The sequence below is a fragment of the Vanellus vanellus genome, assembly GCF_965231255.1.
Source record: "Vanellus vanellus genome assembly, chromosome: 22".
NCBI classification, from domain to species: Eukaryota; Metazoa; Chordata; class Aves; order Charadriiformes; family Charadriidae; genus Vanellus; species Vanellus vanellus.
In genome coordinates, this window is record NC_138927.1 from 4,969,425 (window position 1) to 5,031,783 (window position 62,359).

A 62,359-nucleotide genomic window follows, 5' to 3' on the forward strand; every position below is an offset into this window, starting at 1 on the left:
CTACCAAAATTTATGTTAAGAGTTTCCACTTAAAATCTGAAAGAAGAAAAAAAAAAAAAAAAAAACAAAAAACAAAACCAACAACCCACTTTTTATAATTTCTGTAGAAGTCATTATTTCTCAACTTGCTCTTAAAATTAAGAAAGTTCTTAACTTTGTTAAGGGGCACAACAGCTAGTTACAATGTTAGAAACAACAGGCATTCTGCCTTAAATCACATCACCACTGAAAACAAACAGAAGGCCAAAAACTGAGAAAACAATTACTACAAAGTTCTGTAGCTTAGCACACCACATTCAAGTCATAGCTTACACATGCGAGAACTGTACTCTTCAAAAATAAGAGAAAGATCTGCTTGGTAGTGAAAATATAATTTTATTTTTAACAATAGCTGCCAGCAGTATACTGGTATATCTGTAAAAGATGTTCCAGAGAGTGAAAGACATAAGCAAACTACAATAAATTGTATCAACTCTTCAAGTATTTCTGCAAACAATGCTCCAATTCTTGATGTCCTGTCTTGGGAGTCTCGATATCCTATTCTGCTCCTCTATTCTCCCATCCCCCCCCATCCCCTCCAGAAACAAAATGTAATAGTTGGTGGCACAGGTTCTGAGGCAGATTAAATATTTTTCACTCGGGATAAAGCCTTCTTCTGAACATATTAATTGGATGTGTGCAGATAGTACTCTGAGTGGCAAAGACTAAAAAAAAGTTGACTGTACTTAGCCACTTTTTGTTCTACATCAAGATAGGCATCAGTGGGTTTGGCTCAAGCATCTTCAATTTATTCATGTCTGTGTTCCTTTGATACGAAATGCTAATTTGCTACTTTAGCATAAGAACTTGATTACATCTCTCTTCTTATCATGGAACTGCACGCAACTCTCAATCAGTTTAGACATGCCCATTGCGGAAAAAACACCAATTTTATGGGAAAATGCAAACGTAGAAGCTACATGGCTGTGACTGTCCGTGTGGGACATTTACACAGACCAGCAGTCAACAGTTGATGTACAGGAAAGCTTTGGAGTGCATGAAATTGTTTCAGAATTCACATGCCTCTTGTTCAACAGGCAGCTCTCACACATAAGGAATCTCTTCAAGAAGGAAAGCTTTGTTAAGAAAAAAAAAAAATAATCATGCATATAGTATAATCTGTTCTCCCACACAAAACCAGGGTGAAGATGATGGATTTTCCCTTTATATTCAGGAAATACACAAGTCACCTGTTATAATGGGAATTTAAGCATATTTCAGCTTGAGAATAAAGTAAGTTATTCAACATGCTAATACATGCAACCGACTTGCAAACTGGAATACCTACTTGAAAGGGTAACTGCTGTTTTTAAATTGTAGAAGGGGCTAGAAGCATCATTTTAAATTTAAACAGGGGGTAGATTAATTGCTGTTTGATGAAATTAAAAATGCATTTAAAGATCAGATTGTAAACAAGTTGACAGAAGTCAAGAATTTACATAGTTATGAAAGGGTTTTTTTAATTAATGTAGCACTGGTGATTGGGGCCAGATGAAAGTGCTCTACCCACACCAGACGCTAAGCCTTTTACACACCACCCTGGCTGTATGCTGCTGTTCCGAAGGGATCACCTACAGAGGTGAAAGCTGCTCGCTCTCCATTAGATTCCTGGCCCCTGCTGAAGCCAGCAAGAGGCTGGCCAGCTTCTCCCACAACACAACAAAACTGTGCAACAAGAAGCCTAAAAGATATCAGCTCCTTTCACACAGGACAGTTAACAGCTATCATACGGTAACCGCCTTAGAAATTGCTAACCTGGTCCTCATTTGAATTATACCCACGAGGGAAAGGCTCTGACGCTCAATACTTCATTGTACTGAGATAAGAAATACATTAGTTAGAGCAAAAGCTTTAACTTTGTTTACAAGCTTTCAGACACAATCATTATAATACTTAATGCTGAATATAACATATTACAATTTTTGAAGATTGCCTAAAAAGTAGAGAGAATATATTATCTATAAAAGACAACAAGCCTGGTATTTTAACAAGTTAAGCATTTGTGTGCATTGATATGCAGGCAGCGTGCACATTAGAAGACGGCATGAAAGTGTTTTCATGCTCATATGCGCATAATTGCCTGGTGTACTGAAGTGTGCACGCAAAGGCTAATTTGCTTTTAAAAGGAGTGAGGCCCGATTACTACAACCTCAGACAACTTCCAAGGGCCATCCTGATCTAGGTTTTAAAGTAGAGTTAAAAACTTAACAAAGCTATGCCACAATCACATTGCTTCCTGTATTTGTGATTTTAAAGGTTAACTAACTATACAATGGCAAAGAGCACCAAACCAATGAGTGTTGGGGTGTTTTTTTTTTTACCCTATGTGTCATTAAAAATGTTGTTATCTGACAAAAAAGGACGTCATCCCTTTTTCTAGATGTCACGTTGTAGCAAAGACTGAACCCCTACAGAGGATTATTATGGCCGAGAAACTTTATTCAGGATGAGAACGTGACACGAGAATACAGTAATTATTAAAAGGCTACAGTTGTTTTTCCTAACCAGGTCACTCTGCAGAATTTTCTTTCTGTGCCCAAACATCCCTTTAAAAAAATCACAATAAGGTCTAAGTGTATCTATGGTTGTCTTCGAAAGACGTGTAACAGGATTGCTAACTGCCTTTATATTGGAATTCTAGCTCTAGGAAGGCAGGACAAGGCACCACAATCCATGTATACAAATATGGATCTTGTAGTCTACCTCTTCTATGTCAAACTAACTTCATGGGTATATAAAGTAGCAAAAGCAGGATGCTTAGAAAAGTCAGGCTGGTTTTCATAAAGCCAGTGCTTACCAAAAAAATTAGTGTATAAAAGTGTTTATGTGAGTATTTCCATGTTATTACAGAACGTTAAATATTCCAAGAACAACCTACCAGGAATAGCACTTTCCAGCTTCTAAAATCAGTTAAATATAAAAGTATTTTTACAAAAAAATAGGCATATAAGTCTAGCATTCTTTGGAGTTGTTTATGATGGTCTTTTAAAAATAACCTATCAGTTTATTTCATGCATCAAAATAATTAATTTTAAACAAGAAAACTATTCCCTGGTTTAGAAATATTTGAAAATTGCTTTTAAAAAAATTGTAGTGCTATTCCTCAGTGTTGCTGTAAAAAGATTATGTGTAGTAGTGCAATGATTATGATTATGCAAAATTGCAGTCCAGGTGCACAGACAAGCAATTAGGATAAATTCAATGTAAAGGACTGGATTTCATGCACCATTTCTTTACAAGAGCAATTAATAGATTTCCTTTCAGGAAAAAATGCATACTATAATTTAAGGCAAATGTTATCGTTAAAGGTCACTTTAGCTTTCTTCAGGAAAGAAACAGCTTTAAAATTTCCCAGAAAGACTCCCACTTAAACAGCTATCAGCTTCAGTCTTGCATCACTAATCATTGCACTGCTATTCACCATGTACAGTAGCTATTTATCAACTAGGACACTAATGTTTACATGTACTTTGTTTATGACAGCACAGATTTTGTAAGTAAATATCACCAGAAAGACCTATACAAAATAAAGGCTCTTAACTACCAAAAAGAAAGCCACTTGCAATTTTTAAGGTGAACAGATGGCAAGCATCCAATTCTTCTGGTTTCACGATGTTAAAGAGCATCCTGACAATTATTTGTTTGCTGCAACTCAGAATTCGGGACAAACGTAGGTTGCCAATTTAAAAAAAAAAAAAAAAGTGTGTGTGTTTTTATTTTAAATCTCATCAAGCTCTTGAAGACACAACTACATACTAACTCTGAACTGTGAGCTTCCTGCTATAGTGCTCAAGCCTAGATTCAAACTTCCCTGATGTCATTCAAATCCATGTTTCACATTTGAGTCCATTCTCAACCATTACTGTGATTTCAAATCCAAGAGAAATTATTTTTAAAAACATTGCCAAATATTCTGCAAATGGCTCTTTTGGATAATAAGTTCCCTTCTATATGTAAATAGGATAGACGAGCAGGTACAGTTCAACGTGTCACAGATAGGACAATTGTGTATAGATCTTCTGGAAAAGCAATAAATTCCAAAATACATAAATATTCCTTGTACCATATAGCAAGACAGTATCCTAAACCAATTCGTAGACAGGGACCAAACGTTTGCAAAGAAAAGTAGTAGGGGCAAGACAACCCTTCATACTGAAGAATCCAGAGTTACCCCAGTGCAATATTAACATAACTGCATTAATGATATTCAAACTTGCTGTGAAAGGAGGTAAGGAAAAACAGGCCTATAATTAAGTCTCAAAACTTTAGGTAATTACTGTACCTGGTCTATCCACCATAACTTTGAATAACTGCAAGTTCATGCAAAAAAAATTGCTATCTTATATGAAAAGAGCAGTCTGTTAGAAGCATTGTTATGGAATATGCAAGAAGTCATCTCTTTTGCAAGTGCTGTTTACTTAGTGAGTCTCTTGGCTACATCACTGTAAGCTATTTCAATTTCTTTGTCTCCAGGACAGGTATTGGTGAATTCATCCCTGCTATAAGCATTCGTCAGGTATCTCCAAATCCCTGTCATTTCCTTGGGAATCTCAAAGTTGCGGTATTTTTTGGCCACCACCTAGAACAAAAGAATTAAATTATGAATTTATATCCTTCAACTTAAACCACTTTTCCAACTGTTGTCACTCCCTCGTTAAGCTATCCTTCCAACACGCACACCCAGAGTCGCTTCCAAAGTCAGCAGAACCTGCCCCTCTAGCATACGGCAGGACCTGGCAGCATACTGCCTCGCTTCGTCTGCGTTACTGCTCTCACCAAAGGCAATGCTTCTGCACCCAGGCAGAAACTTAATCTGTGGCTCCATCTGCAGTACAAAACTGACAAAAATCATAGGACACAGTGAAACAAATCAACCCACGACTATATAGGCCCATCTTCACTCCTGTAGTCATCCTAGGCTACCTCTTTCTAGACTTCCGAGTTGTTTGGTTTTTTTTTAATACAATCCTTGTATTTCACATTGTGCCATTTTCTTTTTTGCTAATACAGCAGTTTTCTCTACAGATGTGAGAAGACATCCACTTCAAACACTAACTGGTCACAGGATGTTCACCTTCCACCTTCTACCTCATTCTTTTAAGCGCTGCACCTTCCTCCAGTGACCACATTGGTCAGTGCAGTAAAACGGGGTTTGGCTTGAGCAATTTCATCATCTGCTGCCCAACTTGTCTAATGGTTCATACCTTCACTGAATTCAACTGCTCCGTCCCTAAAGCCCTTGTGAATTGTCCAAATCTTACGCAATTTCATGCACTGTTAATACTCTAGTTAAACTTACATGGGAGCTTACAAATGGTTGAAATTAGTTGGGCTCCAGAATGTCTTAAACCATAAACATTTTGCCCTTCATTATCATATAACATACAAGACATTTACCTTGACAATGTGTAGTTTGGGTAGCAGGTTGCAGTCTGCTAATGTCATCTCATTGCCATCCAAAAACTTGCGGGTAGAAACTGTAATATCCTCCATGCTATTTTCATCTATTTCATCAGGAAGAGGAGAGTTCAGATACTCATCCAGTTTCTGCAGGGTTTTCAAGAGGCCACGTTCTAAGGCTACGGAGGAAGGAAGAGTTTCAAGAACAAAAAAGAAAGCCAAACCACACCACGCAAATTTCAAAGCACATTATTGTCTAGAATATTGATATTAGTAGCAGACCTGAAAGCAAAACCCACATTGCTGTACTACCCAAAACAGACTGTATTTTTAGGATTAAGGATTTTTAACCCTTGGACAATTTTTGTGGCAACACTACCGCTGGAGCTGCTCTCGTGGTCACTAGTAACACTGAAACTGAACTAGAGTCCCTTTAAATATCACACAGATGCAGGTTAAAGGCTGGTTTATACACAAGTTTGCACTTATTTAAAATACTCCTAAGATTGTCCACAAGTGTTTATTTTTGGTTTAAAAAGTGGCTTATGTCAGTTTCTTAAGACTATTCCTAACTGGCTTAAACTAATTAGAATTAAGCTATGCTAGCATTTATATTCATTTAAACCTAATCTGTTTAACGTCACATGCTCAGCTAACTGCCACGACGAAACCCACAGACTACCGAGGAGCTTTATGGAACTCAGCAGCAGAGGGCAGCACACCCCACAAAATCGAAAAGTATTTCTCGCTGTTTACAAATATTTTGCATATCTCTCTCTGAAATACAACAGAAAGGCATTCCGATTCCCTGACTTATGTCTTCCCTCCAAGTACACCGAGGACAAAAGATATGTACTAAACTGTTTAATGGCCTAATTGTACATTCTTTATCTCTTACTGATCTCTCTCTTTCCATCTACTATGTTTGCTCCACATAGAATGGTCTTAATACTCTAGAGAAAGTGACACAGACTAAGCTTAACTCAGAACTCCAAATGCGAGCCCTCAATCCTAGAAAGATCAAATCATCAATCGCGCAGAAAGACCTCACAGCAAACTCATGGAAACTCAACCACTGGGGCATGACACAATCTCTGCATGGAATTTGGTTTTGAGTGGCTGTTGCATAGAGAAGTTTCAACGCCAGGGATATTTACAAACCATGCATACCCAACCAAAATTCTGATTGAGCATTGTCTAATTGAAGTTCTCTTTGCAAGTGTCAAAATCTTTGTCTCAGATCATTAACTTTAAACCACAGGTTTAATTCATGAGAATCCCTCAAGCGTCCATCAACACACAGCAAAATCTGTCAGAGAGACACTTCACAGTCAAGCTGCTCTGAAAAACACATGACAATAAACCAATGTGTGCGCAGCTATCAGCCCCCGAGTGACCCACCTTCATTAGCTTCTGGTCTAGAATTTTTGATAAATGCAGAAAATTTGGCAAATATATCCATTCCAGCAGTGTTTGATTCTGGATGCTTTGGTGAAAGTTTTAGGTACCTAAAAAGCAGAAAGGAGTAGAGCTACAGCACACTTAGAAAAATGATGCTCAGCATATATTAACTAGCACAAAATGGCCCTTTAAAAAAAAAAAAAAATTCTAGATCATGTACATTTACCAACTTATCCATTTTCAGATTAACGTGGAGGATTTGGTTGTTACATGTAATATCACACACTTCCATTTATGTTAAGATTTTTAAATCCAACACTTTTTAATCACTTTTCAGCGGAAAAGCATATTTCTGCTTTCTGAATCAGGCATTTGTTCCAAGCACAGAGTGTCTGAAACAGGCCAGGGTCACAAGAGCAAGCTCCCTTACTCTAGCACAGCAGCGCTGCCAAGGTGGCAGATCACAGTTACACACACAAGAATATAGTTAGGGATCAAACAGGTAACACATTAAATACTCTTGTCCATTCTCTGTTCCCTGGAGATCCTTTCTTTCATTTAAATTAATATTAACTTTCCCAGAATATCATGGACTCCAAATCTTTTAAACAAAGAAATAAAGTCTTGCCACACTAACAAAAAAAAAAGTTCAGTCTGCTAAAGGCAGTGTGTGCATTTTGCCAGCGCCTGCCAGCTGAGGGAGAAGAAAGGCAACAGTTTAGAGAAAGCTTGAACACATTTCTCACACTTGTGCTGTGCAATTTAATTATTTTTTTAAAGCATTCAGTATTTTCCACCATAATTTCTGAATACTAAATAACCCATCTCCAGGACTCATCACTACGCCTAGTATGAAAGAATTAATTTTTAAAAAATTATTTCCAAGTTGCATTTAGTAATCACTGGTTCTGTTCAATTATCAACTGTCCATCTGCTTATAGGAAGCTGAAAGGAATAAAAGAAAATAATTTAACATTAAATACAAATTTCACTGATATTCCTGGTGAGAACAAGAAAACAACACACTCTTGAAGACTTATAAATAACACCTTCCTTCTAGAAGAATGACTGCAAATACAAGTCTCAAAAAGGACACTGCACATCCCCTTAAAACAGATTCCCAGTTTATTACGGAGTCAGGACTAAGCTTTGTATAACAGACTCATCTTCATTTACATTATTTGGACACACCATCAGAATGGCCTGCCCCAGTCAGCAAAAGGAAAAGTCATTTAGTTTGAAAACGGTAGGAAGGATGACAGGACTCTACAAAGGACAATTCTGAAGTAATCTTTAAAATAATATAGTTTTTAATACACAGATGAGGGAGCTCGAGGGAGGAAAGGTATGACAAGCAAGAACTCCAAGCTCTTTTCAATGTCTAATCTTTAGTTTACTGATGCTGAAGAACATCTTAATTGGTGCAGAAAACCCCTTTGAGAACACTTCATCTAACCTCAGGTGAGAAATTATCGTTTTAATGCTTACTTGGGTGGAGCCAAAACATCTTCCAGGAACTCTTCGATCTTATTCACATCTGTTCTCACTTCACCATTGTAAGTTATGAAGGGCGGATGAGTGCCTGGAGCCAAATTTTGAAGGTCTGCTGGTTTTCTAGGGTGAAATACAAACCAATACAAAAGTAAGCACAGGACATCCATGACTCTAGCTTTCATTTCTACAATCACAAAAGCACTGCCTGAGGTTTTCACGTCCTTGCAGTTTTAAAAAGATATCACTAGTTTTCTTTTTAAAAAGTGAGTTTACAGCTTGATTAGCATTTCAAATATATACTTGATAACAGTTAATTTCAAATACTTAAAAACAACTGCTTCCTACTACCTCTGGCTATGTTTTTTCTCAAGTCAATATAATGTTGACTAGTGGGGGGGGAAAGATATACCACACACACAAACACACTCTATCTCGCTTTCCCAAGATCTGCAGTACAGGGTTTATATATAGCGTAATCTGCGATCAGTGATAATCCTCCCCTTTTACACAGAGCTTCTCTGGAAATAAGCAAGTCTGAGGTAGAGCAGTATGTATAAACCATTTATTATGTGCACACAGAATCTGGTTCTAGACAAGCTAACATGCTTAAACATCACATTTTTAAATGACGCTTAAAGCCTTCTCCAGTGAAAAAACTATTTACAAATAAGAGCAGCACACTTGGGCAACGGGAGGAGATTCCCCACATTAGTACAACCAGACACAAGAGAAACAGAATCAAGCTAAAGTACTCAGACATTTCTAAATCTTAAAGTCAGTTTTGGCAATACCCCTCACTGTTCACTCCAGCTTCTTTCACACTAATCCTTACCAAGTTAAGCCAGTCTATTTTATAAGCAATTGGCTTCTCTTTCCTCCGGTTGTGCCTTGATGCTGTAGCGACAAGGAATAGCACTGCAGGCATTTATTTAGAAGCCTATATATCAGCTGCGCATATACTTTCACCCCAAAATGCCAAACTTGCTCTTTAATGTAAAGCTCTCACATTTGCCTCATCAGCAGATTCAGATGCAAAGTTGAAGTCAATAATGAGATGTGGATTCATTACAAACTATAAATTCCAAAGCATCATCTAAAAAGCTGCAGCCAATTTCCCCCTGTAAATCATCGTGGTATTAGTCCCACGCTAGTGCAACCGCCTCAGTGCAAGCAGAAACAAAATTACAGCACTGCTCAGCACTTCTTCAGTAGCAGCACTTAAAACTTCCCTCTGATGAAACTGTCGACGACAGTCCAGGATGACTGCTCAGAGGGACGCAGTCTAACTTCTCTAAGAATCTCTCCACGTTTTAGAGGACAGTCTGCAATTCCTAGTTCCTCAGGCCGTCCCCGTGTCCTAACCTCCAACAGTACACACCACCCGCACGAGGCACGACTGCACAATTCCGTTTTCGGCAAGTTGACCTGAGCACGCGCTACAGGATGACCACCACCTTCTGCTAGCACTACGCTGGGTGAGGAACAACAAACAACACCCGATCCAACAGAAAGTTAGCTAAGATAAAGTTGCCCCTTTGTTACTGTTTGAACAAATCCAAAAGGGACCGTAACCCTTGGACTGGGCTTGTACTTTGGCCGATGCGGCCACCTTTTTGAGCCAGCACCAGGCATCCAGCAACTGCATTTACTGGATACTGGAATTACAGTTCAAGAAAACCTCCTGACTGGACTGGAGAGGGCAACTAGGTTAGTAATATAAACAAACATGGTCATTCAGGGTAGCATGAGAAACCAGTGTTTTCAGGAATAGTACTCTGATTCTGTGAATTAAATGCAGTTTACAAGTTTATCCTCTAGAAATGTTGCTTTTCAAATTAAGAACCCCTGCCAGAATTTCACGTCCTGCCCACTGCTAAGCCTTTTAAGCAAGGCAAACAGCAACAGCATATCGTGCCAAAGCATACTTACAACAGATACAAGCACTTGGCAGTATATGCAAAACTGAACGAGAAAACTGATTTTCATACTTAATAACATTAAACACCCTGCTTTTAGCCAGGAGACAGAACTGTTATTAATAGAAGACTTAAACAATTTTCAATTTTTAAGCTTCCAAGAAGTTATTTCTCAGTAATAGTTGCCATTGTCCTCTTACTCTCAAGATTTAAAGTCTGCCACCGGTTAATGCTTTAAGTAGCTTAACACTTCATTTAAATACAGCTTTGTAACCCACAACAATTACAGGAAGTCATTGTGGCTCAATTCCAATTTCACATGTTGGCTAGATAAAATTCCTCAAAAGGAATGTTATTTTAAAAACAAACACAGGCAAGACCACCGGATTTGCAGTAATACTATCAAAGGAAAGATTTTATTTCAGAAACAGACCAGTCTAATGAACTAACCAAAAAAGTTTTCCAAAGAATCAGTGTGCATCTCAAGGATCCCAGAGCATTTTATTAACCCCTCTTGCCACTCCAGTCAGACCACCTGTATCTTTTGAGAAAAAGAAAGCAGAGATTAACATCCCACAGCCAAAGCCCAAACATAATACAGGGTTTGACTTCCAGTTTGCTACTCTTGCCAGCAGATCATAAACAAACCCTGGTTTACCACATACAAGCCACAGCCTTCAGAGCACCACAAGTGCATAGGAATATCCTTAAAAGGCTACGAGTACTAGGCGGCAATTAAAATATTATAGTAAAGTTTACTTCAGAGATAAAACTGGACAGCTTTTTAAAACAAAACAAAACACTTCTATAACCACTCAAAACAATTCCATGATAGCTAGTACCTGCCCCAAAGTTTACCAGGGTATTTGGAGGTAGGGCCAGATACTTTAATATCTGGCTATCACTAGCTAATTAAGTGGGCAGGCTCTTTAACGTCAGAGTTCAGGTATAAACATTTCATGGCTTTGCCACAAACCAGAATAGCAATTACCATTCAAATAATTTCTTGAAGATCAGACAAAAGCCATCCCCCAAGTGTAATATGCTCGACAGTGATTTATAAATTACACAAGCACTGCAATGAGTGTCTGAAGAGTAATGTGGAAAAAAAAAAAAAGTGCCAGCAATAAAAAAAAACCTGTCTCCAGTTCCTAAGCAATATTTTATACTGCTAAAGTTGCATTCACCTCTGGGCAGTCTTTAATATTTACTAATCTCTTTATTTAATCTTTGTCTGTCAACATAATTGTAAAACCACACAATCAAGATGTTCAAAATAGGATTTCAAAACTTAACTGAATGCAAGCTGGCCTTGAATGTTGTGACAAGCCCAACAAATGGTTTATGTACTGCAACTCTGCTCTAGTCACCAGAACAAGTCAAATATCTGAGCACTGAAACGCTGCTTCTCAAAAGGGAAAGAATAAAGCCTCTGTCTGACTAAACAGAAGCAAGAAATGCCCGATTTCTTTGAAGGGCAGGACGTCCCACTTTGTTTGCCTATGTGCATATTTTTCCGTCTTAAGAACAGAACTGAGAACTGCAAAATGTTCTTTTGTTCACACAGTATGATGTCCAATGCAACTATGGAAAGGAAAAATACATGCCACAGAGTCAAACCAGACTCAGTTTTTCCTGTGACCCAAGCTACTCGTGAACTTTTGTACCCAACCATGACCTTTTAAGCCCCAAGAACAGACAGAGCTTGCGTTACAGTTGTGCAGATATTATGCTATGAGGCAGAAGGTTTGCAAGTAAACCCTTTTTCTTTCTTTGGCTAGCAAAATAAATTCAGGTGCTTAAAACCATTACTACCCAGCTCTTCAATAAGTTTGTGTCTTTTACGGAACAAAAAGAATTTGGCTTGAATAATGAACTTGTAAAAGCAGTTTCTTGTGACAGTATTCTAAGTGTATTAAGGCAACATCTAGCACTTATCATCATTCTGGCAATGCTAACAGGGGAAAAAACACCATCTGGTATGAAACATTTCCACTGGAGCAGTTATCAGAATGTGACATTCTGCAATCTACACTACTCTACAACTAGGTACTAGACAATCCAGAATGAGAAATTTGCATTTATGAATACAAATATTTTAAATAAATTATAAAAGGAATTAAGTTTCTAATAACACTTATACAAATCTGAATTAGCTTCAGTGCTCCTTCTTTTCCTTTACCAGAAAATACATTCAGCATACAACAAAAAAGTAGAGTTCATTTGACCTATTCCTGTGCATTTTTAATTTTTGCACTTTTTTTGTGTTTTCCCCTCCCCAACATAAAACAACTGAAAGAAAGCTTTCCTTGTGTAAGAAAGGACAATTTTAAACATCTGCAACCAATTTGTATTCTTACACCCCATTCTCCCATCTAATTAACTCAAAGTTGCCAAAGGGACACAAATAAAGCCAATTCATCAAGCATCTTTGGCATTTTAATGATATCTCAGACTGGTTCAGCAATAAATATGCTTCCAATTATAAAATGTCTCTTTCAACCTTCTTCTCCCCGCCCTTTGATGCAATAACTGCAATAGGTTAAATAACACCATCGCTAAAAGTAAAGGAAGTCCAAAACTACACACAGTACACAAGCACAACTCCCGAGGTTTCCACAAACCACATGCACTGCTAAATGGAAGATATGATATATTTGGTTTCTGTGTGCTGGCAGCAGCAATTATATTTGCAGTAAAATCCCAGCTTGGCCAGAGAAAATCTTTGGGCTGCTACAAATGCACACCCAGTTGACAAAAGTTGCCTTCTCCCGCTCTGTTTTCTCTGTCTCAGCCTTAGAACACATGGAAATATTTAACACTAGTTGCCAGCGCTGAAGCAGCAACTTCCGTGATTTTTAAAAATCAAAACAAGTCACCTCCTTAAAAAAAAAAAAACAAACCTACAAGAAGAGGTTAAGTCTAGTGGGGTGATTTCTCTCTCTTGCACATTTTACGCTTGATTCGTTAGAGAACACTGTATTTCTATTGGCTTTATTTCCGAAAATAAGGTTTGTAAGCACTGGCAGTCTCTCCTCTCTCCTGAGAGTTCAGTGACTAACATTTGGTTACATTAGTGCTGTGAAAACATTACTTCACACCAAAAACAAATACGAGGCCTCTGCTGAATTTAGCATTACCGCTTCTAAAGTACACCCAACCAAATTAAGACTCCTGGATTCACATCTCACCCTTCTTACCCACTAAAGTATTCATTTCATAGAAGGAGAAGTTGCAATTTAGATGACACGCACCATCATGACATATTTGGCTAACACTATAAAAGGCAAAACATTTTATATTTTAGTCCTACCTATTTCACTTCTATTTCACTCATATTTACCTCATGGACAGATATTTTTACAATGGTTTTATTCTTACTGCATAATAAGCAGTATTATCTTGAAGTCTTTAAAAAGAGAAGTAGCTTGCACATTACTTGTGACCGTTATCCAATAATCATTAGATATATGATCAAAGATTGGTTGATATAAAATACCCATCCAGCAGTCTTCACTTGCAGGCTCTTGACGTGAAGTTAGTAAGATTCAGTATTCAGTTATGAGAGACTTCACGTCAGCTCTTAATTTTACAGAAGTGCATCATTTAACAAATTCAAGTGAATTCATCAGACCAATTCTCTTTGGTTACAGATACTTATAAATAACCATCAATGAATGCACCATTTACACCTTAGTATTTATGAGGACAGATTTTCTTTTTCATGTCAGAAAATAAGCCATGCAAGATTTAGAAACCCCAAGCAAACATTTGTTACACCAAGTGTACTGTACTCTTGCTTGTCAGACAAACCAATATTTCTTACCTCTTCAGGTCAACTGTTGTGACGCTAAACACCACTCCCTTCAGCCAAAGAATCATGAACAGCCTCTGAGAAAAAGGACAGTTTCCTATGCTTTCACCATCACTGCCAGCCTGCAGAAGAGAACAGATCATCAATTAGAAAGTAGGACCACTCCATCTACGCATGCTCACAATTACTGAAAGATCTTTACATAAAGACAGATTCAGTAACAATTCATGGGTTTTGTTGCCTGTACAGTCCTCACATCACTAACTCTTCCAAAGATTTAACAGGCTTACAGTCCAACTTAGTATCATCTCACAGGAACACTCCCTTGCTTTCAAAGTCCAGCTGACACACCTGGACCAGATATCCTGAAAATGTCTCCGCATAACACACAAAAACAAGCAGCCTCAGAATATTTAGATACAATAAACACCGGGTATTTAGATACTGGGAAGGTATGCATGGACTTCTGCATCATTTTGTTGGGTTGGTTATGTTGTTTGTTTTTTTTTTTTTTTTTTAAAATACTTGCACCTTCCAATGATTTTTTTGCTGCAGACATAACAAGGATTTTATTACAGTGAAATTCACACATCTGTGAAGCCAGCTAACCTATTTACTTGCCGTGTCTTCTTAACAACTGCTCACAAAATGTATCAAAACAAGATTTCAGACAACAGTTATCTTTCACACTTAGGATGATCCAACTGCTCTTAGCAGTGAAGAAAGGGTAGCACCCACTGAGCAGCCACACCTTTTGATGGCAGTGTTCCAATGTCAATATTGTTCTTTGTTCTTTATTATTCTTTTTCCTTCTTCTACAAGGCAGAGCTAATTAATTGTAGTCATCTTACAGTTTATTGCTTATAACTCTCACTGTGTAGTGCTACAGCAAGACAACTGCAACCAGGAACTACGAATCTCTATCGTATTGCAGGTGTTGTAAGGAAAGACATAACTGTAAGTACATAGAGACTTCACTGACAATAAAGCAATATTCCAAAGCGACTTTTTATAGGCAATTTATCAATAAGTCTTTGTCCTACCACAACAAAGGTCCATTACATAGCAACAGTAAGCTAGTCCAGGGCACCCAGTGATGGCATGCATCTCATGATTGCTCTGACAATGAAGTATGTATTGCCAAGTTGGAAAATGTTAGTTTTTAGTGGTCTAGAATTAGACACGCGAAACCTTGAGTCTTGTTATAAAATTCAGTCCTCTGAAAACTGGTTCAGTAGTTAAAAGAGCCATATATATATCAGATTATCTTGACGCATACTTCACATTAGGTGAATTTCAAAGGATTTTGCTTCTTATTATTATTAGAGTGCTTCCAAGAATAATTTTAATCAGTACAATTCTCAAAACCTGGCTAGTTCTTTCATCATTACTGTTACCTGTTCCCTAAGCCACTTTAAAACATACTGCAAGATATGCTGGCAATACCCCTCAGAGAAATGACGGAAGACAGTTAAATTCACTAAGCACAGGGTATTCAGAAGCAGAGCTACACAAGTGGAAGGGTTGAACACAAGGCCTGAGCACTGACTGGTGAAGATCTAGCGTTTTCAAAAAAAGAGGGGGTGAGAGGGGCTGAGAAAGAGGGAAGAGAAGAAAAGCCAACAAAAAGTATCATCACAAGAGAACTAAGCTTTAGGACCAGAACTAACTAGAGAAAGGTTTAGATGCTCAGGCAAAGGAACTGCTTTTTCTTCAACTCCCTGCCAGTTCCCAGCCATGCACTGAGCAGAGGCCACAGTGGGGAGAATGAAGAAAGACTTTGCAAGTTAAGAAGACTAACAGTAGAATTTGCTAACAGCAGGATTTTCAAAGATCAGGAAAATAGAAAGCTTTTCAATGAAGTGTCTTAAATTTGGAAAGCCATTTTATTTTTAAAAACTCACAGTACCTTTGCAGATAAGGCTGAGACTCTTTTGATAGTTGTCTATAAATACTAGGACATGAGGATTCATAAACTGATTTATGCTGCCTCAAGCTTCTGGTCTCATTTCTACAAGTATCCCTCCTGTCAGAGCTGACTATCCTTCTGAATACTTTGTTGCGGAGAATATACAAAGCCATTTTTCCTAAATTTTTTATTAATGTCATTAATGAAGATTTGAAAGAAAAAAGTTGTCTTTCTGCCATAAATTACAAATTGCCTCCTTTATCTTTGGAAAGTACAGTAAAACTTGCAGCAGATTAATAATATTAGATTGTCTTAAAAGCTGGCACATGACCTCTCAGTGTTCAGGATACTAAATTCTGAAAGCATCTACAAAAAGGATAAAATAGAGTCAATTTGGTTACTCTGGGCATTCTGCTTCATACTAGCTCAACCCACAATTTTCAATTGTGTGTGTAACTTGTAAGGGTTCTAGCTACTGCATGGATGAATGAGTTCCTACCTCACAAGATGCTTACATGAAGAAATACTTCACTCTGCAGCCTATTTACAATAGCTAGATGCTTTTATAGATGGTAATATTTAACCACAATGCCATCCCTCCACACAGCAGTGTATATTTCAGAATTTTCCACTATAGCTATATTACCGTGTTTACACTGGAACAGACATTTCCCACAGGTAAATTATGCCAATGTAGATTTATACTCATCTACTTTCTTTTTTTTTTTTTTTTTTTCTGCATGCAAGATCTTATCTACCTTTGAAAAACAGTATTGAAAAAAGATTAAACTTCATCCCGTCTAAGGAAAATCTGTTTTGTACTGCCCAGGCTAATTCACACTTTGAAGCAGCAACAATTCTGTGATTTAGAACTGAGCTCTTCAAGTTTTATGGCAACTTCAACAATGCTACTTACAGCAAAGGACATGAGTTATGCTGCAGGAACAGCACAGGCGTGCATGCCCCCATCCAATTAAGCCTTACCTCACCTCCTATGATGGAAAAGCTACCAGACATTTACTAGAAAGTAAAAGGAGCAATGTGGGCATTTACCAGCACAAATCTGTACCTCAAGGCACCTCACGAGGACTGTTCCCGCTGCTGTTCTCAAGCAACTCTCTGGATCTGCCACCGGCTGCCACACTCAGCAGATCTTCAGCCTGTTCTGCTCACACGAGTCACACTTACAGGAGCCGGTACATGACCTAGGCAGGATTAGCTCTCCTCACTCTTCATCTTTTATTTAGCACTTCTGACCTCAAAACCAGAGACCAGAGCTGGTGCGATATGACATACATTGCCAGAGAACTCATCTGATATGGTCTAAGGAAACCTTTGAATAGAAAAAATAAAGGCATGTAACCAAAGGAAGAATCATTGGGATGCAACTGCCTGCCACCAACAGATGGATGATCCTCAGCACCAAAGGAAGTCCAGAAGCTTAGCTTCAGTACCACAACATAAGCAAACATAATCGAGGTATTTCCTGAGGAGAATATTAAGTTAAATAAGCACTGGTCAGCTCCCCTAACTTCAAACCAGTATTTGAAAATGAATGACTAGTGTCCTAACGGACAATAGGCAAGCAGCTAGAAGACAACTAGTTTTTTACAAATCACTTTGTTAATTTGTGAATTGCAAAACATGACTTTAAAAAACTCATTACAGAGGTCTGATTAAGAGCTTTAAAGATTTATGATCCATCATCAGCTGCAGAAAGAAGTTACTCAGAAGCCGAGAACAAAAATACTTTTGGTGATAACATCAGGTGAAAAAGCGAAATGGTTCCCCTATGCACAAAATAGATTCATTTTGCAGACAGAACCGGATATGAAGATTTGTTATTACAAAACTTCAGGGCTTTTCCTGAGCTCAGGAGTTAGTTATACCATAAACCAAGTCTTTGACAGCCCAGGTTTTGCTACCTGTCAATGTGATAGTGACCCGCCATCAGCAAAAAAAATTTACAAGGCCCCAGGTGTGGGGGGGAATCGGTTAATGACTGAGAGATGTTAAGTTCCAAAGTCTGTCTGATGTAAAAATGTTTATCAGCTGCAACAACAATACAGTCTGACAAACAGTTAGGGTATTGGATTAAACCCCACGCCTTCTTTCATATGACATAACTCCACTGTGGAGCTTTATTATTTCTAGTGGAGGATTTTAAAATTGCAACTGAAATAAACCAAACTCAAATTCAGAAGGTAGGTTTTTTTATTGTACTAAAAAAATAAGAGAAAATACATCTTAGCCCATCTGTAACCCAATGCAAAGCTACTTTTAAGTCATAGCACTGAATAAAAAAATTGTTTAAAATTTAAGGCAGAGCACTGAACTCTGGCTTTCATTAAGGTCCATTTTCCTAAGCCAAAGGTCAAATGCATTTATGCTGTAATGCCACTTGTACCAAAACTTTTCTTCTCTCCCAACACAAGCGTAACATTCAAAATGAACAAACAACAAATAGCATCTGCTTTTGTTTAAGCAAGATAGGCTTTTTGGATTATTTGAATCAGAAAAAATGATTATAGCTCCCTAATATACATGCTTTGAAGGAAACCTAATGCATTTTCAAAGCTGCAGCTGAACAGCTAAACTGAGCATAGACTTTTATGTCTACATTCAAATTTTTGTCCCACTTCTGCTCCAAAAAGTCCCAAGTTATTCTGAGCACATACTGGAAAAGGAATGCAGTCAGAATGCCAAGAAACTTTTGGCTTCAGTGCTCTTGAGCCAAGGAATTCTGCTATGTAACTGTTTGCCCGAGAGGCCCGTTCTCTATCTTCTTGTATTTGATGCACTGAGAGCTAAAGCACAGATCTGTTACAACCAGGCATCAAGAGCAACACCATGCTGGTGATACAACACATTATTCTTCTTCAATCGCATAGGGATTTTTTTTCAGACAAAGACAAGTTTGGTAGATGTTTCTGTGAGAGTCACTTCTGACTCTGATTTTCTTCACTTGAATAGAGCTGTGCTGGCAGTAACTGTAAATCTTTAAATATTGCACAAATATTCTGATATTCTACATAAATATCATGCAGGGGGTTAATCATATAACAATTGTTGTTTAAGCCCGCTACTAGAAGCCAGACATCTGTCATTGCCTTGTCTTTGAATTCCGGCCATAATATTCCAGGATATCTTCAGTCTAATCCTCACCACCAGAGTAAAGAAAATATTAAATGTTGACTTCTTTATACTAACGTCAGCCTAGACTGTTTGTTAATTCAACAAGATTATACTCATTCTATACCAAGAAGCTTTGTGCTTTTATTTCAAATTCTTTCCAAAACCAGTCTAAAAATCTTTATTACTAAATAATGCCAACCTCCCTACAATTAAGACTAATTTTCAGTTATCACTCAGAAATCAAGCTACCATTATCCACTGAAGAATACGTACTCAAGAACATTATCATACTTCTGTGTTTCACTGAATGCCAGGTTTTCACTTGTATGGATTAGGACCAGACAGAAAAAAGTGCAACACCACACACAGCAAGGAAACGCAGTATTTTTCACTTGCAAGTATTTTGCTTAAGGATTACACTGATTGAGAACTAGCTCTGAAGAGTCCAGCTTTAATCTACCACCAGGGAAAGTACCCTGCCAAACACAGCGTTTAACTTGACCATGGCCAACACCTGCCATGCTAGAGACACCATCAGGCAGTCTGAAAAGCTAACAGCTGCCACAGAGAGTTTATCACAGTAAGAAAAAACTACAGATATCCAGCTGCCTTGAACAAAGTTGTTACCCTCCACAAACTGACTGTAATATAAAAACTTCTGAAAAGGTGGCAAAACAGACCTCGTTAATGGTAAGATGTGACACAGAAAAAGACCCAGGCATAAATACACCAGAGCACTCACCCTACAGTATTATATGAAAAAACAAACAGGGCTACTTTTTAAAAGAAACCTAAATAAGAAAGTAAGTTCAAATAAGAATGAAAGAGTTACAAGGCAGTAAAACAAACTGGTATGCTCACCGAGAAGTCTATCTGGTTTATCAAAGCCACAGTAAAACTACTGGCAACTCCCAATGCCAAGTAGCTTAGCCCATGCAAGAGTGCCAGCTACTTGGAAGAAAAAAAGAAAAAAAAATCTACTTATCCCACTGTCTGGAAGATTGAGCTTAGCTGATCCAGCCAGCGCGGGCGGAAGCCACCTCCTCCCTTTCTCTTCCCCTGAAGCAGTGATTTCATTCAAATGAGATTGTTTTTCCCCCCAAACGAGAGAGTATAAGTAATCATACATCTGTTTAAGTGGCTAAACAAGCTAAGGGAAGAAAAAAAAAAAATATCCATTTTAATTGTGAAATGTTTGTCTTTACATCCGCATAAAAATTAACTTGACTCCTAAAACAATAACCTGCATGTATTTCCTTTACCGAGGTACTGCTGAAGTTTACTGAAAGACTAAGAAGAACAACAGACAAGCAAAGAAACACCTAAAAGGACACAAAGCCCTTATGTCGTATAGATCTGAAAGACTCAAGAGTAAAACACAATTCTAGAAATCTTTGGTCCCAAAGGCCTGCAAAATTGTTTCAAACAGCAACCAGTTAAAAGGAGCACGCTACAAGTTTCCCAAACCGGATCAAATGATGGCAGAAATAATAGCAAAGTCAAAGTGCATCTGATGAAAAACATAATACAGTTCAGTCTCTGCCTACATAAATACAACAAAAGAAAAGTGCAGAACACTAGAAGATCATTTCCTAATTTATCCAAAACTATCAAGGGAATCTCTCCCACATTTGACATACCAGAAGTGGGAAAAAATAAAGTTTGGATGAAGAGGAAAAATGCATTTTAGAAGTATCTCACAGAACACCTTTTGCCAAATACAACTACTGGAGCTATTTGATCCTACCACCGAGGAAGTCCCCACTCCCCCAAATAAGAAATCCACAACCTGCAAAGTCTAGAAGATTAATGTTCCAACAAATAACAAGTTTGGGGGAAAAAAAAAAAAAAAAATCAGAGGGTATGTTCAAATTTTGAACTCGGCAATCTTGAAACATATCTCAGTTCTAAGAAAAAAAGATCTGCTGGGGAAACTACACAAGAAAAACAACATGATGCATACCTATTACCTCAAAACAGCAGATAACAATCATTCTTGCATGTTTCATGCACAATAAGCTAATTCAAAAAATAAGTAAATTAGTAATAATCCTATATGGATTACTGTTTTGAGAGGAAGTGGTTTAAGGTAAACTAACAAAGTGATTCAAGCGAAAAACATGCAGCAATTCAAAACTCCTGAGATGAAAGAAGACAGAAAGGAGTGGTTTAATGTTCCACACATGAATACTGGAAGTCATCTGGTAATATCAGTCTAAATCCTTGCAACGTCTACTCAGACCTTTATCTTGCCAAGCTGGATAAACAGAATTCCATGCTGTTTATTGGGCAGGGTTTTCAGATAAGATGTAAAGAATTACATCCATGAAAGGACTATAACCGTATTTGAAGTAACGCCAATCAAACGCCTCCTCCATATGGTACCACTATACCGATTGCTTTGTGTTTCTGTTCAGGCAGTAGATGGATGAGCTTCATGGATGTTATGTGTAAGCACTTGATCTGCAAGCCAAAACACACCTTAAAGGGTCCCAATGTCTCAAATATTAATGTAGCACCATTCAATAGAAGAAACCAGGGGACAAGGTAGCAAGTTGCAGAGATCAGAACTGAAAAAGTGTTGTCTACAATACACAACGTTCAATTTATTCTCACGCTTTCAGATTTCTAGTTTGAGAAGGGAGTTGTTTTGTGTTTTTATGAGAGGAACGGGTCAGGGAGCAAGCTAGAGTCAAGCCCTGAACTCTGATGCTAACTAAATCTGGTTCAACCAGATTTAATCCGAGGGATGACAAGACAAAAGGGACACTTCCGCTTGTTAGTTCACCTTTTATCTTGCATCTTTAGGACAGTGGATAGCTAGTGCCCCAACTTACAGGTGAGAGCTTTTGTTTCTGTGTGGCATCCTTTTCTTAACAGATAAAAAACTGCTGCACATTTAAAGATCCCTGTCAACCTCTTAAAAAGAGACGGGAGCAAAGGCAAGTCTCAAGACAGCTTCAGGCTGCTGCTATCTTAAGAAAGTACCGAGGCACAAGTCCCATGTATTCCAGCTCATACACAGAACAGCTTTCTAACAAAGCTGCCTAATGTATTTTGAAACCTATCCTACTCGCTTACAGCTAACACAAGCTAAAAAGTCACTTAAGATTCAGTCTAAGAACAAAATAAGCTTGCAGCAACCTTTAAGATTTATTCACACTATTAAATGTCTCTGACAAGCAAGCTAACTCCTGCGATTCTTTCGCAATGCTAAGAAGATTCTAAATAAAACACCCAACATCATTCTCATCACCTCAAAGGTCAGCAGTTTGGCACCTTTTATAGCTATTACTTCAAATTCCCCTTTGTTCATCATGTTGTATGTTGTCAGTGGATGAGCCTACAGCATCACAGGCACTGCAGAAATGGCGCTACTGCTGCATCATGCCTTTTCTACATAATCTTGTTCTCTAATGCCTTTATTAACTAACCTCCACTGTAAGTTTCCCCAATACCTTTCAACTGCTTTTGAACTCAGAAGGTAACTTTTTTTTCATAAAGGAAGTGAGAAGATAAGCACATATTTTCTTATGTGCCACCTAAAAATAAGAAAATACCTTCCAGGAAACGAATATACATTCATCTCCAAACTGAAGGCAGCTGACCTCAGAAAGCACCAAATTCAGCTTACAGCACCTATATCACAGTCTTATCTTCATATGCATTACATTGATTAGCGTAACGCCTTTATAAGGGAACTTTAAAAAGCTCTGTAATAGTATATCAAGTTAGACTCAAACGCTCAAATCACAACCACCATACCCCTCCCAATTTTAGTTCTACAGAACAATTTAGGTAATCACTGCTATCTTAAATAGCTAGTCCTTTAAGAAAAACACAGGAAGAACAGAAAACAAAAAACACAAGGCCAGTGCTCATACCTGAAATTAACTGCAAATACAAAAAGCCTAAGATAACTAGTCCATATGTTCTATATCCTGACTGACATCTACCCCACCCAGGGAAAAAGCAACCTTAGTCAGCACTGCCTGTTGACAAGCTATATCATCTTTGCTTAGTTTGTAAACAATCCATCTTCCCACATTAGCTGAAATTCCTGTAAACTCACAAAGCTTAAAAAAACACATGAACTGAATTCCCTGCATTTACTTGAGATTTGACTCTTAAACCAGGGAAAGGAATGTTTATCAGCCCATTCAAGTAGCCTCTTAAGTCATTACCTTTCTGATAAGCCACCACAGTGTTCGACATTTGACTGAACAGCAACTGACCATTTTAGGATGATGCTATTTTTAGCCCTGTGATGCTGCTCCTAGCAAAAGAATTAGCAGACTTGTCTTGTACACTTTCCTGTAACTCTTGTTCACTGCTACCCAATTCTCACTGTAAAGCTCTTGGAAAAAGCTATGGGATCTTCATGATGTATTAAAGTAACTTCACAAATCAGTAGAAATTAATTAAGCACGTCTAGTTCTTTGGAGAAAAGAAATTATCCCATGTTCATCCTTTGGGAGAACCAGATGAAGAGGCAGGATCAAAACCTGCATTAAATACTAATCACCATTTTCTTCAGTGAAAAAAATTAGCTTAATGCCATGAATACAAAAACTTGGTATTATTGTGGACGGCCACACACATGACCACCTCCTAGCTTGACACAGGCAAATTAAATTATTCATTAACAGCAGAAGCCTAGCATCTCTTCTCTTCTGTCCTTCTTACTGCAGTGGCAATACCTTTAACAAAGTGATTCAGTCATAACAAACCTTGATAAGATAAGCAGAGCCAAACTGACTAAAATTTGCTGTGTAAGAGCTTGACCCATTCTTGCAATATTCTAGTAGGAAACTGTAAGTAGGCAATTAACTATACAGTATTAAGGGCTTCTTTTATAGTGCTTGAAACTTGCCTTTGGGTACCTAGCATATAAACTTGGAATAGGCATTGTATATGACAATGATTCTCTCCCCTCACATTTATTAAATTTGCTAACAAGGTACAGTGTGCGCTTTGGTTACAGCCCAAGAGACCTATTTCCAGAATCATCCCACTGGTACAGATGAAGCCTCTATAAAAATTATAGGAAGTATCCGCAAAACTTGTCACTGGGGCTCAGAAGACCAAGTAAAATTTTTATCTTTGGCATTTAAGAGTTCTTCAAATAAACCTCTGAACATGCATCACTGCTGCAGGACAGAAAAACAAAGAACCATTTAAGGTATTTCATAACCTATTTTACAGAGCTAAGATGAGCAATGAGTTGGACAGATTAGCAGAGAGGAATGATGAAGAGCTGCTCCAGCTTCACCCTGCACACTGCTCCTTCACCAACAGGCAGGTCATTCCAGTCGCCAGGTTGGCTTAGACCGAACCCTACCAGGAACAGGAGAGCCCATCTCAAATGCCCAAATGAGTTTCATGTCAAAAAGCTTGCTGAAAAGCAATTACCTGGGGGCTTCAGAATTCTAATAAAATAAGGAATACAGCTAAAACCACAACTGCCTCCAAATCAGAATGCAAACAGCAGTATCCACAGAAGAATGTGCCAATGAACAAAGAAATTGCTCAAATTCTCAAAACACACTGAAAGAGAGCTGCAGTTTTGAACCTGTACCCCCTGCTAACAGCATATTCAAAAGCTCTAGCAAGGAAAAACATTGTCTTAGACTGAAACCGGTGTTGGAATTTTTATTTTAGAGCAGCTAGAGCACAAAGGTTTCGAGGAAGGCTTGCTCTCTGTTGCTTCTGGTTCCAACTTAAGCAGTGTGCAACTTGGTTACTAAAAGGCACCTCTATGAATGTATTCTACATCCCTGGGGAGATGGTATCCAAGTTCTTCATTTGCAGAGTAGAACTTCCTCCTTCGGGACATTTTGCCTTATCTCATTAAGCTCCAGTACAGCATGTCTCACTAGGGCGGCTAATACATCACTCTGAAAGACTACAGAAATATACTTATGCTTGCTTTGATTTTATTTTTAGACAAAACCACGTAAAAAGCTATTTCCTTTATTTAAGAAAAGCAGCTCTCCAAAGTACAGACCATCAAACTCTCGCCAAAATAGTAATGCTTTAACAGAGCCAAAAAACTCTGAAGCTGATCCAGTAGCACTGACTGATCTCATTAGCTCTTCTCATGAAAATATACAGATATGACTTCACTCCTGGATTACACTCCTATATTTAGTTTATACCTAATATGGATATTCAGTGTACAGAACTAAGTCATTTCCTTTCCTCGTGTAAAGTTCCTTGGCCTTTGTCTGGCCAACAATACAAGGAATAAGTTTGAACTCTCAGAGAACTCGCACACAAAGACATCCGTAATGAATAGCAGTTTAGCTTATGTTTTCCCCTTCAGCATAAACAAACACAGCATTCAGAGTCCTAAAAATCAGATTGTGCCACAAATGCATGTTTGACCTGAATTAAAAAAAAAAAAAAACAAAAACAAACAACTCAAAACAAGTTTTTTAAAAACTAGTACATTTTTTAGGAAAAAAATATTCTAAATAAAGGATTTAAAGTTCCCAAAGTCAAATGTCTATTTAAACTCATATCAAGGCAACAAAATTATTTTGGGGTTGGAGGTTTTAATTGTTAAAAGGTTCACAAACTCTTAATACAACAAGTGAGCAGAAAATGTGTACCTAGCATCTATTTTATGAGTGAAACTATATCATTCCAAAGTGAAGAATATGCAAGGGAAAAAAATCCAAACCCCTCTATTAGGACAAGAAGTTGTTTGTTCTGGGTTATTTACAACAAACTTTGAAGATAAAAATTAAACTAGATGGATAACAAGTACAGATGTAAATTACTTTTCCACAGACAGTCAACTTGCAACCAACCACCATCTTAATTAAAGTTTGTTGTCCTAGACAAACTCAAGTGTCTACACTGGCAGACAAAACCACCTCGCTTGCTCCCATGCTGTTCAGTTAAAGTTTTATGGAATTGCACTGCTCGGTTGATTATCAGTTGCAGTGTAAAAGAGAACATCTACAAAAAAAAAAAAAAAAAAAAGACAACAAGTCCAATTACTGCCAAGTACAGTTATCCAGTCTTAAAAGCAGTTCTGGTGGATTTCTAAGTGGTATGTCCAGCCCAGCCAGAACTTGGAATTGATGTAGTCACTGTTAAAAACGTATGTAGGCCTTGTGTTAGACACATCACCATAAATGTCTCATTTAAAAGAGAATCTGAACATGCTCACGCTGGTGAGAAAATAATGATAGTCTGCGGCTCTTTTTGTCCCTTTTAACTAATGTACACTTTTAAAAATCAAACTTGCAATCTCAGAGTACAAAAGTCATTTTCCAAAGCACATAGATTACTATTTAGCCAGAAGTTCAATGAATTCCCCAACCAGACTATTCCAAACACACATTTTTGTAAGAGACAACACAACCTTCAAAAAGCCCCAAGTTCAGCTCCAGAACCAACTACTTCTCTGCTCACCCTACTCACATTCACCCTACTCACATTAAGACAGACAGTAATACTCTTCAAACAAAGAACTCTCTCTTTCCTCACTGTTTCCTTCCACAAGATTAGGTCAGGATAACCAGTGCAAGACTAGACAGTGACTCTGAGTCACTTCAGGCTGCAAGGGTAATGATTACTAACTTCTTAGGATACTTATACTGTCACGGTGCTCCCCACTGAAAGATTATCAGACCCTCCCACTCGCTTCCTAACAGTGAAACTGCATTTACACAAACGTTCCTCCTATCTGCATGTTACTTCTCAATATTTGACTATCATTACCTACAGACAAGACATCTCTTCTAAGAGGATCTTCATTCTCTTCAAATAGTTTCACAAGAACTTTGGTGTTCAGTTATGTATACTCTTCCCTGCTTCCATGAATTCCTTACTGCGCCCACACACAATGACAGACTGACATAAAAAAGCATCGGGAACCAGAGTCGAACTGCTCCAATCCTTGATGTGCATCTACCCCTGACTTTTGGGAGGCTCCAGGCCCTAAAGTTTGCCCCACAATATGTGCTCTGATACCCAGGCTCGTCTTTCCCCTTCAAGCCTTCAATGCACAACCTGAGACATTTCCCATCTGGGAAAACTCAGGACAGATTTGTCTCTTACAGCAGTATCTATGCTCAAAGAATGCATCTGTGACATACAGCAGTTGTACACCATGGAGCAAAGTATTCAGGAGCACCACCGCAGATGACCATACAATTCCAGCCGGCAGATTAGCAGGCTGTAAAGGGCAATGAGTTGAAATTCAGGAACTTGGCCAGTTCTCAGACCACTTTGTGGGGAAAGGAGGAAAAGTGCATGAGTGTCAGACATCTTTCAACTGCAAAGTAAAACACAAGCTCTCTTGACAATCTAAGTGCACTGCCTAGATGTTAACCATTGGAAAGGGGAGGATAGATGTCAGTGAATAAAACCATTACTGCTGAAGTGTATTCAGAAGCAATTTCTGACTGGAGAAAAGCTAAATCATCTGTGTAATCCCTTTGAAAATGATTGCTAGGAGTTGTTAAGCTTATTTTCCAATGTTTTGCAAAAAAAAGTAACATTTACACTTGAGACCAGCTCTGTATTTGTAAACAATACTGTACCAAGTGCACCAGTTTCTGTATTAGCAATTAGATTCAAATGAAAAAGCCAAGGAGGTTTCTGGCTATAACAACTTTCCCAAGTAGCACTTAAAGGAATATAGTTCACTGGCCAAAGGAGGAAAAGGCTTGATTTTACCAAGGAAGCACAGGATATACCAAGATGCTAATGCCTCAGTTTATAAAGGGATCCTTTACAATACTCCAGTATTTGCTCACAAGAAATATGCCACCCATGAAATTTTTGCTATCTATACCAAACACGTATCAAAGGCAGACTGAGAAAGTTCTCGGGTGCTGAGGTTATTACATCAAAACCTCCAAAGAATGATCTTGTATGTAAGGAGGAGACTTAACTAATAAGATTATCAAGTGACAAGCCTGCCCCTGACAAGACTATCTCAGAGAAGCCACACTGCATGTCACTAGTCTTGTTATTTCCTTATACTGATGTTCCTTTTAATTTTGCAGATATAGTGCAGTTGCCAACCCCCCCAACCCCAATGATGACAAACAAGACCATGGGATGGTTTGTTATAAATCGATACAGAGCAGCCAGGCTACTCCAGAATGACACATCAGAGCTTAGGTAAGGATACTCACAGGCAACCACAAGACAAAGGCAGACCTGAATGCATGCAATTCAGACAAATCACACTCCTCCTTTCACCCAGCCCTGAGCTAGTATCAAGACCGCTGCTAGAGATGCAGATGCACACATCCCTTTCCTGCCACAGGCTCCAACATTTAACTGAACAAAACGGACCTAGATCCCGGAAGACAAACAGTTCACCTGCCAAATTTCTGTTTAATTCAGATATAGAAAAATGTAGACAAGCTTCTGTTACAATCATTGGGAGTGTTTAAGAGTAGGGTATTTATTAAATGTGAAATCACGTTTTTTTTTCTACTGACAGTACAATTCACAGGTAAACAGACAGTAGTCACTATCTGATTTTCAAAACAGGTGCCCAATTTCGCAATGACGTCTTATTTGAAAGCTGCTACAAATCCAAGGTCTAATTAACTTGCAAGTATATACACGTTACACAGTTGAAGAAGAGAGCACCTCCTTAATAGTTACGTACATCTACTATAACTCGTCTCATGCCAAAAGATATATGACTATGAAATTCTTCTTTGTTGAGTTTGTTGGGTTTTTTCTTTAATACCGAATTTGTTGATCACCTGTGTCTTCACCTTGTTATTATAAGAAGACCGCAACTACCGAGTGCCCTGTAGTACACCAAGGCCTGAGCTTTGGGCAGCTTCCATCCCCATGTCCTTTGTACACTGTCATAAAGAAACTGCACAAGTAGTTTTGTAAGCTCTGCCTTGTGGTTTCCACAGATGAGCAATTCTGTTTGACCAAGTCAGTCCACCACACTTTTTATTTACCATAAAAATCCACACACGATCAACTAAATTGCGGTTATTGCAAGTGGCTTATACAAGTTGTATTCAGATCACAACACTCAAGTTTCTGCATGCACGTTCATTACAACGCAGTCTTCACTGCTCTAGAATGTCACTAGGGCATACAAAAATATTCCTGTTTGACAATGGAAGTGGGCCTCCTTCATTAATAAAACATGTGAACATATGAGGAAATGAAACTAAATCAGATACATCACTAGTTTCTCCTAAACAGCTCGCAGAGGAAAGACTTGAAAAATATTTACACTTAGTTTAAAAGAGATTGCAGGCAGCCCACCAGCACTATAATGAAAAAGCTGCTGAAGCAACTTATTATATGAGACCAAGAAACAGATCATTCACCTCAGTTTCAGCACTGTAACCCTTTTTCTTACCTAAGTATCCTAATTCTGCACATATGTTATCACAGAGTATGAAAATACAAGATACAACAGACTGATACACTGTCTTCTTGAATAAACCAAAGCAATTTGCTGGTGACAAACAGCCCTATATAGTTATTCATAACTGAAACCTAACCATGTGTGCGCTCCTCCCCATGCTGTACCCATCCTATTTTGTTACTGATCACAATTTAATAAGATTCAAACCCAACATTTTGGGCACGAAGCCAAACAGTTTCTCCTGCTTCACAGGTTTGTTTCTCAAGCTTTAATCCCTACCTTTGTTTCATCTTAGTCTGGCTGCTACAATCCTTTGTACGCAGGTCATACAGTTACCGCCCTTCAGCCGCAGGCATTTGGCAGAGATTTCTTTTTTGGTCAAGAAGTCTTTCCACTACCTCTATCTTAAAAGCTTCGCTGACTAACAGTGCATAGGTAGAACTGAGACCCCATATACTGTTTGGAAAGTGATTATCTACACTGCAAAACCTTGTTCCAACATTCACTCCGTAAATTCAGATTTTTTCTAGATTGCACCCATAACCAGGTGAAAACCGTGCAACAGACAAAAGCAGACACTGAGCTTCCCACTTACAGGGGAAAAAAAGACTAAATCAAAATGTGGTGATCTTCTAGACAGACACTGTTAGTTTTATTGAATAAATATTCTGCTTGCATTTTATGAAGTGACCATCTTAATGAGACAGGCAGCAAACAAGACTTCTATCAGCTTTAGAAAAACACTGTTCCGATAATACTGAACAGCTTCAATAAAGTGTGGGACAGGCGGCAACACCCGGATGAAACAACTCTTTCGGTCTGTCTGCTGGGGTGGGGGCTGTTTCTCCTCTGCAGGATTTTACAGGGAAATAACCTTTACCTGAATATCACGAAGGCAGACAAGAATGACTTCTTTTTCAACCTGAACTCTATCCTAAAGGCAGACAGTATACAGCTTGCAGCAGTCATTCATAACACTGGGAAAAGGCTTCCTTGAGGGAGATACTTCTCACTGATAATCCCATATATAACCACCTTAAATCCAAGCTGATAAAGAAGTTTTGATTGAAAAGGACAGAAAAGTTACCTTTTTCCCTTTCATGTAGCCTAATATCTATATAGGTGCAATACTGATTTAATCAGAATCAATACAACTTTCTCACAACTAATTTTACACTTTCTTCGTGCTACTCCTCATGCATGAAACATCCTCTTTAAAGAGGCCCACAAAGCTTATTTCCCCTGCCCCCAAATCCTTCTGCCATCAATCACTGTTCTAATTTGTTTAAAAATAAGAAAAATCGGCCAACGAACTTTAGGACAGATGAAGATAAATTGGCATGTTATATTAAAGAAGTACTGCTATAAATAATTCAAAGTAATCTGTAACTTAATTGCTATACTAGTAAAATTCTAACCTCTACACTAAGAACCTAAATTATGACTAAAATCAGGTCTGGAATCCTCCACTGCAGTGCTTTCCCTGGGTCCCATTACTGCCTCTTGAGACTACTAAAAAGTCCAAAACAGAGAAAATTCAGTATTTTTAGAGTATCATTTAATAAATAACATCTATATTTAAGAACTTGTTTGTAAAGCTCTACCTAGTCTGCTGGAAATGTTCATGTTTGTCATCGTGTCTTTTATATTAAGCAATTCCCAAGATCTCAGATGAAGGCTTTCCATTATTTTCTCACTTCAACATAAAGAAACTTCATCTGAAAAATTAAAACACCTTGTTTCCAGAGAGGCTTTTTTCAAAGTAAGTTTGAGCACAGAAAGAAAAGATTAGCACCCTTTACTCGCTGCACTTTTGATACAAAGTAAAAGGAAGATGCTGCATCACTAGAGCCCCAGAAGATGCAAAATATTGCATCATACTGCGATACATGAATGCAAAACATGTGGCGATACCATACGGTATCTTTGCCAGATAAGGGCAGCCAACACACGCTCATTCTTCTAGTTTGGAGGAAAAACTCACGATGCATTTACATGTTTGGTTTCTGATGCAAAAGTTGAACTTCTCAGGCAGAGGACCGAGTGAAAAGTGACTCGTATTTTTACTACCTTTAACCTTCCCGGGCACAGCGTGCAGGGTGATGTATTGTTACTCCCCTCCGCTCCCGATGCCCACCGCCCTGCAACGCACCAGCTCTCGGCAAAGAATTTTCCAGCAAAGGCACAGGCAGGCACACTTTCCCCAAGTGACTTATTTGCGGTTGGCATTATCGCCCCGCACCATCTGTACACACTGACTCAGCCCCGCACTCCCCTCCCCGCCGAAGGGCCCTTTTGTGCGCGGCGGCACCGCACCGCCGCCGCCGCCACCCGACGGGGCGTCGCCCGCAGCCCGCCCCGGAGACGCCCTGAGGAGAGTCCCGCCGCCCCGCCCGGTCCCCGGCCTCGCCACGGAACGGAACGGAACGGGGCTCCCCGGGCCCGGCGCGGCGGGGGGGGGGGGGGGCGCCGGGAGTAGGCTGGGGGGGGGTACGGGGAGGGGGGGGCGGCACGGGGTTAAGGGGGGTTCTGAAGGCGGCGGTCGCCCCTTCAATCCGGCGGGGAGGAGCGGCGAGCGGCTGAGGGAAACTTGGGAGCGGGAAAATCGACGGTTGGGGGAGGGGGCGCCCAACGGTCGGAGCGCGCGCGCGGCGCCGAGACGGGACCGGACGGACGGACCCACCCACCCGCCTGCCGGCCTGCCTGCCTGCCTTACCTTGACAAAGAGCTCGATGACGGGCTCCTTGTCGCCCTCCTTCAGCCCGTTAACCGGCACGGACAGCGCCATGCTTCTTAGACCTCCGCCCGCCTCTCGCCGCTGACCAGCCGGGACGGCGACGGCGCTCCGCTCCTCTCCGCTCTCCTCACCCGCCCTGCGCGCGACTGCGCCCGGCCCCGCCCCAGCGGCTCAGCCGCCAGCCGGGGCCGGAGCGGGGGGCGTGGCCAGCGCCGAGGGGCGTGGTCTGTGCTGAGGGAGGCGGGGCCTGCGCTGAGGGGGCAACGGTTTCCACGGCGGGCCCCGGTGCCGCCTGGGGGGCGTGGGGGTGTACCCCGGCGGGGAGGGCCGGGGGCGGCCCCGGAGCGGCGGAGGGACACCCCCGGGGTGAGGCCCGCTTCTGGTGCGGTTCCCGATGACCTAATGTCTGGGAGCGGCCTGCTTAGGCCGGGCCTTGGCGCTGCCAGGCCCAGGGAGGAGGTCGTCGTGTCTGCTCCCCCCCCTCCCCGCCGCCATCACCTCAGCCCCGGGGCCGCAGCCCGCCTCGCCTGTGCGGAGAAGCTTCAAAACTAGGCGCTTCCCCCTCACGGATCCGCCGCACCACGGGCCAGAGCAGCAGAAATAGTTTCTTTCCTGGCTGGGGAAAAAAATAAATCTATATCGAGGGGTAGGGAGGAGTGATCCAGCCTAGTTTCTCCCTCGCTATTAAGGTCAGGGACTGAGGAGCTGGGCAGAGGAACGCGCAGGAGAGTCAGGCGAAACATCGGAAGGAAATTAAACCGTTGGCCCTTTTTTCCAGTCTCTCCACCAAAATAGCACAAGGCGGCACGCAGCCCGCGATCACATTTTTTCCCCATGCGACCTCATGCCTGCGGGAGCCCCAGCCCTTGCGAACAGAGCGGCTTTTATACCCCGGCACCACCCGCCCTCCCTCCCAGTCCTTCCGTTTGTTTCAGGAGCTCAGACTCTATTTTTAATAGTCTGAGTTCAGCTGCACCTGAGCGTCTCGGCAGAGCCGTTCCCAGGGTAGGATGCTCTGGGGCTGTGGGATACCCCGAGGTGGCATCGAACAACTTGCAGACGCAGCTCTCCGCCTCTACTGCTTTAATGCCGTCTGTGACCCGGCGCTGGGACGAGCCTCCCTGTAATTTGTACCCAAATGCATCCGCGCAGCCAGAAACGGCTCCGCATGAAATGGTTACCAACGGAGTCTTCACTGGTAATAACAAAACCTCCTATCTCTCCAGGCATTTTACTGCCCTCGGTTCTGCATAACCGGATGTCTTTAAGCAAATTTCATCTTTGAATGCCCTTGAATTGTTCATCTAGAGCAGGAAAAACTGCTGTCGGCCCCTCTCCCAGTGCCGATAGGGCTGGGCAACCGATGTGACAAAGTCCTTTTCATTCCCATTCCTACAGCTTCTGTGCAGCCCTCCTCAGCTCAGTGGACTCCTGGGAGTCGGTGGAAGATTCCTGTTTGCTTTACAGAGAGTCCAAGGAATCTCGCTGATTCATGGGGTGGGACAGTCTAAATTGGAAATCAGTGTGTCACTGTAACCAAACCGATCTGGGAGCAAGGCAGGACCGTGTAGTCCAGCCCTGTCCAGGAACCTCCCTGAATAACTACCCTTAAATTAATTGCAGCCTGTACCACAAAGGACACCCTCGTTAGAGCGTGGGTGGGATAGATGGGAGGGAAAAACATTTCCCTTAAATGGGATTGTCACAGACACCTTCCACAAGCATCAGGTTTCGGGCTTTACGTTCACTTTTTCCACATGGCAGAGTAAGACATTTGTGCCAGTTGGGCCAAATGTCCCCAGTAGATTCAGGAACCGGTAACGAGGAAGTTTTATTGCAAGGCCATTGCAGCATGCTGGCAGGGGAAAATTGTTATCCTGTGCTGCTCGTTCGGTGTCTGCTGAGAAAGGCAAGAGCTGAGTCCTCTGAACCGGGGCTGAGCTGTGCCAGGATGAGGAACGCTGAGCCAGATACTCCCCTCTAGCCGAGGACCAAGCCTTCCTCTGTGTGCTTCACCATCCTCCTCTGCCAAAAGTTTCAAAATCACAGGGTTCTGTAAAACTTCAAATACTTTATAAGCCTCCCCAAAGCAAAGAACCACCTACTTTTGAAAAGGCAGTGTTTTTAGTACAATAGCTCTCCCATGGCACCACTAAAGGTAGGTGTAGAGCAACAAATTTGAGGTCTGCGAGGCATTCTGTGCTTTTCTATGTTTTACCAGCCATACAAAGGAGCTGCCAGGACCGTTTTTTCCTCTCTACCGCTGAATTTCTTCTGTAACAAAAGAGTTCGCATGCTGTTATCTTGCAGAGCAGCTAATAGCTAGCTTATTTCGTTTATATCCAGCTGCACCAGTCTCGTCTGTTGCTTAACATCTTTTCAGTTATTTTACTTTTAGATGACATTTTCCTGGCTTCCAGCTGGCACCTACTAAACCCCTCATTCTCCCCATTCAAATGAAACCTCTTTCTCTAATGATGCTCAGAAGGGTTTTGAGCATTGAAAGCTCTCGATTCTTTCCTAGTTCTGTAATTGATGCTTATGTTATTCTGGAAGATTTTTTTGCAATAATACTTAGAATTAATTTGCCCAAGCTTTACAAAATAAATAACCAGTCCTCCTAACAATCCATAGGGAAGTGAGCATTACCCACCTTTTACAGCTGTGAGGAATGAGTCAGAAAAGTTAAGTGACTTATTCAAAGCTAAATGTGCACCAAGTCAGGGAGTCAGAACAAAGAAATTCTGGCCCCCCCACCTATGCTTAGATCAGTAGGTCACTCCCTCTATATTATTTTATGCTGTATTGAGAAGGCTTATTTCCATTTGGCAGAGCTGCAGAACAGCATATTATTGTTTCACTTCTCTAGCGCTTTTGGCCTTTATGCAGCAATTTTCCATCTCAAACTTTCCAAGCGCTTTTGAAACTGGAGGCATCAGATGTTAAAGATATCAAAGCAAGCGCTCTCCTGCCCCGGCCCTCGCTGTGCACGTTCAGCCGGTGGAATTTGCTGCCGCATTGACCCCGGGGTTCGGAAATGGCTCTTTATTTCTAAAGGGAGTTTTTCAGGCACTGGAGGAGCTCAGCACGCGGGTCATGTCCCAGCTCAGCAGGACCGCATGCCATATGAACATCCCAGCTTTTAAGCATAATGAAACTGCTTCGAGAAGAAAGGGTGCTGAGGAAGGTTTGGAAGGCAGAAGGCCGCATGGCAGCTCGCTGGACCATCCATCGCCGGCTGCGGCTGGACGCGAGAGCCTGGCCTGACGGTCAGGTTCACTATAGCTCTTTAAAGCGATGGTGGATGAAGCTGCGAGAAGAACCTGCCCACGGACACCTATTAAAAGAAAGGCAGAAACGACACGCCCTGGTTTAAAAATACCAGCATTCTCATTCCAATGCTAATTCGGGTTCCTGGGCTTGTCTGCAGGCTGGGATGCTGCAAGGTCCTTCCCTGGAGACTTGAAGCGGAAGAGCGGTGACCACAGGCCCAGAGACCACGTGTCCCAGATGCTCTGCTGCGATGGTGCCCCTTTAGCAGAGTAACCCCATAAGCTCCAATTTCCTTAAGCCTCCCATCCAGGCACCAAGCGAGATTTTGGGCTCCATCCACCTAGGACAGAGTATTTTGTTCTGCTGATATTGCTCATTCATATTTTATTACCCCTGTGTTGAGCAGCGTTTGTTTTTGAAGCTGATCGGAGGCTGTTAGCCCGCCAGATTTACAGGGGGTGCGGGGGAAACCAAACTTCTGCTTGTGTCAGACTGTTTGCAGTTTGCTGTAACTCCCAACCAGCTGTCCCTAGATAGCTCATTTTCATCCGGGGCGGATGCCAAATTTTAGCATTAACTGCAGGCTGACGGAGCTGGTCCCACAAGGCGCTGAAGTGAGCAGCTGAGGACATGCAGCGCTGCGTGGAACCAGACCCAGGGTTAACATCTGACACTGGTGAAAAATACAGTGGAAGACAGCTCTCTGCTGTGGGTTAAGGCAGAATTACAGGAGCAGAGGACACATCCCGTATCATTATGTGGGAAGGTGACTTCATCCCACAATTTCTGGGTCGCTCCTCTTTTGCATGGTCCAAGTTAACACTGCTCCAAGCACAGAGGTTGGAGGACTAAATGTTTCTAGGAAATGTTAATCAAGAACTTTTAGTGGCAGTAATTGCAGCTTGGAGTCATTTAACAATCGATGTACTTTCCATGCAATAGCATGCTTTTTCTTCTGCTTACTGGCATATGGTCCTTACCCCGGGGAGCTGGACGGTAATTAATGCATTTTGTGGTTAAATGTTTGGACTCAGCATCTCACGGCGCCTGAGGAGAAGGGAGGTAGACAAAGCAGGCATTGTCTGCAGGTTTCCCTGGGCTGCCTTAGGTCCCCTACATTGAGGCACGGTGGGGGCAGGTTTACGGGAACGCTGACACAGGCAGGGTTTTCACCTCGCTTCTTTTAGTGTCGCTGAAACACTGGGAAAGTTAAAGTGCTTGGCATCTCCCCGTGTTTGGAGGTGATATCCAAGGAGGGGAAAAGGAAAGTTGGCTCTCAGGACCACACATACAACACGAGTAATTGAATGCCTGACTCTCCTCTTTCAGCAGGAGGCTGTTGCCATGCCTCTCGTCGCCTCTCCGTGTATTTCTCACTGCCCTACTTTTAAAATTCAGATATCGGCCTTTTCTCTACTGTGAGCATCAGGAAACAAAGACTTCAGCTTCAGCCTTTTGTAGAAGGGGACCTGGGAAGGACGAAGCAGCAGAGTTTGAGCCTCAGCTAAGCGTGAAGGGAGCTGGAAGCTGAGTCCAGGCGATGGAACACATCCCTGCAGCAGCACTGCGCAGACGCACACGCACCACGGCACCTGGAGCTTCTTTAAGAATATCCCCAAATCTATTGCAGTTCTGGTTTTAAAAGTTATTTGAGGGGAAAAAAGGACACTGTTTCTTGTGCATGCTTAAATAAAATCTGTATTTCCCCACCTTTATGTACAGAAGTTGCCTGAAAGTAAATAAATTAAGGTCATTGCTGTTTTCTTTTAAGGTTAGTCTCCGGGTGATTCAAAGAGCTGGACTGATAGCGTGATTTGGTAAAAGAAAAAAAAACACCAAGCAACCTGCTTCTCTCAAAAATACCAGGTTTGCCTGGCTTTGCTTAATGAAGTGGTTAAATCAGCCACACTACCCTGAAGCACAGTGATCCGATGCCACCAGGTGGGTTTCCTCCCGTATTTCTATCAGCTGTAAAGCCTGAAAGTTGCCGGTAGCTGAGGATGCCCCTGAGGAACTCTTTCCACTATAGCCCAGCAGCTCCCAGCTGGGTTTCAACACCATGGACTGGCTTCTGTCATGAAGCTTAAATGGAAGAAATGCTGTTTGATGTGGCTTTTTAATGATCTGCAAGTTCTGTAAAAGACCCCGGGGGAAGATGCGGTGTCGAAAGCCAGCGCGCAGCCTCTCATGTCCCGTGTTCTCCATTGTGTGCGAGCGGAGCAGGAGCACCAGCCCCTTCCCCATCTTTCATCAGCCTCCAAATGGCATCTGCAGAGGATCACTCCAATTAAAGTAATGACACGGAGCCAGTGTATTTTCTCTCCCGGGTGCAGGCTAACAGCTGAGCAAAAAAAAAATAAAATATCCAACACCAAAACCTCCTTATCCCCAGGCGTGTTTGATCCAAACCCGCGCTATCAATGTAGGCACCTGATCATCTGTCCCAATTTATTGCAAGACTCTCGCCTTTAAAAATACAAACCACTCTATGTGTTTTCTTCTCAGTAAAGACACTGCTGATGTTCTTTGCTCCGCAGCAAAGCTTCAACCATAGGGGAAACCCTTGAGGGAGAGAAGGGGGCTGCATTCTGCTCATGAGCGGCTGCCAAACATGTGCAGCAGATGAAGGTGTGCGGTGCTACTCCACACTGGGGCTCAGACCCCACAAGGGGAGGGAGAATACAAAGCAAACAGCTCATTTGAGGTCCTAGCGAGGACCCCGGCTCATTGCACTGTGATATATGCTAAGACTTAACTCGCACCCAGGGTCTGAGATCTCTTTATTTCCATATCTGCACACTCGGAATAAAAAGGACCCTACCTCGGCCTGGCAGAGTCTTCTACTGACCTGGCAGTTGCTGGTGGGTCAGCAGCGGTTGCAGTCAGCTTGCTTCAGAGGGGTCATCAAAACAAAATAATTCAATTAATTCCTTCTCCTAGGGGAACAGCTGGATGAGGGTAAGTGATTTGCCCCAGGATCACCTGCAGAGCACCAGATCATTCAGCAGCGCAGGTAGACACTAGTCAACATCAGAAGTTCCACACCTCTGCTGTCTCCCAGGGCTGTTTCCATTTCTACCCATAACGATGAGCATCGTCCCTCCAGGCTCAGTCTCTCTTTCCTTCCCGGGTGCCAATGTCCAGCCCCGTTTTGCTCCCCCTGAACACCAGCCCAAGCCCGTTCTCAGCACAGCCCCGCTGACCTCAGCAGTGCTTGGGTTGTTTATCTGGAGTTTAAGATGGTCCAAATGGGCTACACCAAGGAGCCGGGGCTGGGCTTGGTGTAGCCCTGGGGTGGGTGGCCAGGAGATACAGTCAGTGCCAGACCCTCGTGCACGAGGGAGGATTTTCCACCTCCTCCTCACCGCCCTGAGCACTTACCTGTTCCCAGTGCCACGACGTGCGAGGAGGAGGCAGGTCCCTGCTCCAGCCCGGGTGGATGGTGTGTCCCCCCGTCACTCGTGTCCTGTCCCAGGTAAGGAAAACTTCAATGCCCTCCTCTTCCCCCTGCTATGAGCCTCAAAACAGAACGTGGCGCTGGGGTAACCACCCTCATGCCGTAGGCGCAAAAGCCCTTCGTGGTGCAATGCCATTCTGGCAGCCGCCTCTCCCCATCTTTTCCCCAGGCAGCAGTCTCGGACTGCTCCGGCGGCGCTAAGCCTTGAACATCAGACAAGCGCCCTCTAAATCCCTCAGCAGATTGGGCAGCTATCAGAAGCGGCGAAGAACCCAAATTGTCTCCCTGCATTTGCCCCTCAAGGCTTGGCAGGCAGCAAGATACTGATGTGTCTATTTAGTTGTCTTTATCACGTAAGGACAGCAGGATTACTGGAGCCCAGCAAAGCGCTGCTTTGGGGGCTATAAATCCCAGCCAAATCCCACAGTAAGAGGGGCAGCTCCCTCGCAGGGAGCACCAGACCTGGTCACGGAGCAGGTACGTGACATTACTCCCGCAGAAAGATGAGTCCCTCGCAGGTTGCTGCTCCCCCAGCTCAGCCCCACACCTCCACGGAGGGACCTTCTGTCAAGGGGGTGAAGCTGTGCCCCACGAATCCGAATTCCCCCGAGCCTTCCAGGTGGTTCTTTGGGCAAAGTCCACATCGAAGATTAATTACGTTCATGACAAGGAACAAAGCAAACACCCATCACGGAGCCAACCTGCTCCGGACTAATGGCGTAAATGCCGATCTGACTCAAGCGGTGACATGATGAATGTGGATTTTATTTCCTCCTATCTGAGTCACGGTGAAAGGAGCCAGATTTTTTTTTTTTTCAAAGGACTCAAGAAAGAAAAGGAAACGTGGTTGGGACAAGAAGCCAAGATCTCACAGTTCTACCAGGGCTTAGGAATAATCTTTTTGATAAATTTATTTGTATTGCAGCAGCACGTATAGTGCCAGCAGCTCTCTAAACACACTGACAGAAACTCCTCCACCTTCTTTAAACCTTGCAGCCTGCGGCGGCACAGCAGTGCCAAGGGAATGACGTCCCAGAGCCCCGATATGCCCACAGCAGGACGGAGACCTGAACGTAAATCTCCTGAGTCACGGCTTAAAAACTCGCAGAAGCGGCTGCGGTTCTCGACAAAGCCGCTTTTGCCCTGCAGATGGGGAGAACAACAATCCTGCGGGGCAGAACCAGAGCAAAGATTTCCCAAATCTTCCCATTACGGAGCCGGTTATCTGCAGCACACGCTCTACCTGCTCGGGCTGAAATTCTGGTATTTCTGAACACCGGGTATTTGATTTTGCAATTTTAACGATCACCTCTTTAGCCCCGTGGTTTTTCTGTGTAACGATCACTATAAGACACTCTTCAGGCTCCTACTGAGTTACGATAAGAACCATTTAGAGCCAAAAGTTTGGGCACAAAACTGGGGCAGATATTTGAGGGCTGGAGCCATCCCTCTGCCTGCAGCCCAGCCCAGCCCGGGGCTGCCTGAGCCCCGCGCTGCATCTCTCCGAGCGCCAACGCTGCCGAGGTTTCCCCCTTTTAAACCCTTCGCATCTGTCCCGGGCAGGAATTGCAGTATTTCTGGGCCCATCTGCGTCGCTCCCCTGGCTGCTCGCCGCAGCGAGGTGAGCGACAGGACTGAAGCAGAGCCGCGTGCGGCAGCCGGCAAACATTGCCACCGGGGCAGGTAAAACACGAGCTGCTTTTCTGCCGCCTTCCTAACGAGATGCACAAGGGGTTTCCACCATTCAGGTTTCTTTTACTGATTTAACACTCGCTCCGGGTAAGCAAATGAGCAATTAGCAGGGCTGCGTCTGTGATGTCATTTAAATTCAAATGACACCCTGGCTGCTCATTAATAGCGGGGATGTGCAGTTCGAGACAATAAACCCAAATCCTCTGTTGGCTGCGGGCAGCAATCCCACTCTCCGCACACCCTGTGTCCCGCGGGGACAGGGCCACGCGCCCAGCCACACCGGGCTGGCTTCGGGGGACTCACCCCAGGGGCAGACAGTTTTCGGGCTCCCTGAACGTCTTGGCAACCCCCCGCTGCTTTGTAGGGGAAGGTCCCGGCTGCATCGCCCTGTGCCACGCCATCTGCCCTGGCATTATCCTGCTAATCCACTCGTCGTGCCGGGAGACGCCTTGCTTTGCATCAATAGGCACGATAAGAGGGAAGACTCAACGTGTGCAACTGCTCGGGCTTCAGCCCAGCAGGGCAAGTCCCTGTTTCGAGCACAACAAACCCACGTGAGGTTTGGTTACATCCAGACCCACTTAAATCCCCGCTCTCAGCACTCCCAAAGAGGCCCCGTGCCCATCCCGCCGAGGACAAGGCTCCACGGGGTTATTTCCTTGCCAGCTGGTAGTGCAGCTCCATCTCAGCTCCCACACACCGCGGAAAGCCGGAGAGGCAAGCCCAACCCAAGGCAGGGTGGTGGCAGCTCACCCGTCCTCTGTCCCTGCAGCCAAGGTCCCACGCACGGCATGTCACCGCAGGGGCCACCACGGGTGGTGCTGGGCAACTCTGCTCCTCGCTTCTTGCATCCTCGACATCTCCATCTCCAAGGAACGTGCAGGCAGGGAGCCAAGGGTGGCCACCGCGGGGACACTGACGGGTCACGGTGGCAACACACAGCCTAGAGGCCACCACGTGAGTAGCAGGAGAAGGGGCTGGTGCCACCCGGGTTCCGCAGGCAAATCCCCACCTGTAATTGGCCAAGATAAACTGGCGCTGCTGGTTGCATCCAAACTCCGCCTTGGTTCCTCCTTGAGATGACGGAGACCCACACAGCACCACGCCAGGAGCCGCCCGTCTGCTCGCCCAGTTGGAAAACTGGTGTCCAGCACAGGTGCAAATAGGGTCCCAGAGCTCAGCTTCCCCCCCCCAGTACTCCCAATGCACCACTGGAAAGTCTCTCAGCCACGATGGCAAAGCCCAGGGGAAAAATTACTGCAGACAAACCAGACTGATGTGGACAGGGACTTCAGAGTGGTTTTTTTTTCTTCCTTTGGGGGCCTCACTTCCAGCAACAGATGCTAATTTTTTTTCACAAAAATCAAAATGTGGTGGATAGGGGGTGGGTGTGACAGACCCACAGCAGAGCGGAGCCGTGGGGATTGCAGCGGGTGCGGGAAGGAGTGGAGGGGACCCGGACCTTTCATAACCCGGAGACTGGCCCCTTACCCCGGGGGCAGGACAGCGCGGGAGAGCTTGTGGCAGGAGCACCGGGGCTCAGAGGCGGCAGGACTCGGCATCGTTGTCACGTCCCGGGAATCTCCCACCGCAGCCTTTCGACCTGCGGCATCGTTACAGCTCACCCGAAAAGCGGGGCAGCCGGGGCCCCTTCCAGGCATGAGCCCGGCGGCCGCGGGGCTCACAATAGCGGCATTCAGAGCCGCAGCGGCACGGGGAAGGTCCCGACGGAGCCGGCACAGCGCCGGTGCCAAGGCAAGGCCAGGCCGGGCAAAGGGAGCTCCAAAGGACCACGGCAGTGTCCGGGAGCTGCAGCCACTGCGGCCAGCCCCAGCCTGTCCCGCTGCTGGGCGCTTTTTTGGGGGCGAGGGGGAGAACAGCACAGCCAGGAGGGTATTGCATTTGCTGCTTGCTCTTATCCCTGGGACTGTAAATCTTCATTCCTCTCCTCTGTTTTCCCCCCACCGAGTCTGAACTTTATCTAGGTCTGGGATCTGGCCATGGGGGACTGCGGTCGGCCCCAGGGGGCTTTAGGAAAAGCGTTACATGAGTAAATGCATCCCGAAGGGGTGGGGGTGTTCCTGCCACAGCACTCACGGGGACTGCTCCTCGGCCTCACCGCAGCAACGTCGCCTCTTCAACTGCCAAAAGAGCCTCAATTATCAGAAAATTGTGTTAATCGCGTGAGCATCGCCAAGTATTTTATCAATATGAATCTTCATTTTGCCACCAGGGAATGCTAAACCCGCTGTGCTGATGGGGAAACTGAGGCAGGAGGGAGGGATCCCGTGAGCTCCCTGGCTTTACACAGCGCATCCGCATCCCCAGCTCCGCACCGACCTCCTCTCCCTCCCCTCCCCCAGCTAAAAACACCCAGAAAAGGACACCGAGCAGTAAATTAGATCAACGTTTGCTGCACTTTCTCCGTGCTGCGTCGCAGGCCGGGGAAGGCGCTGCGGGCCGGGAGGAAGGAAGCAGCAGCTGGAGAAGGGCCAAGTCCCCGCTGGCACTGCGGCCGACCTTGAGACGGTGCTGTGGGCAGGCAGCGCGATTTGGGCGAGCGATGGAGCGAAGCCCGGCAGCTGGAGAGCAGCGCTTTCAGCTGGGGCTGACGGCCGGAGCAGCCCCGTCAGCCGGTCCAGAGCCGTAAGGAGACGGTGGGGTGACTTATCTCATAGGATGCTCCGGCTGAAATAGTCTGATCGCACTTGGGAGGGTGAAAGGCTATTTTTTTTCAGCAGGCTAATGGCTAATTTGTTTATTTTTTTTACCCTGCGGTGGCCCAGAGAACCCACAGACCACTGACATGAACCCCGTGGAAATGGTCTCCTCCTGGATAATGCCCTATTCGCCCACAAAACACGTGAATTTCTCCCTTTTCACACAGCTGCCTTCACTTATCTCTGTCCCGGATAACTGCGAGGTGTCCACTTTCCTCGTCTGGAGAGAAGAGTTGAAGCTGAAAGGGGACTCTGCCTCCTCCCGAAGCTGTGAGAACAGCTCCCTTTATCCTCCCGCATAAATAATAGAAGGATTCATGCACATGCTTGTAATACATTAAAAATAAATAAATAAGAAAGAGCTCAATTTTGTTTTGCCAATCATGCACTTAATGTAATTTTCCCTTCTTGTCCCCATGCGCCCGTACATGTGGACTCGTAAAGATTTTAATAAGCTGGAAAGGCACCAAACCATTTCTGTCTCATTAAAAAAATATCATTGCACTGACAAAGGTAATTTTTTTCACATCAGTAGTCAAACCCACTCGCTGAATTAAAATCCAGCTGACAGAGAGACTATCGGTTTTTAATGGGAGTTTCCGCCCTCCTGGAGAGAGGACACATGTGGGGGTTACTCACAAAAGGGATCGAAATTTTTCGCGACCGCCCCATTGGCTTCTGTTCCATTTGAAGCACGTAGCCAATTATTTTTAAAACCTGAATGAGGAATTACAAAAAGCTGCTTCCCCCCCCAGGCGTGAGCTTTCCAAGCAGTGCCGGGAGCCCGGGCACAGCCGGTCCCCACCGGGGACATTCGCTTCTCCCACCGCCGGGTCAGGGCACGGGCACCGCGGAGGCAGCCCCGGTTTGCGCTCCCAGGGCCGGGCCGGCGCGGGACACGGCATCAGCGGTCAATGGTGGGGAGAAAACTCAAAGGAAGATCTGGCAGAGCAGATAAGTGATGCACGTGCTGTTGTGAGGCCGACCGCGCGAGCTGCGGCTCGTCTCCAGGGGCCATCCCCGAGCTGCCGGCGGCAGCCAAAACTCCATTTATTTCAGCGGAGCCACAACAATTTACACAAGCTGCAGCTCTGCCCCTGGATTTAACACAAAGCTTTTGCGGAGGAATTGAACAATTCTTTGCCCTCCCGGAGTCGCTTTCCCAAGATAGCCGTTTTCCGTGTTTTCTTTTAAGTAAAACAGAAGGACTCGGAGGTTCCCAGGCTGGCGACTCAGAGCATCGCCCACCCCTGCCCGGGGGCAGCAGATGTGGCTCACGTCCACGGAGCAGCCCTATTCCTCTCCCGCAACCGGAAAGAGCGACCTGAGCACTCAATTCGACAATGTCCTTCTCCATTTCTTCCCGCATTTATTCCCTTCATGCAACAGCGAGATCTGTCTCCCAGCGGGACGCGTCCCACCCCCGTATCGCTGTCGGGGGCCGATGCCGCAGCCCCCACGACCGCGCCGCCAGCTCCCGCTCACTCCAGTTCTCACCTCCCTCCTCCCGCGCGGCGACCGCTCTTCCCACCATGCACAAAGGCCGCGCGGGTTGCGTGAGCGATGGCCACCTTCGGCGCTTTGCCCGAGGGGCAACCGCATCCTGCCTTTGTATGGGAGGAAGGCCGGAGCCGGAGCCCACATCCCTTCTGCCGTTGAACGCGTTACATCGTGCCCTGGCCGGGGAAACAGATGTGGGAGTTCAGAACGATGCCCGTCCCCCTCCCCGGGCTGCGCAGTCTCCCCCCGGCCCCGCTCGTGGCCCCGAGGTCAAGTCCCGCAGCACCGGCTGCGACAGGCGTTCACCGTGCGAACCCCGAGGGATTGATCCCGGATGAGAAAAAACACCATTCTTGAGGACTCTGCCACAATACGAACTCCAAAGATAATTACTTTGCGATTAACACACCTGCCGTTAAAGGCTCGGAGCCTGCGGCAAACCCTCTACCCGAGCCGCGCTCCGAGCACTGACACCGCTCCCAGTTTGGGAGCCAGCACGCTCTTTCCCCCCGCAGGGCTGATTTTTAGGATTTTTCCAACACAATCTCAGCAGAAAACAAAAGCAAACCACCGCTGCACAAGGCACAGGGCGGCTGCTGTCCCCGTGAGTCACCGTGCCCTCTAATCCCAGTTTCACCCAGCCGCATCGGGGAGTCAAACACTGACTCACCTGCCCCGGGAGGCGGCTGCAGCCCGCGACACAATACGGCACTCCCAGCTAAGGATGCGCTTTCGCAGCGTTCCCCCTCCCCAGGACGCCCGGCCTGGCTCCGCACGATACCTGTCTGCGGGACGGACGGGCACAGCCCCAGCTCAGCTTGACAAGACACCAGCAAAGCGCAGGGGAGGCACGTTGCGGCTCGTCTTTGTAAATGAAAGGCTGAGGGGGGAAGAAAAAAAAAAAAAAAAAAAAAAGAAAGAAAAAAGCCAGCTCCTTTCCAGCAGCACTTTTAGCTCCGTGACAAACCGGCTGTGATCCTTCTCCCTTAAGCAACAGCTTTCGGTTCATCCCCAGCGCGGTAAAGTACAGGCGAACCCGTCTGCTGATGAGAAGTGAAGATGCCAACGCTAACGAGCCGGCGCACGGGGCCAGGGGCGGCTCGGTGCCTTCAGAGGCAGAAAATCCCCCGACTGATGGAGGGTCTGTCCCAGTCCCGGCTGCTCTCGCGCCTCCAGCACCGCGTTTCCTACAGCGTGAGCCGCCGGGCTCCGAGCTGGCGGGAGGCTCTGGCCTTTCCCTGGCCGCAGAAAGGAGGGGTGGAACCAGTGTTTCTTATTAGCACGCTTGAATCCATTTAAATCACTGATTTTAACCCCGGTTTAAGTGAGCAGACAAGAAGCATCTTTTCAACTCATCATTTTGCATTTGTAGTTTCATTTTTCTTAAGGCGGGCAGTTGAGACGACCTTTGAGGGTGGGATTTACGATTCCACAGTCTCTTAACTCTAAATCGAAGGCTATTTTTTGTAATCTTGATATACCATCCCCGTATACTTTTAAGCTGTTACCGCACATCGTTAACATACGCTCGTTGGATTTTGTTAAATACATCCTTTTCTTTTTTTGCCTACAACTACAATTTTTACTGATTATTTTCCCAAACTGCATTTAGGCAAAAGTTAATTAAAACAAAACAGAGGAACACTTTTTTTTTTTTCCCCCCAGTTGTTTTGCAATGACTAATGATTTTAACAGCCATTTTCCTCTCCAAAAGCTGAACAATCGAACAATTCCCACGCCGCTTTGGTAGGTTTGGGGACAAGCCCGATCTGGCTGCTCCTACGCTGCCTGGAATCGAACCCATTTGAGGAATTTTGCTTTTTTTACTTTCTTGCTGTTCTTTGCAAGTTCAGGACAGCAGAAAGCACACCTCTTCCTTCGACACGTGCAGAGCTTAAAACAGTTTTGATAAAGTTTGGTGTATTTTCTTTTTTTTTTTTCTTCAGAAAAACGTTTCCTGCTCTGCCGCACTGTGCATCTGCTCTGCGTTAACGGTCAGCAGCAGCTGATGCTTTAGCGAACGGGGCGAGTTCAGCCCCATTTCCTTCTCACACCCTGAAGAACCGCGACTTAAAGACTATTTTACAGCGGTAATCACGCTTTTCTCCCACCAAAACACCCAAATCTTTGGGCCGCAGGCTCAAGTTCTGCACCAAGGTTCTTAAAAACGAGGCGGCGTGCCCGTCTGAAAGCGTCCTTTTCTGAAAGTTTCTACACCGAGTAACTTTTCAATAGGTACCTATAAATTAGACTTTTAACAGCTACAATTTTAGAGAGTGATTCTTCTCCAAACATGTTTAAATCTAATTTTGATTGAAGTGGCAGAATGCAGTTAGAGAGATGATCTTTCCCCCCATTCCTGCTCCGCGCGCACCGGCACACCTCCCCCGGCCCAGTGCGGCTCCCGGCTCTGCTCCGTCAAGGCCACCCCAAAAGGCCCATCCGGGCAATAACCGCAGCCGGCATTTAAGGCAAAAACCCAAAATACTTCCCTTTAAAAGTAAAAACACACGGCTCCCCTAAGCCAAATCCCTCTTCTCGTAGGCATCTTCAGCTGCTAAAGCCATACGGCACACGCAGCGTCCCCATCACCTCCAGCACTCTCCGCTTGCCTCCGCTCCCGTCAGCCGACCCTGCAGAACAGCCAAAGGGGTTAAAAATAAGTCAGCAGTGAGTAGTTAAGGACACCTCCCAAAGTCAGATCACCTCCAGATGTGTGTCGGTGGTTCCACTGTGTTAAGGTTAACTTAGTGAAACCCCACTCGCCCCCGGTCATCCTCCCCGGGCTTAATCCACGTGCAGGACGGGGCGTATCAGGAACTCGCCCGCGTGTTTGCACGCCGATAGCCTCCAGGCAACCAAGGCAGCAAACAAATTATCACAAGTGGATGGACCGTCAGATTTTTAAGCCTGATGGATGTCAGCTGAGCCTCACTCATACTGGAAGGAAACGCTGTGGAGTCAAGTCAGAACTAAACCTGAACAAGAGAAAGCAAAAGTCAAACTGCTGCTTTGGACCAGAACCCGGCTTGAAACAAAGGCAGGGTCACAAGAGAAACAGTTTGTGCGTGTTTTGCATTCAAGAGCATCATACGGCAGGAAAGAGGCAATGTTCTTGCTGTACCAACTCTGATTTCCGAGACAGAAAGAGCTCAGATAAGAGTGACTGTGAGACTATGTCATCTACCTCCAGCCAACCGTCTCTGTTGTCTTCACCTCTTGCTTGGTGCCGAAGCTGGATGGACTCGAGCAGTTATGACCTCTTTGAACTCATCCTAGGAGAGCTGGAGTCAAGTTCGAAAGTCAAACTGGTGATTGAAGTCTGGAAATACACAAACCACCTGCGCCATTGTTCTCAGAATTAATAATCTTTTTATTATCCTTAAAGAGATCTACTTCTGTCACGGTAATTTATTACAGTGACTGAGACCTGATCAAGAGAAACCAGTAATTCCACAGGGAAGTTCTGTGAATATGACAGAGGAGAATTAAAAAAAACCCACAACTGTACAAGAGGGAAATGAGGTCACTGCTCAGCAAGTGAAGGCAGGCGGGAAGGGAACGCTCTGCGGGGTGGCAGCTCTTCCCCCCTGCCAAAGCCTCTCGTGCCATTTCAGACCCGGCTGAGACGCGAATGGAGTGTTGTCAGCGCCGCGAGTGCCTGGCTGGGCGCTTCCCCGACACCCAACGAGGGGCTTTAAGCTGACAATTCGAGGTTTTGTGAGCAGATGATCCAACACTGAAACACAGGTTATCACACACGACAGCTGAAATGGAACTCAATCCAAACACGGTTCCAAGCCTTGCCGAAAGCCGCTCTCTCAACAGCACGGCTTTCCACACCCAAACATACATATGAGCAGGTGATGTTTGAGGAAAGCCATCAGCACGTGGCCTTTAAGCTGCTCCTGCGAGTGAAGGCTCCCCCCGCCGCAGCCTGCACGAGCGCGACCGTGAGCTCTGAGCTTCTTCTTGGACAGTTAATTTGCGTCAGACGATGCAGAGCTGAGCGAGTATGAGCTGTAACGTGCGAAGTTTTACAGTTACAGCTCTGAGCACAGAGCTCTGCCTTCGTGCTGTGATTTATCGCGCAGATTACAGCAGCTGTCGGGGAACGTGAGACACTTCCAAACCACCAGAACAGTCTTTGTCCTGAACTTTAAGGCAATTCATTGATTAGTTTCAGAGTGTAAAACTGCAGTGGTGGAGCTCGGGAAGCTGATCCACACCAAACTCCCTATGCAAATTCCCAAAGTCACACAAGTGGAAAAATTTAATAATCCAACACTGGTTTCTATAAACTTCAAACTGTCACACACACACACCTGCTATTGTCCCACCTGTTGACATAACAAATACATCTTTATTAGGAACTACAGACACGGGCTTGGCAGTGACTCACTCCATCCTTATGCTCCCTCCTGTGGACTCATTTTCATCTAAATTATACAGTCCAATTAAACTTGAATTTATCTTTTTTTGAGTATAGTTATTCCAGCAAGTCACTTATCTAAACCGATGTACCCGTTGTTTCGGGAAGGGTGCCTTGATTAACGAGCAAACATACAGCATTAGCAGTTTCAGAATAGAAAGAGCAAGCGCGACTGACGCAGCTCTGCCACGTCGCACGAGGCAGCGCACGCGGTTACCTGAACTGCAGCAGCACAACCACAGACTGAAGGGTTGAGAAACGGAGATAAGAGGTCAACAGAGAAGAGCGAGTGGTGAACAGATCAGACAAGTTTGGGTTCGGATGATGAGATCTTAATTAGAAGATCAGGAGAGAAATTCAACGACTTAAGTCAGCAGTTCACCAGGACACGGTGTCACAGAACAGCCACAACGCAAAGGGCTGTCACTCCCGTGGGGGGATTTTGTACCAGAAGGCAGCTCTGCCCCAGTACTCAGAGCAGCCAGGAACCACGCAATAGCTGCGAGGAGGCAAGAGAAGGTTTGCTACCACCTGACTGGTGTTTCAATGCAGTGTTAATATTGGAATGAATGGTCGAGTTGGAAGGAATTAAAATATTAAACTAAACACAATTTAGAAATTATATTCTCCTCAAAGAGCACATTTAATTGCTCTTTTTAAGCTTAAACCATTCTTTATGAATAGATGTTAGAAAAAAAAAAAAATATGGACGAGGGAGCACCTAACAGCAGCAACTCCACAGGAGGAAAAAAAGGTGGGGGACCACCTGACAGTGTTGGGAAGGTCCGGCCTGTCTTCACCACCCCTCCAACATCAACAGCAAAGCCCTTTCTCAGAGCGCAGTCCTGCAGGCCGGAGACGAAAAACAGGTATAAGGGAAGATAAGTAGTCAGTGACTCAGGTACAAAATGTATTTTAAAAACTTCTACTTGTCCCAAGATTAAAAGGCACACAGAGGTCACAAACCCCAGATGAAAGTAAGATTCAGACTGTAAAGAAGAAAGCAGTAACTCCTTGTGATGGCTGCGCACATACCGTATTTTAGGACTGAATTTCAGAGTCCCTTGTGCCGCCAAGGAACATCACAGGAGGGGAAAAAAGTGAACAAGGCAAAGCAATTATCACAAGACGGTGTCAGGTTCTGTAGTTTCATAAGCACCAAATTCACTCAGATGTACTTTTTAAAATGTGTTTGTCCAGAAAGTTCTTGGAATTTATTATACACATTTAATAACAGATGATACTCAACATTCAAGTGTTGTCGAACTAAGTTTACAAGCACTTTAGCATACAATGTATACTTATGCTAAGAAACAAAAGATTCAGCATATAAGGAAGTGCAGAAGGAAGCTACTTTAAAGATATCCCCTTCAATCCAGTATCTACATAATACCTGTTTTATTTCAAAACCCTACACGATGTCAAGTAAAAAGAGTAACCAAATATCTACACTTAATTGTGCACATCACATCTACTTCAGATGCAGGACAAAAAAAAAATTCAAAAGCACGTTCCATTCCTCCTTCCAGAGGAACCTTAGACTTCAGAATTGGCTTGATTTCAGAAACAGAGCTTGAATTTAAAAAAAAAAAAAAAAAAATTGACAGAGGCAATCCAGCAAGTTTCAAATATGATTATGAAAAAGGCAGCGAGCCACCAGGATCCTTTAGAAGAGCATTCAAGCCAGTGTTTATGGGACCAAAGCTTGTAGCTAAGTTAATGCAAACCTGCCATTAATTTTTCTGCGAGACCTTGAAATATTCTACCTGCTATGACAAACAATTTTCACCAGCAAATACTTCGTGTTTAGCTTATCCATCGAACAGAGCGCTGACCAGGTCGGCTGTTTGACTCTTGCTTTGCAAGAACACCAATCCAGACACGAGAGGAGCGTCGCTGAATTAACAAAGGGCTGTTTCTGCTACCCCCAGGACAGTTAAAAACAAAAGCCCCAGTTTTTCCGGCAGCCAGCATCCTGGATCAAATACTTTTTTCATAACTGTGTATTCATTAACCCTGTACAAAAGAAAGCTGATTAGCAAATGTAAATGTTCATATAAAAATAGCCAACATCTGTTTAAATTTAGAAATTTATTTTGTTTAATCCACAAGCTTTATATAGCTTTAGTTAAAAAAACAAAAACAAAAAACAGTGAAAACATGACAATATCCAAAGTTCAGGTTCCTCAAACTTTCAAAGACCACATCTCTGAAAGTTGCTTATACCATTCAGAAGAACCGTAACAAGACAAGATTTTATGAATGGGGCAACGACATCTCACAAACAAAATTTATGTAACTGAAGGAATTTTTTTCTGGGACTGCTGATCATGGAAACTGCCCTTTAAAAAAAGAACATAAAAATACAAATGAAATTCCAGTGTTCCAAATCAACATGTTACATCAATATAAACCCACAGTGTCCTGGTAAACAACATGCTTTCATTTATGTACCATTCTAGATCGCTATTCTTGATTCGCTTTAATGGAGACTACACAGGCAACAGTAGAAAGCATTAAAATAGATGTACTTCCTCGGTAATTCTGCAGTGGTTTTACTTCTGGGCAAGCGTACAAACCACAAAGGTTAGTAGCATAATGTAAGTGGATACAAAAGAAGTCAAATGAGACCCTCACAAATTATGCTAAAGACTTTGTTGAATTTCAAAGAAACTAGGGAACTGACGGTCATGTTTAAAACCTTCAAAACAAATTCCTACTGCTTCTAAGAAGTCTCGCTCTAAATGAAATTATGTCGACTGCCAATGAAAGAATGTCACTAGTACACTGTGGACACCTTTTGTAATGTAAATCCATGCCCTTTGTACATGGTGAACCTCAACCTAGCAATTATTACAACAAATGTTATATTCTAAAGCTCAAACACATTTAGCAATTTGAAATTGAATTCTGAGTACAAACCAAATAAAATGTACATTATATCAAAGGATTCGGCCTAGGATGGTGGTGACACTTGCGCCTTCCTCATTGACCTCAGTGCCTTCTCTCGCAGGTGTTTTTCTAGATCATCAAGGTTGTCCTCTGGTTCACTTTCTGTCTCCTTCAAACAAAGACAAAGCATTTCTTCAAACACCGAGAGCAAAGCCGAGCTGCAGCCCTCCCAGTATTGCAAATCAGTGAGTAAAATCATGAGACACCAGGTAGCATTTCTGAACTACGATCGCTGTTTCGACCACCAAGAGTACTACGCACATTCATGTCCATCTATTTTCTTATATTAGACTCTGAAAAAGTAAAGCACAGGGACCAAATTCCTACCTTTTTGGGTTCTGTCTCTGCTTCCTGGTCTTCCTGTACCGAGGTGGTATCTGCTGCAGCTACAGCAGCAGGAGCTGCAGCCGCCGCAGCCTTTTCCTTCTTATGTTTTTTGTGTTTCTTGTGCTTTTTATCCTTTTTATGCTTCTTATCCTTCTTTTTCTTCTTCTTCTTTCCACCCCCTTCTTGATCTGAATTCTGTAACAAAATTCAGACATTACAACTCATTCCTAAGGCTTCAAAATGTCATCAGAACAAGCCCACAACCATCCTGGGAATCTGAATGAACTGAGCAACACCTGAAACTCAGTAAACTCAACACCATCTTCAGAACTGGGGGAAGTCCTATTCTCAATCAACTGGCACAAGCAATCCTAGAAGACAGATACTGTAATGCACAGCTGGGGCGTTTCTGTTTCAAACGGAACATAACACCAAGCTAGCTTGATACACTGGCCGTAGCAATGACAGGCAAACCTCTTCACGAAAGTTAATACTGCAGGTGGAGTCTAACTCCCTCAAACACTCCTCTGGCAAAGAGTGGAAGTGTCCCTAGGAAACACCTTTGGAGAACAGGTAAGGCTGCCAAACAAGCTCTTCTCCTCCTACTGGGAATAGCCTGAGTTTGCACATTAGACTACAAAGCATAAATGAGATGACCTCAGTTTGTACAACATGAAATTCATGTAGACTCATAAGACAGGAAAGTATTTTCTTACAGAAGTTAAAATTTATATATAATAGCTCTTTTTCAGATATTAAGATTGAAAAAATTATCTTGCAAATTGTTTTTAAGTTTTTTACTATGAAAAAAGATCACTCCGAGATTTTTATTTCCATGTGAATAAGCTTAGAGCTTTTCAGCAGCTAAAACTTCATGAAAATAACTTGCCATAAAACCCAAAACAGTATTGCTTTTATTAGCAAACAAATACCCTTGCAGGTGATGGGCTCTGAGTTGGGCTTTTAGCCTTTTTTGCAGGTGACCAGTTTGCAGAAGGGGAACGAGACCGAGTAGGAGATGGAGGTCCTTGATGTTTTTTCGGTGCTGGCTCAGGTGATCCTGATGCAGACCGCGATGAAGACACCCGTCTCGCAGAACGTGGACTTGGCGTGGAAGCCCTTAAAAATAGAAGGCCCACAATTAGAGATAGAAGAGACAAAACAAGAATGTGAAAATGAACAAAAACCCAAATGAACACATGTGCTTATAACTTGGCTAAGCTGCTACTTAGAAAGCGATTGGTTACTTTGCTGGCACGTGTTACAAAGGGCAAAACAATCTAATACCGCTGTGGATCTGTAATGCAAAAGGATATTGCAACTTAATAGCTTGTTAAACAATAATACTATTGTTGTTCAGGAATGATTGCTCCCTTTCTTCCGATATGACTAATTTATAACCACATTAAAAATCAAGCGAATAGCAATGCTATTTTATCATCCAATGATGAAAGAGTGCAAGACATTATGTTCAGCTACATTTTCTTTCTGAAAGAATAAGCCAGCACTGTACTTTTGACTATGTGCTCATAAGAGCAGCATCACGCTAATGAAAACTGCTACAATTCTTAATGTTTTTTTTCCCTCTTGGATGACCACTTATGAGCAAATGAGAAGTGTCGGTTCTCTTCTGCAGTTAGCTTTAAAATAAGAGAAAGTTCATTTTTCTTTTAGCAACAAAACTTCTCTCAAACTTTTCACCTGCTCAATCCCAGTGCTTTGTTGTGCTATTAAAAGACCCCTCAAACTCTACATGAACCCTCTTTAATGCTTCTCCCCATGTTGCACTTTATTTTAACAGATGCTTCCAATCTAATAAACTTCCAAAAAATCAGTGTTATGATGGTGGAAGCTGAACAGAGCCACCAACACTTGAGCAGTCTCAAGATACGAGAAACATTTTAATATGATTCCCTAGCTATTCCCACCGTATTAAAACAAACAAACAAACAAAAAACCCTCACAAAACCACCACCAACAAAGATGGATTTTTTTACTTTGTCTTCTTAGGTTCTGGTGTTCTTGACACCCTCCTGATTGGTCTAGTGCTTGGAGATGGAGACTGTCTTCTCTGGGGTGAAGCTGAAGCTCCCCTTCGTGGTGGTGGTGGGCTTGCAGAGGTATGAGAAGCTCTAGGCCGTGGTGAAGGTGAATGCCTTTTGTTTTGTGGTGGAGAACGTGTTTCCCGATTGGACCTACTGGGAGGAGATCCCTTCCTGTGCTTGGAAGATATCGAAGGTGAACGCCTTTTAGCAGCTGGCGAGCTCCTTTGTTTTGGCGGTGGTGAATGGGAGACTCTGCGTTTTGACTGTGGAGAAGGTGATGCCCTTCGTTTAGGTGGGGGAGGAGGAGAAGCTGTTCTTCTCTTAGGTGGCGGTGAAGGAGAGTATCGTCTCTGTATCGGTGGAGAGTATCTCCGTGGAGAAGGTGAGCGTCTGCGTGGGGGTGGTGATGGAGACCTACAAAGAAAACAAATGTTCAGGTGCCACATTGGCATATGAATTAGTTACAAGTGTTTCACAATTTTTCAAAGAGGGGAAGAGAATACCTCTAAAAAGTCTTTAAAACTTTACTCAATACCAAACTTTTTCAAAATCAGCTTAATGGGTGTTACTCAGGATTTGATACAGCAATCAAGTGATACCCACGCCACACACCTACCACACAAAGTCTCACTAGCAAAACTACATTCCCCTCCGGAACTGTGAATCAAGGAAATGGTTTCCTCAATCATGGCCCATCTTTTTACAAGTCATAGTTGGAAGTCAACGAAGCAAAAGCAACCACTTCATGACAAAAACGCAATACACTACCTTCGACGAGGTAACGAGGGTGACCGCCGCCGCCTAGGAGGAGGGGCAGGCGAAGGAGAGCGTCGCCGCCTGGCTGGTGGGGGCGATGGACTTCTCCTCCTCCTACTAAAGAGATAAAGGGATTTCTCAGAAGAGTTGTAATTAAGCCACAAGATTCTTCTTTTTCTTCTGCTTTCACTATATAAAATCACCTTGTTCATACACTTCAAAATGAAATTTAGACTCAGTGATGCAAAAAAAAAGATGCTCACGTCTTTCGAAAGAGCGTGAGACAACATATTTTACTGTAATTCTCAGAGACCACGACAACAGTCATGAGAATTCCACATTCTGCTTAATCTGGTCTATTCCCATCTTGTAGCCAAAGAGGAGGCCCAACTCTCTCCCATTTTCTTCTCTGAAAGCTCATTTCTGCCATTTCCCTTGCACTGAATCTAGTGATCATCTAATGAGTCAGACCAGCTTACAGATCCACCAGGAAACTAATCCAAAAAAACCACCCCTTTGTCACCATGCAGTGACATGATTGCTAGATCCAGCACAAGGGAGGAACTGGGAATGCCCAGCTGCGTCAGGCAGAACAAAACTGTGTTCAGCAGCAGTCAGAACAGCTTTTATCTATGGGTCTGAAATCCAAAATTACTTATTTCATGAAATACAGAGAAAAAAATCAGAGTTGTTGCTGAACTGCAGCTATCTGTATTAAAATTATTCACAAAATGAGCCATTTTCTGCTCTGCAAGCTTTACAACAGCCTCTGGGAGGAGAAATTTTAATCAAATGCACACTGTCCTGGAGTTTTAAAGGAGAGGAATATTGGTATACTTTGCAAAGTAAAACATTCCTTTTTTATAGGCAATTAAGATAAAATGGCTGGAAAAAATTAGAGTAATGAAAAAGCAACATCATTTATATAAAATGATACTTGATTTCAAATATGCTGGCTGTTGTTCTCCAAGGCAATGAGTTTTGCTTTTTATAGGTAAGAGTTTTCTCCAAAAGACAATGTTCTTTTATGATCCGAAAAAATACCAGCCTTCTAACATCATGGTTGTCTTAATTAAACGTGTATTTACACAACAGGGAGTAGGTGTATTTAGTATTGCAAAACAGATTAAGATCTTTGAATTCCAATCTGTTTTACATAAAATTGACAAGATCCATAATTAGAATGGTCTACATTTGTAGAAGTAGTCGTTCTTAATCTCATACATCATTACGTATGGCTGCAACTATATTCTAGCTAGTTCTTAATTACAGATTGCTCACAAGGGTCATTATATCAGATTAGTAAATCCATCAAGCACCCAGCTTCCTGCACCTTCCTATATCCCGAGATCAACACAGAGCAAGCAATTGCACAAATAAGTGTTAACAATACTGCCTACATAAGAAAAGAGAAATTAAAGTAGGCATTCGCTACTAGTCTACTACTTGTCTACTACTATTAGTTTCAAATATCTAATGAACTGAGGAATGGGACTTCTGAAAATTCCAATTATCTGTGACTCAGAACATCAAGATCTTAATCACCTGTTGCAAGTCTTCAGGAGGGTTTTAGCCAGAACATCAAAAATACAGCAAAAATGGCAGCAAAAATACAAAGTAATGCTCACCCAACTTTCAAATCTGTGTATATGGAATAAGACAACCCCTGAAGAATACACGCATTCCGTTGTTTTCAGGCATCAGTAAGATGATAATAACATTAATGTTATCAGCTGTTACAGGCTTATGTGAATTAACAAATAGCAAACAATGAAGACGACAGAGCAGGTGTTCCTCTGTCTTTGCCAGTGCAATAGCCTCAGATCCAGCACATTAAGGAACACATCAGTCTGAATTTCCCTCACCCTACTACTTCGAGCTTTGAAGTCCAAAAGACAAAGGCTGGCAAATACTTATCCATGACAAAATAAATGAGAGCCTGTCTAAATCGTTTTCTATATGTAAATCCTATTTAACAGATTAATTTCTAACCAACCTTTTCATCACTGGCGATTGCCACCTCTTTTCCATCTGCATCCTGATAGCAGTGGAGGAAAAACAAAACAAAAGAAATCTATCTGCCATGTATTTGAGGCAAAAATGAACATATTCAAATAAAGTTCTGAGTAATTCATATGAAATGAGCATAACAAGATCGAGCAAACTGGACATGACAATTCTGTTGTGTATTTGCTGACAGTTGCATAGCAGATAAACAACATTAAATAGTTAGGGGAGAAAAAAAAAAAAACAAAAACAAACGTCTATACATTAGACTTAAGAAGAAATTACCGAGGGGAGGATTCCTTCTGCCGTTTTCGTGGAGACGGTGATGGACTGCGTGAATGTGAATGGCGTCGGCGTCTACCAACTTCCCCATTCTTCACATTGGATCTTTTGGGTCTTTCCTCTTCAGATGAAGATGAAGAACCAGAATCTATAAATGTAGAAGGATCACTCTCTGGAAAATGATTCTCATGACACCATTAACACATTTACTGATAGGGTTATACTGCAGTTTAAACTACTAACCTGCTCTCCCACAAAATAAGAAGCCTCTATTTAAAAGCAATTCAACTAAAAATGTTAGTTGAAGTCAAGTGATAAATAAATCCATCAGAGCTGGGTAAAAATATTTGCAACAACCTAACTGTCCACATAAAATCTGACTGACCATGTAATTTAAAAGGTGAACTGCAGTTACTTATAGAAACATTAAGTGGAGAAAAACCTATACCAGGCCTGGGTTGATCTACTGATCTCAAACATACAAGAGTCCAAAATATTAGGAAATAACCTAATGCAACAACAGATTAAGTAATCCACAGCAAACAGTATTTGCGTCTGTGTGATGTTAAGAGTTTAAAAGTGAAACTTTTAAAGATACAAACCCATTAACAAGAGATATACCACAACCTTTAACAGTTATAGTTTATTTTTCATGAGCGATAATTAAAGTGACTTCATTATGAGTCGTAAATCTATAAGTGTACAATAGCACTGCAGTGCACATAGCAAATAATTTTGATCAGTATTTGAATTTAATAACTACTTCCTGCAAGAGTAAACTACAATACAGTTGTAGGAAATCTATGTCATCCATACCAGATGAAGACTGTTGGTTTTGCCTTCTGTACTGACGCCTCTGTTGAACAGAGTCCGCTGCAGCCATTTTACCTCCTTTATCTTCTTCTGAAAAGGTACATACATAGACAGATTATTTAAACTGAAGATACAAATTTGCCTTATTCAGGCAGAAGCAAAGTCATATTACAGTAGATCATCAAGCACACTCCCCTCCCGAATCTAAAAGTAACATTGAGGCTGGTACACACTTTGGCTGAGCTTTTCCCAAGAAAATTTAGATGGAAGTACTTGAGGCAGTATGAGTGACCACCTTCATACTTCTGAAAGCTCTTTGCTTTCAATGCCAGCCTACCAAGATCATTTAGCACTTTACCACTGCCTTTTGTCATCATGCATCTTTGACTAAAAACCCCACCCAAAAGCAGTGCTGAAAAGTGAGAGCCATACCCGATTCAGACAGTTCTGCTTTCCTTGGTTTTGGTGCTGGCGAAGGAGATTCTCTTTTTTCAGTACTCTTATGTTTGGGTGCTAAAAGACAAAATCAAATCACTCAGTTGCAATTTGTTACATTCTTGCATGCTTTTCTGCTCATACAAATGGTACACACCATCTTTGAGAAAACAAAAGCACAAAATGATAAAGCTGCTGGAATACAATTTTTTATTTGCTTACCTGATGCTCTGCTAGGCGAAAGAGAGCCACGGCTTTTTCTTGCACGATTTGACTGCTGGGGTGTTGGAGACCTACGTGGTTTTGGAGGTGGACTTGCTGGTGGAGATGGTCTGTGCCTCCGCCTAGGAGGGCTTGCCGAAGGAGAGAGCCTACGTGTTTTACGAGGAGGACTGGATACAGTTCTTTTAGGTGGTTTCTTTGGTGGTGATCGGGAACGTGAGGAGGAGGAGGAAGAGCTACTGCCAGATAAGGATGCTGATGACCGTCTTCTCCTGTAAATCAAATATAACATTAGATTCTGACTAGCCAGCTTAAGAAATGTTTGAGCATGAACACAGAACTGCATTGTTTGCAAGCACGTACATAGAGCCACATACAACAGCACTTCCAAAACATAGTGGACAGCCTTCAACACTTGGTTTGGAGAAGAGGAGAATAATAACCAATCTTTCACAGCTATTTTTAAACTACATCGTGAGCAAAAAATTGTTAGTGTTACCTGTGCTTGCTTTCTGTCAATCTACAAACTACAACTAAGCTTTGCTCCTGGGAGCAATTAGTTTTGTTTGGGCTCTCTAACTTTTGGACGGTTAAGAGAATTCTCTGTGTTAGCACATGTCACTTAACGATCTTCAGAACAGATCTGTTTAAGAGTTTAGTGTGCAAGTACACTAAAAAATTTTTATACCAGGAGGTAAAAATTTCAGACAACTTAACAACAGTTCAGAATCAATCTATCCATTCTTATGTTTTAGTCTTTCATCTTTACTTTGTAATTTTAAAAAGGTAGGGCCTCTAGAATTCTGCGGCAAAATTTGTGGCAAGTTCTGTTGCAATTGTGTACCTGCAGAATCCACCTTTGGCTGCAGAATTCCTGAGAACCTGGAAAAAAGAAACCCTACCTTGAGTGAAATAAACATTTGCTGAAAGGGAGCTCTTGTACATCTTGCAACATACATGTTTGATAGTTTTCACAGTTTTCCCAGTAACTGTGTGAAATGAACATCTTTACAATCTCAGATAAAAAAAAAAAAAAAAGAATAGTCATCACCTTGTCATAAAAAGGAAAAAGGAAGAACTGTTCTTTCCTAAAAAAGAACAACTGCTGTACACAGGAAGCATTGCTTTAATTCTCTTCCTATGAAGAGGATAGGAATCTATTCTCTTCCCATGAAGACAAATACCTATTTTGACAGTGCCGAAAGTACATAATTTTCTTTGCAAGGAAACTCAGAGCTTTGCTACTAGAACAATTGCTTATGCTGTCAAAAAATGTAACCTCCAGCACTAGAGAGCAGACCTTGAAGATTTTTAAGTAAAAGAACATGAAGAAGAAACACATTAAGTCAAAATTTAGTTTTGATTTTATGATGGAAATGTAAGTCATAATTTAAAACTCTGAACAAGTAAAATCCAGTTACTTGTTCTAATTTTCTTCCCCAGGCAGGAAAAAAAAAACAAACAAAAAACATTAAGACTTAAGCAAAAAAGTAATAAAACCATCATGCCAATGTATGCTGGGAGCTATCCAGAGCCATTTGAAGAAGCTGAGGTTCTGAAATTGTCACTTTCCAAAGAGGTGGAATTCTCATCACCATTTCAACTCAAAAGAAATCATTTCACAGCTATTATGTTCCCCCACAGCACACACTTACAAAATATGACACTGCAATTTTCACAACACTCAAATCTTATACCCGATAGTACTAAGGTAAGATGAACAAGGCAATTTTCATAACTCTCATTCCTCACAACTAATGTTCCCTTCAACTTTCAAAGTTCAACATTTTCAGTTATCTCAAAAAACGGAATCTTACCGCCTCACAGGGGATCTGCTTCTTCTGTGTCTGGGTGGGGGAGGCATTCGCCTTGGAGGGCTCCTCCTCCTTGGAGATGGCCGTCGTCTTGGGCTTGGTCGCCTTCTAGGGGAGTAAGACCTGTCACAATCAAAAATTCACATGAAAAGCAACTATCTAATTTTCAGATTTGAGGAAATTTATCCTCAGGGCACTGAGCGTAAAGTTGCTTTTCTCCAAGCGCATCACATTAAAGTAGCATTTAGATTATGATGCAAAGTGGTACATTCAGACACAATCAGTGCTTCAAAGTTTACCAACACCTCTCTACTAAGAAGTAAAATAATCAAAAAAAGGGGGAATAAAAATTTACACCACCTTCAGCATCAAACTTACCTCCTAAAAGACAACTACATAGTTCCCACTATCTAACAAGTGCCATACTCAGTCTTAAGTACCCTATTCCTGCTCCAGTCAGTTGTCCATCTTCTCATGAACTGGTAAGAAAACAACTCCCAAACACCTTTATCAACTGAATGTATGTTTCATTTGGCCTAAAATATCCATAGCTCAACATCCCTAAAAACATCACTACTTTAACTGAGAACATTACATTAAGTGGCACCTTCAGAAGAAAAATATTCACTTTTCAACCTTCGCAATCAAGAGAAATTGAAGTCCTACCTTGACCGCGATCTATGACGCCTTCGTGGTCGAGAATGAGATGGGGAACGTGATCGAGATCTTGACCTTGACTTGGACCGAGTTGGGGATCTTTGACGAGTCTTCTCTTTTTCCTTCTCTCTCTCCTTCTTTGAATTACGTTCTGGTGAATTTTCCTTAGTCTCTGGTACAGGAGGTTCAGGTTTAGGAGCTTTTGGGATATCACTGTTAAAAATAAAGACTTAATTTATAAACACATCCAAAACATAGCCCTTGGAGTAACATTTCAGAAGCTGCCAAGATATTTCCCTACAATGAACATTCTCCTGCCCATCCTCTGACAAGATGTTAGACATCCCTCTCCAAAACTGTGAAAAAATTAAAACATGGTACAATGACTCTAAGAGAAGAAGTAGTAACATACAGGCTATGTGTCAACTTGCTAGAAAACAAGATGACATTGTCAGAAGTGGAAAAGATGACCAGGACAATGAAACCACAGTGGCAGCTAAGCACTCTGCCTTTAGAATTCTACACAGAAAAAAGAAATCTTACTGAAGATAATTAAATCAAGCTCCAAACAGGTATAAAGATAATTTTTTAAAAGGTAATATATAGTTCTACATACAACGTTATCACACTTACCTGTTTGAAGTTGCCTCTTGAACAACAGTCTCCTTTGGTTTCACAGAGGGTTCTGGCTCAGGAGTCGCCTCTTTCTTTTCTGGTGCGGGAGTTGCACTACGGCTCTTGGTTCTGTGATGAGG

General features: G+C 42.8%; 2 protein-coding genes across 10 annotated transcripts in view; both read right to left on the reverse strand.

The window, feature by feature from the left end:
- Nucleotides 1-359: 359 nt before the first annotated feature.
- On the reverse strand, nt 360-32,363 carry CLIC4 (chloride intracellular channel 4). Its single transcript, XM_082493987.1, has 6 exons — nt 32,200-32,363; nt 14,077-14,186; nt 8,329-8,454; nt 6,841-6,947; nt 5,437-5,618; nt 360-4,618 (listed from the first exon to the last, which is right to left on the reverse strand). The coding sequence occupies exons 1-6, from the start codon at nt 32,269-32,271 to the stop codon at nt 4,454-4,456; spliced, it is 762 nt and encodes a 253-aa protein (XP_082350113.1). The 5' UTR covers nt 32,272-32,363; the 3' UTR covers nt 360-4,453.
- An 18,122-nt stretch (nt 32,364-50,485) lies between these two features.
- SRRM1 (serine and arginine repetitive matrix 1) overlaps nt 50,486-62,359 on the reverse strand; it is a 20,059-nt gene continuing 8,185 nt past the window's right edge. For 4 of the 9 annotated variants that reach the window (XM_082494021.1, XM_082494028.1, XM_082494027.1 and 1 more), the window contains 12 exons: nt 62,238-62,359; nt 61,614-61,817; nt 60,951-61,070; nt 59,134-59,405; nt 58,909-58,989; nt 58,480-58,566; nt 57,667-57,811; nt 55,387-55,491; nt 54,571-55,032; nt 53,506-53,692; nt 52,574-52,768; nt 51,367-52,355 (listed from right to left, as the gene is read on the reverse strand). The exon at nt 62,238-62,359 is cut by the window's right edge and continues 79 nt beyond it. In XM_082494021.1, coding sequence (XP_082350147.1) covers nt 52,251-52,355; nt 52,574-52,768; nt 53,506-53,692; nt 54,571-55,032; nt 55,387-55,491; nt 57,667-57,811; nt 58,480-58,566; nt 58,909-58,989; nt 59,134-59,405; nt 60,951-61,070; nt 61,614-61,817; nt 62,238-62,359 — 2,085 coding nt within the window. In that variant the 3' untranslated portion in view covers nt 51,367-52,250. Of the gene's footprint in view, nt 51,311-51,366; nt 52,356-52,573; nt 52,769-53,505; nt 53,693-54,570; nt 55,033-55,386; nt 55,492-57,666; nt 57,812-58,479; nt 58,567-58,908; nt 58,990-59,133; nt 59,406-60,950; nt 61,071-61,613; nt 61,818-62,237 lie in introns of those variants that run through there. The other 5 variants (XM_082494023.1, XM_082494022.1, XM_082494025.1 and 2 more) reach the window with 5 other exon arrangements.

Bases quoted from the DNA above. Each gene is read 5' to 3' on its own strand.
- CLIC4 (XM_082493987.1), bottom strand. From the start codon at position 32,271: ATGGCGCTGTCCGTGCCGGTTAACGGGCTGAAGGAGGGCGACAAGGAG. The intron at 6,948-8,328 runs GTAAGCATTAAA...TCTGCTTTTTAG, and splicing joins GATGTTTTGGCTCCACCCAA to GTACCTAAAACTTTCACCAA. The intron at 4,619-5,436 runs GTAAATGTCTTG...CTTTTGTTCTAG, and splicing joins CCAAACTACACATTGTCAAG to GTGGTGGCCAAAAAATACCG.